Source organism: Camelus dromedarius, chromosome 10 (genome assembly GCF_036321535.1).
Source record: "Camelus dromedarius isolate mCamDro1 chromosome 10, mCamDro1.pat, whole genome shotgun sequence".
In the NCBI taxonomy this organism is placed as follows: Eukaryota; Metazoa; Chordata; class Mammalia; order Artiodactyla; family Camelidae; genus Camelus; species Camelus dromedarius.
This window is the reverse complement of record NC_087445.1, coordinates 62,378,336-62,450,424: the sequence shown is the minus strand read 5'-3', so window position 1 is coordinate 62,450,424 and position 72,089 is coordinate 62,378,336.

Below are 72,089 nucleotides of genomic sequence, written 5' to 3'. Positions count from 1 at the left end.
CAAGAGGAAACTTTGGGAGGTGATGTTATGTTTACAGCTTTGATGGCAGTGATAGTTTCACAGCTGTATATTTATTCTCAGACTCATCGAGTTGTATACATTATATATGTACAACTTTTTACATGTCAGTCAGATCTCAATAAAGTGGTTTTTAAAAACTAGCTATATAATCGTAGGACAAGTTTTACACTTCTCTAAGCCGTGATGCTTTCATCTGTAAAACTGGTATGGTATTATCTACAGTAGGTAATTGTCATTTGGTCTACCATCGATACAAGCTGGTTCCCAATTTTAGAGACCAAACTGTGAGTCTTGGAGGGAAGTAAGGAAGCCAATGGAAAGAAATTCGTCCCTTTAGGTGTCCTGGGCTGGAGGGCATAACTTGGATCTGGTTGATTGGATGCTCCATCTTTGGACTTCGGGGGTTGCGTGGGTGGTTCAGGTACAAAGGAATGAGAGAGAGGATGCTCCGTTGAGGCAGAGATGTCCAGGAGTAGAGTCTGCATCCACAGGTGGTGGAGGCCCACAGATGACTCTGTATCTGTTACCCAACAACCGTCTGGTGCTTAGGACCAGCAGCGGTGACTTCCGCTGTTGCTGATTCAGTCCCCATCTCCTAGGATTCTTGTGGGGATTAAATGAAATTAGATACGTAAGGCATTCTCTACAGCCTCTGGCAGGGAATTGTATGGTTGCTTTCCCTCCTTGACCAAGCAGAAGTTTTTCAACAGAACTGCAGACTCTTAAGACTCTGGGTTCAGGTGACTGGCTCTTTCTCCATCTTGCACCCATCCATCATGCCCTCTCTCCCTTGTATACTTCATGTACCCTTCCAGGGAAAACAGAAAGGTGAGTGCTCACAGAATTTGTTCCACAACTTAGTTCTATCCAGAAGGAGGTATGGAATGATGAATCTGTTAAGTTTGGTTGTAGTTCATTGACATCATCTATCACAGATGTTCTTTTCTCCCGTTTCTTACCAGTGGACACATTTTTTTTTTCTCTCCCAGTAAATTCTACATAGAACTCCAATATATGAATGAAAAGTTACATTGCTACTTTGTCCCTGCTTTGCAATGCATTTTTCTCCTTGCCAAGAGTGACTTTCTGCCTTGTATTATAATAATTTGTGCTCTGTCTTATTCTGCTTCCTTGGTTCTTCATCTGGAGAAGAAACCACTCTATACCTTTACTCTCATCTTTGTGCATACTATGATGTTATGCACATAACAGACATTCAACAAAGATTTAGCAAAGGAAAGGGTCCACTATTGTAAGCAGTGCTCCTACTATTAGCTTAGTTACTGGTACATTCCTTTTCTCTCCTTTTTTTAAAAATTGTGTAGTGCATTTTAATGCAAAGTAGCACTTCTTTTTTTGTTAAAAACTTTCTCTATTAGCTGGGTAAAGGGAGAGGGGAACTGCTGAAATCACTGGAAGACAGTAGCTTGTGGTCTCATGGGAGCAGGGAAATAAGAAAAAAAATCAGTTAGAGTTAAATGACAATGAGTAGAATATTCAACTTTCTTTTATTCTTATATTTTAGGAGTTTCAAAAATAGTTCAGAGAGTTCCAACATACCATTCATCCAGCTTCCCTGAATGGTAACCTTATATAATGACAGCACATTAAAATAACTGGAGCATTGACATTGGCACAACACTTCTAAACTACTGACCTTATTTACACTTCACCAGTTTTTATACACACTTTTTTGGGGTTGTATAGTTGTATGAAATGTTATCATATGTATAGGTTTTTATAATCACTACCACAATCAAGATACAGATACAGAATTATTCCATCATCTTCCCTAAAACTCCCTCATTCTTCTCCTTAGTAATCACATGTTCCCCCAACCCTGAGCCTGGCAACCACTGACCTATTGTCCATTGTGATACTTTTGTCATTTCAAGAATGTTATATAAATGGAATCACCCAGTATGTAATATATTAAGATTTATTTTTTTAAATGCATCCTAAGGACTTTGAGTCATTTAAGTTGTTGGCTGTAACAATAGTTTGTGTCTTCTTATTGCTGTGTAATATTCCATTGCATAGATGTACCAAACTTGTTTATCCATTCTGTTGTTTATCCATTGAATTGTTTCCAATGCTTTGACATTGCAAATAAAGGTTCTATGCACATTCATATACAGGCTTTTGTATTGTATTGGGACATTTCTCTAGGGTAAATACCCAGAAGAGCCATTACTGGGTCACATGGTAAGTGTATGTTTAACTTTATAAGAAACTGCTAAGCTGTTTTCCAGAGTAAGAATAGCATTTCACATTTTCTCCAGCAATGTATGAGCTACCTTCTTGCTTTGCATCTTTACCAGCATCTATTATTACGAGACTTTTTATTTTAGTCATTTTATTAAGTGTGGATTGGCATCCCACTGTGATTTTAACTTGAATTTCTCGGTGTATGATGTTGGACATCTTTTTACTTGCTGACTTGCCTTCTATATATTCTCTTTGGTGGAGCGACTGTATAAATCTTTTGTCATCTTCTAAAAGGATAGCTTGCTTTCTTTGAGATTAAAGCATTCTTTATATATTCTTTATATATTTCTATCTAACAAATTCTTTGTTAGATAAGTAATTTGCAGATATTTTCTCCTAACCTATGACTTATCTTTTCATTCTCTCAAAAGGGTCTTCAAGTTTTTATGAAGTCTACTTTAACTTTTTTTTTTTTTAAATGGGTTGTGCTTTCGGAATCACATTTAGAATTTTTCACTTGACTTTATATGACAGAAATTTTTCTCCTATGCATTCATTTAGGAGATTTATAGCTGCATGATTTACATTTAGATCTATGATCCATCTGAGTTAATTTTTGTGTAAAACGTGAGGTTTAATTTGCAGATACTAACTACTATATATAAAAAAGATAAACAATCAGATCTTACTGTATAGCAGAGGGAACTATATTCAATACCTTGTAATGGTTTATAATGAAAAAGAGTATGAAAAACAATATATATATTGTTGAAACAATACATATATGTATCACTATGCTGTACATCAGAAATTAACACATTGTAAATCAACTATACTTCAGTTAAAAAAAACAGATAAATTGATTGATTTCTCTGGATGTCCAGTTGTTTCAGGACTATTTGTTGAAAAGACTATCTTTTCCCTATGGAACTGCTTTTGTACTTTTTTCCAAAATAAGTTGAGCATAGGTGTCAATCTATTTATAGTTTCTCCCTATTCTGTTCTGTTCATCTATGTGGCTGTCCCTCCATCAGCACCATACTACATAGATTATTGTAACTATAAAGTAAGTTTTAAAACCTGGGGTACTTTCTCCAACATTCTTCCACTTACTCAAAATTATTCTAGCCATTCTAGTTACTTTTGCTTTTCATATAAATTTTAGAATCAGCTTGTCTTATCTACAAAAATCCTCATAGGATTTTGTAGGAATTGCATAAACCTACAGAACAGTTTGGAACGAACAGACATTTTTACTTTGTTGAGTTTTCTAATCCATGAACATACAATGTTTCCTCAATGGAAGTATTTTTTAAAAATTTATTTTACAAGTGTTTTGCAGATTTCAGCTATGTACTAACAGAGATCCCGCACATGTTTTGTTAGATTTATACCTAAAACTTCAGGTTTTTTAGAACTATTCTAAATAATACTATGTTTTAAATTTGAGTTTCTAATTACTCGCTGCTAGAACATAGAAATGTGGTTGATTTTCTTTTTTTTTCTGTTGACTTTGTATCCTGTATCCTTGCTAAACTCACGTAAGTTCTAGAAGTTCTTTTGTAGAGTCCTTGGGATTTTCTATGTAGACAACTATTTTATTTTTTTCTTAATGTCTTCAGTTAATGAATTTCTTAGGGAAGTGAGGATTGAATAGGGCCTGTTGCCATCACTATATATATTCCCTCAAAGGAGCAGAGAAATAAGATTCAGGGTCTTGGGTTTCAAAATACACGGCAGAAAAAGACAGCTATCAAGATTGGGAGAAACACTTGATTGCTAGAATACTTTGTATTCAGAGTGTATATGAGAAAAATAATTAAATAAGATCAGTAACACTTCAATTCATAAAAAAGGTAAAAGCAATAAATGTAAATTTCTAGCTTGTACAATTGGCCTGTTAATTCAACATGCTGGTTTCTAAGTTGGGTCATATGAGGCAAGTAGCTACCATGCTGCATTTAAATACTACCACCTAAAGCCATTGAGGTTTACTGTTCTCAGGGAGAGCACATTATTTGGTGCTGAGTTGTTGTTAACCCTTGATTGCAACCTTACACTTAAAAATGTACCTTAGTATATTATAGAGGTTTATCACAAATGACATGGATTCAAGACTTCATTTGAAGACATGGTTCTAGTCCTTACTGAATGACCGTGAATGAGTTACTTGCATCTCAGTTTCCTCATCTGAAAATTGGGAATGGTCTCCAAACGCTCTCATTTTATATGTGTATTTCACAGATCTTGGGAAGCAATGAGGTAAATGCCATTGTCTCAGTTTCACAAATGAAGACCTCCTGAGAACAGGCTTGACAGGTGAGCTTGCTCCAGATTACACTGCAAATAACAGGCCAAATGGAGACTGGTGTCTAAGAGCTATTGGACTCTAAATCTCGTATGTTAAACTATTAAACTAAGAAGGTCCCAAGTGGCAAAATAAAGAAGCGAATAAAGTTTAGTGGAGCCACCAAAGAGAGATGAGAGTAATCATGCACTACCAGGCCATAGTCTGGCCTTTAGGAGAGACAGTTACCTGTCAGGAGAAGCTTATTGATTCATTGCTATTATCTTGTAAATGTGACCATTAACAGTAAGACAATACAAAGGCGCCTCAGTGCATTTAAAAACAGGTATCATTGGTGTATTTTAATTTTAAGGGGCATAGATAGAATTGGGTTTTTAATTAGAGAATTTTTCCCAAACTATTTACAGAAATTTCCACTGAAACAGAATGATGACAGACATGCATATCCAGGAGAAATAGGAAAATAAAAATTTCATTGTTTTCCTTTGAGATGTAGACATGGGGATAAATTAAGAGACATTTCAACCACCTTTAATTTTTTTTTTTCACCGTATTTTAAGGAGAAACCAAAAAGAAAACAATTGGGTTAATAACGTAGGCAGCCAACAATCCCATCAAGCAGTGGCTGATCTCATCTCGAAGATAAAGCTCAAAGAAGTGAATGGACTTCTTTCCAGTTGCATAGCCAGCAAACCGCAGATGTGGTACCCAGTTCCAGGCTTCCTAGATTCCAAAACTTAGTTCTGTCCAATGCTTCATCTTGCCTCTCAAAGAATAAACAATGCTTCTGATTTTGATTCTAAGGAGTGACTTACTAATATTTCAAAGGAATTATATAATGGATACACTGCATGGCGTTATTACCAATGGCAGAGTTGATGAATCATTAACATCTCTAACTGGGTGGTGTCACTGTTCCTGCCATGGTTATCTTGTCCGCTTTCCATCCAGAGTTTTGGATTAAATATTCATTCACCATTAAAATATTAATGCAGCCCCACTGTTTCTGTAACAAATATTAATTTCTTATGGCATTTCCAGGCAATGCATAAGTTATACATTTCATATCCCACAGGAAACTGCTCATCTTCTGGACCCTTTTGTTCACAGTTCTGTTCTCTCCTCCTGGTTGCAGGAATCTGGAAGGGAGCAGGAGGGAAGAGGTAACTGATCTGTCAAACAAGCCCCTGCCCAGTCACTGCTTTCCCTTTTTCTGGCTTCTGTGTTGTCTCTGCTCCAAGGAATGCTCCAATTAGCGATTCAGGAAGCCAGTGGGACAAAGAAAAGTAAGATCACTGTGATAAGAACCCACTGTTTAAGTGAAACTTCCAGAAATCACTGAGTGTCATGATTTCAGGATAGATAATCTCATCCTTCTTCATTGTCCCAATCTCAGTCACTTTTCCTCTCCTCTCACGTGGATCTATGTTTTTCCTCAGTTTTTTCAGCTTTCTTTTTGATCAGAAGGACACCATATTCACATTTTGGGGAATGGAGACAATTCATACCAAGAAAGAGTTCTCCTTATGGCCTCAAAAAGGTTTCTTTGCAGATATTGTGCTCAGAATTATCTGGTGGTGCTGGTCAAAATGTAGATTCCGTGGCTGACACAGGTCCACCAAATCAGAGCTTGAACTGGAGTGTGCGTTTAAGGCCTAGCAAGTTACAAGAGATTTCAGTCTGAGAAGCCTCTGGCTAAGTACTGGATTAACTAGGCTTTGATTTCAGACACATTTGTTTTTGAATTTTGGCTCCACTCCTCATTTACTCTGGAAATCCGGGCAAGTTGACTTTGGGGTTTCCCTATGGATAAAAGTGGGAATAATAATTCTTATCTCAATCAAGATACTAATCTTAACTATCACCCCCCAAAACTTCCTCCTGTCCCTTTGTGATTTGTTGTTATTGTTTTAAAGATGTTCAAAGTAATACTAATACTTCAAATACTTCAAAATATGATTTTTGATCATTGGACCATTGGGTGATGTTCATGGCACATAAATGGTATCTATTTAATTACTGATAGTATCGAATTCATAGGTGAACAACTTGGTCAACCCCATCCTGTACACAGGAGAATTACACCAGCAAGCCCTGATTATTAGGTCCTTCTCCATCAGTGCAGGGGTAACCCTGGGATCTGAGGAACTTGTAAGAAGTGACATGAGAATTTCAAAGGTGTATTCAAGGCAGCTTGATAGGAGGTCTCCAACGTGTTCTCTGCAAGGCTTCTGATTTTCAGAATTAATTCACACTGGGGGAACTGAGAGAGAGCTTCTTTGTGGTAGGCTGCAAAGGGGGCTGATTTACTGGGAAGTTACTCATGGCTACTTCAGGTCTCTGTAAGATGCTCCTTGTCCAGCCCGCCTCTTTGAGTTTTGCTGCTGTATCTCAGCACCCCTGGAATTCATCTAGGGGTCTTAAGGGAAAGGTCTTAGAATTACAGAATTCCTAGGGGCTTTACAATCAAATATACCTAGGCAGAAATCTCGACTCTATAACCTACCAGCTGATTAGGACTGGACAAGTCTTTTAACTTCTCAAATCTTTAAGTTTCTGCACATTTAGACTAGAAATCATATTCTTTTTTACATTATGAATTTTAAAAGAGAAGAGATATGTAAAACATTAGTTATAAATTTTTTACGCTTATTTTTACTTCTTTTCTTTTGATCTGTATCTATAAGATTTTCATCTTTCCTGTGAAATTTGCCAAAATAATTGCTATAATTCATCCTTTACTCTTCATTATGTCTTCCCCCCAAGTCCTCTGTCCCTTAACTTATCCGCTTCTCTGGGAATAGAGTGAGGTATTTAAACCAGTGGCTCACAGGGATAAATATTCCTTTGGGATCAGAGACATATTGAACAAAATTTAATAATCACTTATGTATCTGCTTTCTTCAAAAGTTGCCACTATCAACAACCTCCCTCCCCACTGCCTCTACAAAGTAATAGCTATTTAGGAGGTTGAACTGTTATTAACAGCACTTGGAATTCTTAGTGTGCTGTGGCTGCAAAACCAAACTGTTCCAATCTAGGGCATGTTGATAGAAATGGTATGTTTAGAGCATGGGAAAGTCTGGTTCTGTCCTCATCCATGCTGGTCTGCCCACAGTTGGAAAGGAGTGCCCAGTTCTGGGTATCACACTTTGATGAAAGCACAGATCATGAATAGCACATTAATAAGAGAATCATTTTGAGATGAGGTGATAAGAAAAAACATCCAAATAAGAACAGGTGAAAAACTTGAACCTTGAAATGTAGGGATAAGATGATGAGGGATGGACCAAGATTTGGTCACTGGCTTCAGAAATCTGAAGGAAAAAGCAGCATTCAAAATGCTATGAGAGACTAAAAATTGGTAAGACTAGGCTCAGTGATTAAATATGTGGGTTAAATGCGTAAGACACAATTTTCTAACAACAGGGGTGTCCTAAGATGGATGTGGCTGGCTCATCCATCATCCATCATCATTCTGCAGATTTTCTAGCAAAGGTTGAAGAGAGGGACGTTACTCATGTCAATCTTTTAGTGTAAGTGATGTTAAACCATCTTCAAAAACTCCTGAGATTCTGTGAATAAGTCATAGACACTGTACAATGAACACAGCGTTTCTCAAAGTGTGCCCGTCAGAACAGATATGTTTTATTTAAGTGTTCTATAATCAAGTAAGCTTGAGAAATGCTTATTTGGCTTGGTAAAATTCCCTTCCAAGGAATTTATTTAGCTAATGAATATTGTGGATCTTCAAAAATGTACAGCCTGTATTAAGATGTTTCCCAGAATTGTTCGATCATGGAACCCTTTCATTTATGATGCAGTTCTTCCTAGTGGAACACATCACAATACTAGTGTATTATGTGTACACTTGTGTACTATTGAAGTGGAGGAGTAGGCTTTGGAGTATGAAAGAAAAGAGCTCAAATCTTGGCTCTATCAGCTACTAGCCATGTATCTTTGGACAAGTTCCTTTTACTTCTCTGAGCCTCCTTTATCTCATGTGCAACACACATAAGGTTTGAAGGTACAGCGCATTAACACCCGGTACCCAGTAAAAATATGATAAACATTAACCATCACCATCATCAGTATTCTTAACAGGATCTGATGGGGATTTTTCATCTACAGTAGTCTTCAGTTATCTGAGATTTAATAGAGCAAACTTTTTGTGACATTAGCTTTTTGGAGGTGAGTTTAACAGTACTGATTTAATTTTAAAATATGCATGTGCCCCGACTCCTCCAATCTTCCTTAGGGAAGCCACCTCCAAAAATATTTGCACGTATATATTTGCACAAATATATCAGTACACTAGAGCATTGTGTATGATATCTAAGACTAAAAATAACCTAAATATCTACCTCTAGAGGACTTGTTACCAAAACAAAACAGTACAAAACAAAACTTTCCATGGAGGAATTTGATGTGGTCATTAAAAAGGATGATACAGATCTGTTGGCATTGCCATGAAAAGATTCTTCCCGGCTGTATTCCAGTGCCTGTAGCATAGTGCCTGACTCTGTAGGCAATCACTAAATATTTTTCAAATACAGTGAATCAATATCATGATTCATTTCTGAGCAAAAAAGCAAGCTGCAAAACAACAGTATGTATGTTTGTATGCATGTGTATAGATCATATGCACATATACATGTGTAGGCACACACATGCATGCATATATACGTGTATAATAATAAAGCATAGGTTTATGTAATACATCAGCAGCTGAGGACCCTTGATAGTTGAAGCACAGTTAATGTTGGACCAAATCTAAATTCAAGGTCTTAATATTTAAAAATCTTCCCTCTGGTTTCTGTAAGTTTCAGGACATCTCACCTATGTTTTTCTTCTCCGTATATACATATATTTCTGCATATACCTATGCCCCTTCCATTCTACCCCATTTCAACTTGGGATGAAAACTCAATCCTTTTACCTATATCTCCAAGAAACAACTCACATCCAAGTCTTTTCTTGTTTTGGGTTGACATTGCTAAAGATTTGTAGAGTTATTATGGTGCATAGAGGGTGGCACTGAAACAAGTGTGGCTTCCTGCCACCTTTCTGCCTTCACTGTCACTTCCTGCCCCTCCCTTCAGCTGTCCCATACCCTCCTCCTCCTTCAGGGTAACAGCCTAACTCTTGTATTTGTTTCCTTCCAAACTCTTCTACTCATACTAGGGACTCCTATTTTCTTACATATTCCCAAACAAATGTCTTTTATACAATGAATTCCACTGAATACAATAGTTCCCCCCCACTTCATCTAATTACAGTTATAAATTTACAGACAAAAATGTGGAAGATGATACATTATATCATTAATAGTCACAATCTCTGGGGCAGGAGCTTGTAGAGATTGGGGTATGTGGCTGGCTAAGGAATTTTACACGTTCATGGGCATATTTCTATACTGCCTGAGTTTTCTTATACAGTCTGTTTTATGTTTACAATCAAAAAAAAAAAAAAAAAAAAAAAAAGGAGACACACAGTCCCAGTTAGCTATTTCCACTATCTGTATAGAAGGACATGAGACAAGTGAGAAATTGAGCCCATATGGTGATAAAATACTGCAAAAATGAAAGGAGAGACCAACCAAAAGAGACGTGACTCTGTTCCAGCTGATGGAACTTAGTGCCTCACAGTGTCGGGGAAGGGGAGCTTACACCTTCTTGGGTGATCTCCTAGCAGAGACGTACAGGCAGCTGAAAACCAGCATTTCCATTTTAAGCAGCCGTTGTGCCCTCAAAGTAAAAGCCCTTCCACTGAGTCACGAGAAGAGCATGCTTTTCAGATAAAGCCCTGGATAATACCATGGTTGCACACCTGCAAGTCGGAGCTCTGCTGAGAAGCAGAGCGGCTGCCGACTGTGCTAACTAGCTGTGGAGGTGCTGGGTCCCTGGCTGCTGAGACGGTAACACCGACGGCGTCCAAACATTTAAAACCTGTGACTAATCTTTGTTTCCTCCTCTTTTATTAGGCTTGCAATTAAATATTTCTCTTTCTTTGGGGAGTTGACTTCCATAGAAATTGCTACTGACTGATATCCCTGAGGATGGGAAGTGTCCATTGTTCACGGAGGCTCAAGAAGTCCACAGGGATACTATTTTGCTTCACATCTTTCTCTGGCCTCAGAAGCTCATGGTGCAGCAGAAAAGGTATAAAAATCAGAATAAAGACAATGCTGCTAATGATAGCAATGGCAGCTAAAATTTGAGTGCTCGGTGCTAAATTCTGCAATACAGAATTTTACATGCCAGAACTGACTCTGCCCTTCCAACAGTCTATGAGATAATTGTCATCTCCTTATTCTTACTTTGCAGATGAAGAAATATGTTCAATTACATTAATCTGCCCAAGGCTGGTGATACAACCAGCCTGTTTCACCCAAATGAGCCCTAATAGGAGCTATTCACTTTACTAAGTGACTGAAAGCCATGAAGTTTTGGAATTCAGAGAGTATTCAGGGACAAGAGTACGATCTCCTTGCAGTACGATGGGAAACACATTCAGAATGGCAGTGGAAGTGATGACATCACAGATGTGCGCTAGGGTGATGAGGCCAGCAAACCACCTAGTACATCTTTGTGTCTCTCGTGTACAACAATGGGTGCAAAGGGCAGGGAGCCCTTGATATCCTTACTACTCGCTCACTGAGCCCCCACCAACCTCTGAGCAAATCAGCTCCCAGCACTCACACTGAGCTTCTTGAGAAGACAAGGCTTCTCCTGAGGAGAGGGGCCTCCTCCTTCTAGGAAGAACCCTCCTTTGCCCCCACAACGAGACTGCCCAAATGGATCAGACAGACAGGAAGAGTGCTGGCTCGGTGGCATCTGGTTGGAGAACGGGAACAGATTGCTGGCATGTTCTGAAAGCCCATTAAATTTCACTGAATTATTCAGTCCCTTCCTTGCTCCTTCAACAGAGTGATCTGTCTTCTATGGTTCCATTCAGTTCTTTCCAACTCTCCAATACTCAAGGAGAAAGCCATGCTTAAGTGTTCCGGCATAACTGAGTGTAGAAGAAAATGCCTTGATCAGACCAGCTTTGGTGCCATTCTATCTTACTGCAGCACAGCCACTGGGGTAGAGAGGAGGCTGGACTGGGGTGGAAGAGCACTGGTGTCAGTACGTTTGACGTCCAGTTGTGTTTTTTTAAACCACTCCGTTGAGGTAAGATTGACAACTCTCCCATGGATAACTCAACAAACTGGGCATGCTCCTTTACCCCTCTGAGTCCAACTTCTTTACGTCGAGTTTTACAAATGGGTGACAGCATCACCTTAACTAACTCACATGGTGTTGAGAGGGCTAAGTAGAAGGAAGTAAGTGCAAACCTGCTTGTGGACAAAGAAGCACAAAACAAATACAAGAAAGATGCTGATTTACTTACTATCACAGTATCGTGGAGCATGAAACACTGGCGGCAGAGTCTTATAATCTGTCTAGATTTTGTCTTTAACTTTCATGGGTTTTGATACATCTCAAAAAATAAGCAAGCTAGAATACATGTAAAGTCGAATTCAAAGAATTTTAGATCACAAGGGTTTGAACTAACTGACTTTCTTAGTATCACAGTCCAGGCTGCTGTGTTTACTATTCAGGAACTGAGTCGAGAGATCAAGAGCTCCCTGTTTTGTCTCCCTACGTTTTTTGGGTATTAATATTTTCCTAAGTTACCAGTCCTTCTAGCTCATACACACCTTTGCATAAGAGGAAGAAAAACACTTAAGGGACCTCAATACATCACATATGTTCCAAAATGCCCACCCCTGAGCCAGAAGGGTCATCCTGGAATTAGGCATGTGAAATAGAAAAGGTTTATACCCTCGGAAGACAAACATGGAATGAATAATAGAGACATAAATGTGATGAAGACTGAACAGGAGCGGGTTGAGCAATTGACCTACATGACTCACTCTTACCTCATCCGTATTTATTAACAACAACAACAACAACAACAACAACACAACAACAACAACAATAATAGCCTGCAGAATGGCTCCTACGTGTCAGAGCTTTATTTGCATCACCTCATTTAATCTTCCTAATAAACCTGCGGTGTGAAGGGTACTACCCACTTCTAAGGGATGAAGAAACTGAGGATCAAACGTATTATGCAATTTACTCAGGATCACAAAATGAGCAAGGCATGGAAACTGGGTTAGAAACCAGGGCTGCCTAAATACAAAACACTTGTATACAACACAGAGGCGTTTCTCCTTAGGTGGACAGACTTCTCACGCCTTCTGTTTTTGAATTATGCTTGGCATACAGTCAACACCCATTAGGTGTTCCTTGATTATATTGAGTTAGTATTGCTATATAACCAAACAAGAAGCTGGAGAAACGTGAGAAACTTCAGAATAGATCGGGTTGAATGATCGAAGACTGAGCTACTGCTGGCCTATCAATCATAAATCCTGAGTTTTCTTTCCGTCTTGAACATCACTGTACTTCTGTGACCTTGAGCAAGCCACAAAACCCCTCCATGTCTCTGTTTTGATGCCTGAAAATAGGGATTATTGTACCTGCCTCACGTATCTATCAGGTGGTTCCAGAAATCAAATGAGATGTCAGGACACGTACTTGGCAATAAAAAGATACTGGTATTTTTATTGCTCTTTGTGACTAAGCATAAGGGTTTATGGTATCTCTCTCTGAGAAATAACTGTGATAACCTCACATAAGCAAAGGGCTTGGAGGACTGTGGGCAAAGACATGAATGGAGGGGAGTAGGAGGTGTGTGGGTGAGCAAAATGAGTAATATGGGGACTTCAGAGCATTGGGGATATTACGAAAGTTCATGAGAGGCTGAGTCCAACCCAGGATAACACGTCTGTGGGGTGAACTGGAGGTGAGACAGGTGAGCCACAGAAGTGGTACTGGGAAAAGTCAGAGATGGGAATGACTGACTCACCGTCTCACTTCTGGCTCCATCTCCTGAAACCACAAGGCAGGTGTTAACCTCACGGAATAGCCTGGGGCAGAAAAAATTTCCTTTAATAGATTTTTACTGGGCACCTACTAAGTGCATGGGAATGGACAGTGTAGAGTTGCAGTTATGAACTGAATAGTTGTAAGGACAAGGTGATACGTTGAAAAAGTGATTAAAACAGAACCTGGAATGAACTTCAGCATTTGATAAATGGTAGTGATGATAATGGGTGGTGTTCATTTGATGCTCAGCAAATGTGGAATATAGAGATATATAATATATCATGCCTGCCTTCAAGAAGCTCATGATCAGTTGGAGCAGAACTAGAGTAGGACAAAAAAGATAGGAGGGAAAGAAGGATGGGACTAGGGTAGATTGCTTGCAAAAATGTCTCTTATGTCCCACTCAGTTGTGTATCAACACCTTTTGCTATGCTACTTGACAGCTTCCCACATCAAGAAGTAGAGTGTATCTTGCCAACCCTTGAATTTGAGCTAGCCTTGAGATTTGCTTTGCCAAAAAATGTGGCTGAAGTGACCTTATGCCAATTTTGAACTTAGGCCTGAGAGGCCTTGCACGCTCCTACTTTCTATCTTCGATCCTTGCCAGCTGCTATAAGGCTAAGCCCAGGCTAGCCAGCTACGTGATGAAAGACATGTGGTCAAGTCTCCCCTGTTGTCCGAGTCAGTATTTGGCCAAATGCTAAACAATGAGTGAGGATGTTCTAGACTAGCCAGCTCCAGTGGACCCACCTGCAGACTATAAACACAGGTATGAACCCACATGAGCTTATCCAAGCCTGGCCAGATCAGAACCTCCCAGTGGATCTAAAGACTTGTGAGCAACAATAAGTTTTTATTTTGAGCCAGTAGATTTTTGTGTGGTATGGTATGCAGAGATAATCAACTGATATAGGAACTGACATTTATGTACTACCATCTTCTCCTAAGATTGTCACAACTAGTCTGTGAGTTTTGGGTCATTGACCCCACTTTATAGATGAGGAAAGGAAGATTTAGTGAGGGAAGAAAAACTCACCCAAGGTCACAGGGGTAGAAGTGGCAGAGCCAGGATTTTACTCAGTGTATCTGACTCCAAATCCTATGTCTGTTATACCATGTCATGCTACCTTAAGTAAGGTGGAAAAATTGGTTTATGGGTTAATCAGGGCGGTTGGCTTGGGATAAGACAGGAGGACAGAGCATCCACTAGCCATGGGTGGGGCTCTTTGAAGGCGTGTACTCAAGTCTGAGCAAGAGAACACCAGGAGTGAAATCCACAAAGGTCAGATGGGATGATTCTCGTCTAACCTCCTTAAACCATGAGAAAAAGGAAAAGTTGATCTTCAACCAGACATAGGTCACAAACCAGGAGGGGTTTCAGTAAAAAAGAGACACAGGTGAAGACTCAAGACATGGTGAATCAACATTCCCAACCAAAAGAGATGTGACCTTACATGGGAAGAAGGAGAAATGGTGAAAACTCAGAATATCATAGCCAAATTAGGCCTGCACAGTATTTCCAGTAATCCCTGTCACCCCTTCCAAAGAGAAAGACATCTGGAAAAGTATGAAAAGAGCGTTTCAATACTGGAGCCCAAGAAAATCTGTTTCTTGAACTATACCCTGAAATCCTTCACCCACCTCTCTCATTATCCTTTGTTCAAGATTCTTACTCTTGCCCTATATGTAGAAAAATTCCTCAAGGTTTTTTCCTTGGGATTGATGTTACTTCTGCTCACCAAATCATTCTGATAATACTGTAGGACAAGACTTCCGAGCACACAGTAGGACCACCCTTCCAATCTTCTTGTGATCAAGTGGAACACGAGACTGATCCTGTCCAGTGAGTTGTAAAGGTAAGTCATAAATATCTCTTCCATGCCAGGGAATTTAGTGGATAAACTTGAGACCCACCAGAGGTCTTTTTTCCTCTGGTGCAAAGACCAACAACATTAAAGATGGTGGCTGCTCCACCAATCTGTATCCTGGAGTGACAGCAATTAGTTAAGTTCCTCTGGCAACTGATTATGAATAAGCAATAAATAAACTTTTGTTATTTTAAACCCCTGAGAAATGGAGGCTGGTTGTTACTGGAGCAAAACCTAGTCTGGCTTGATCAATGGAGCCCTCTTCTATTTGCTGGTTTAGCTTACAATTTCTCGAAGTATGTTGTATGGAACACCAGTTTTGAGAGGTTCTCTGTTAAAAGGATTCTATGATGAATAAACTCTGGGATACACTACCTACCCAATTTTCATCTTAGAAAATCTCAATTAATACTTTGGAGCATATTGCAATATATCCTTCCCTACCTGTGGCAAACTCATCTGATCTCAAGGTCTCAAACACCACAAATATGTAGCTTATTTCTAAATATAAAACTCCTACAACCTAGATACCCCCACATACAATTTTTTCCCAGCATTTCAAATTCTGTTTGGCAGATCCTAAATTCATGATCTTCCTATAACTCAATCTGCTGCTTCTGTTTCTTTACCATAATTCTCCTAAAACATCAAGTCACCTTCTATTTTCTATATGTATACAGATTTAAAAGCTCTCTGAAATCATGGAACTTATCTAGTCTATCACCATCTGCACCTACACCAAGTTCAAAGACTGGCACATAGTAGATGCTAATAATGTTTGTTAAATGACTGTCACATGGGAAGAACCTTAGATTCTTGAAGATGTTCATTATGTCCTTTGAAACATGACACTCATAAAAATATATAGGCTTTGGAGTCAAAGTTAGATGTGAATTTCAGCACCCTCATTCATATCCTGAAAAATTGGTATGTTAATTCACCTATCTGTAAACTTTAGCTAAGAACATTTACCACATGATGTTACAGTAAGTATTAAATAAAGTGCATTTTATAGCCTCACCAAGAATGAAAAACGTGCTAAAAAATTTGAGCTCTCTTTCCTCTCCTCCTGAACAAGAAACTATCATCACCAACATTTAAGTCCTGTTGGTAGAATTTGAGTTGTTATTCTGGGAAACATGTACAAGCTCTATGAAAGTTATCCTCAACCTATTACAGAAAATTTCACTGTAATCAAGACTTGACTGTGACTCTATCTTGTTTCTGGCCACCATCGTCCACCACTCATCTCCATGATTATGACTACTTCTGAACTATTTTCTAGTCTTAAGCCTTTTTACTAACTCATTCTCCAGATTTCTCCCAGAATGATCTTCTAAAATGAAAGCTATTACCCTTCTCCTCAGAATCTCTGAATGTCACTCCATTGCTCTTGGAATAAAGACCAAGCTCCCTCCTTGGCTTGACGTAGCTGAAAGGCTCTTCAGATGGTGCCCATTATGACCATTTTAGCCTTATCTCCTACCAGTGACCACCTCAAATCCAATGCGTCAACTGCACTGAACTAATTTTGGTTATGCAGACAGGCTCATTCACTCTCCTGACGATGCCTTTGCCAATGCTGAGTCACAGCTTGGGACACTGCCCTATCTTAGCCCTCCACCTATTCAGCTCCAATTTATCCTTCAAGGTTTAGTTCATGTGTCAACCTGACCAGGAAACCTTAGCTGCCCTTACTCTATGGCCAGTCATTTACTCTTCCCAGTGACCCTAAAGGTAGGTATCATTTTTATCGAATTTTAAAGATAAAGAGTGAAGACTCAGAGAGGTTTAGTGAGTTTCCAAAGGCCCCACAGTAAAGAAATGGTGAGGCCAGAACAAAAATGTGAGCAAAATGACTTCAAAGCTGGGTTCTAGACTACTTACCTCATTATAATGTCTCCTTGAGGAATAAACACATTCTTAGTTTCTCCTTCGTGTTCAGCAATGTGCTAGATCCTCCCCAGAATTTTCACATGTAAACCCCCCACAACCATGCAGGAGGTAAACTCAGGCTACTCTAAGTCATTAGGTCTGTGGTGGAACCCAGGAATTGTACTGTAAATCCAAACCCCAGACGACTTTGATGCAGTGTCAGGGGCTCAGTTTCTCATCACTCAGGACTGTTCCACCTCTGATGCTTCAGAAAGAGGATCCTCTTCCAGAGTAGGTGGGCTGGGTGGGTCAACAATTGACTTTGGAGTCAGCAAGACTCAGATTTCAAACCCCTTTATTCAGTTTCCATAAATCTTGCTTATCTAATCTATAGAATGGGGGAAATTATGCCCATTTCACTGGGTTGCTAAAAAGATTAAATGAGATAATACACGTGAAACGTGTGATATTAAGCTTTGGGGGGATCTTCCTAAGTGCTCTTTTAGTTCCTCTTCATTCTCCCATGACATTATCTGACTGGTTCCACCCCTATCCCTTCACAGACCCTAAAGAAGCTTAGCAATTCCCTAGTATTCTCTTTACAGCTTGAAAAGCACTGACAAGTGTGAGAGTCGAGGAAGAATGACTTGGAATAAAATACCTTTATACAGGAAAAAAGAAAGAGAGAGAGAAAGAAAGAGCAAGACTTGCCCCAATTACACAGAAATTCAGTTTCTGAACCAGAATAAGAGCTGAGGTTACCTGACTCCCAGATATTTCTTTTCAGTACTTAGTCATCCCTTCCTCTGTTTTGGAGCTTTGCTTTCCTGATTTCCCAAGGAAACAGAGGATGCTCTATTTAGAGACATCACAGCAGTGTGAACATAGGTTAGGTCTCTTCAATCAGACTGCCTGGGTCAAATCTTTGTTTCTATCATCTGGTTATGTACTTGCTGGGTGGCCTTAGGCCAATACATACGGCGTCATCTGTATTTCTGTTTAAAACATTTTAATTATATATGTGTATTTATGGGTATATTTTTGGAGCTGATAAGCAGTATAGCTTAGAAATTGTCATCACAAAACATGTAGTTTCAACCCCCTGTTCACTAGCTCTATGACTTTGGACAAGTAGTCTAAACTTCTTCTGAAGTAGGACCACGATATCTGATTCTTAGGCTGTGTGTGTGTGTGTGTGTGCACGTGCGTGCGTGCACACGCGTGAGTTAAGATAGATAATGCATGTTTAAACATGTAGCACAATATCTGGCATTCTGTGGTTGCTGAAGAGTTGACATCTCCATACCATAGATATCTATCAGAGTTTGAAAGAACACTAGACCGTCTGGACTAACTCTTTGCCAGTGCAAGAGCCACCTAAGCCAACAGACCAGATAAGAAGCTGACTATTTATGTCATGAATTCTAGGAGCACCAACCTCAATACCTTGCAAAGCAGTATCTGGTAGCGCTTCCCCCAACCCAGACAGAAACACAAACATTTGCTTCAGAAGAGAAAATTAAGTTTTATTCTACAGGGTCTGTATTGCTTTTCCTGGGCAAGGCTTTCTCATCCAGTGCTTGTTTTTCATTCAGTGATAACTATTTTAGGTTCCTGTTGGCTATCCTGTGACTCTGTACCTGGCCACTGGCTCATCACCTGCTTCCTGAGCTGAAATACTTAAATCTACTCTGAGACTCCAATCTTATAACTTATGCCCTGTCTGAAGTCATTTCACAGTCAAAAGGTCAATATTTGAAAACTTGTGTCTAATAAGCAGAGGTGACATTTGAGGCTTTCCTGCATGGGGACACTATTTCAGAAATATTTTATTTAATTTATTTTTACTTGTAATCTTATATAATCCTCATAAAAAACTTCTGAAAAAAATCTAGTTATTCTCATTTTACTATGAAGAAACTAAGGCTCACAGAGAGTGAAGGGGTGAATCACAGAGCAAATAATGCTTTGAATCCAGGCATATGCGTCTCCAAATTTCATGGGAGGAAATGTTTTCTTGCTTTACTTTTTTTCTGTGAATGTTCTATAGATTGAGGAAATCTCCCCATTATTGAATTCAATACTTGATTAAGATGAATTTTCCATTTTCTAGTTTTAGTCTCAGGGAATTACTTAATTGGGTATTTTATTCTTTCAAGTGAGAAATATAATGCAGATACAGAAAACCACACAGAACAAATGTACGGCTTAATGAATTATTATAAAGCAAACACCTTTGTGACTACAGCCCTACTTTGTGTTCCAAATCAACCCTCTCTCTCCACTGCAAAACTAACAACTAACTGGACTTCCTTCTAGTCACTTCCTTTTGTTCTTTATAGTTTTGTCACTCAACTGTGCATCCCTGGAAATTAAAAGTTAGTCTTGCCCATTATTATTTTTTAAATGTAATGAGCCTTTTAATCTACAGGTTCACCTTCTACCCCTTGCTTTTCCTTACAATTCATCTGTGGGAGAACCTAAGGCACTTGAGGAGTGTCACATAGTTTGGATTTTGTTGGTTCCACACTCATGGCACAGAACATCTTCCCCATCCTCTGTATTTCCTACAAGATGGCAGTTGGATCCCAACACCTGATCAGCCTCAATTCAATCCCTTTGGTAACATTGTAAACATATACCTAATATGTATACGAGACACTCCTTCCTTCAGAAATATTCCTACTTCCCAAAGGAGGATACCTTATTCCTGACAGGTGAAGCATTTCAGGTAATAAAAAAAAAACTGAATTAGAAAGTGTTTTGTAGAAAATTGGTAATTGTGTACAATTTTTCTTCTCATCTTTTTCCTTCTTCTCTCTCTCCTTCTTCTTCTTCTTGAGTATTCTTGGGTGCTGACAATTTACTTGGAATTTAATCTTATTTAGACTCCACAAAGTAATAGGAGAAGCTGGCTAGGCTTCCTAAAGGGCATCTAATTAACCAACCCCTTCATTTTTTTGGCTTAAATTAGGCAAGACAATAAAGAAGCTAATGGAATGCTTGGCTTCTCAAACATGCATTGATAGGTCATGCAGACATTGTTTAGAATACAAGTCTCCATGAAACTAAGGATAGATAATGTGGTTCCTTCTGAAATTTAGAGAGTTGAATAAGTATGTTTCTCTTTTCTCTACCAGTCCTATTGGTAATTACGTTCTTGGTTTACTCAGCGAAAGAAGTTGAATATAATTGTGTCCTGAGACTTGGGTCAAGATCTCTTTGCCTCTAAATCCTACACTCTACCACTTGTTTTATGGCTGGGTAATTCTGGGGAAATTCCTTTAACTCTTTGAGTCTTGTGTTCCTTAACTGTTAAGTAGGAACATGCCAGCCTACTTCCCAGGGTCGTTGGGAGCATTCAATAAGGTATGATCTGTAAAATATACAGAATAATGCCAGGCACAGTTCAAGTGCTCCCAACATGCCGTTTCTCTCAGCAAATCTTAATAACGCCCTGATTTTTTTCCCCCTCATGCTAAAAACTAATGCAATTGGAAGAATTCAGGTAAATGGGCATCTACAGCATTATTGCAAATAAAAGATTATTAAACAAACACACAAATGAAGTTTCTTTTTTTTTTTAAAGAAGAGAGAGAACATGGGAAGATGGAGAATTTTTCTTAAGATGCTGTGAAAGCAAGGGAAGTCAGAAGGGAGGGAAGACAGACAAAGATACAAAGATGGGATAGGATAAGCCATATACAGGGATCAGCTGGCAGCTGGAGGAGCTGTAGTCAAAGGTGGATATAAGAATGCAGGGGTAATTGAGGCTGGAAAGCTAGACTTGGGGATGGGTGGAGGCACTGATGTGACCCCAAGAAAGGATGACTAAACTCTCAGTGGGTAATGACACGCCTGATTCTAAACATAAAATGTTAAAAAAAAAAAATCAAAATAGGTGTTTGGTGACTCAAGCCCAGGGAGAGATTCCCAAACACTGGTGAGAACAAAAACACCAAGGAAGGGAGAATATTTTGGGGAAGATTAATTATGTTTGAATAACGTTGTTTATTTTTATTGCTATAAAATAACCCTACAAGTCAGCTTTCTTCTGGCAAAGAGAATCTCTACCAGGAAACACCCAGGGATTTCTGTGCCTCCCTCTGAGTTCCATCTGTTGCCATATTACTCAATAGCAAATGGCACCCATAGTTTCCCTTGCGGAAGATGTATTTACTTACTGGGATGTAAAAAGCGTATTTCTTTTGGTTTATTTGATTTTATGAAGAGGTGATCACAGTGAATTGTTAAGTATCTGAAATCTGATTCACTCAACCGCTGCTACCGATGTTTTCATTGAGAAGAGATACAGATGGAAGATTTCTGCCTTTTGGATGGCTGGGTAACCACGTACAACTGTGCAGATGATTTATCTGCAGAGGAAGGTAGCGTGGGGTCGTGAAAGGGGAAATGGGTTAGGATTCAACACTTTTGTAACCTTCTATGAGCTCTGTGGCAGGGTGGCTTTGTGCCCTTGGAGAGGCTAGACTGTATGTTCAAAAGGCACAGATTTTGGAGACACAGTGGCTCATGTTAAACTTCTTCTAACTTTATCACTTACCAGCTGTGCAAACTTGGGTCCTGCTCTGAGTACCAGTGTCCTCATCTGAAATGTTTTAATAGTATTAATAATCTGCATTACCAGGTCTGAAGCCCTTTAAATATAACACTTACTTAGTGATCAGGCCCTCAGACAATGCTCATACAAGAGGAGTTTTCCTTTCCTCATAGATGTTCTGAATTTCTTTAACTGAAAAATGAAGGTAGTAATTCTCTGCCAGTTCTAGAGAGTTGCAAAACTCAAATAAGTACATATTTTTTTGCACACAGATAAGAGGCTTTATAAATCAAAATGGAATTAATACTTGAGCCATTTAAATAACTTACAAAAAAGTCACATGATGAGCAACAGACAAGCTTGTGTCCCTTAAATGACCCTGAATTATACACACTTTGAATCGGAAGCACAGGCAGATGAATTTGGAGGGAGGTCCATTCGCCTGGTCAGATTGGGTACATGGGGTGAGGATCACCCAAAGAAATGGTAAAATATTAATGATCGTGGACTGTATGCTTTCAATGTCTAGCCTCCAACAGCCCCCAAATAAATATTATAAGACATCATCTTCTCCAGAAATAAGTTTGCATCAAAATTACAGTGTATGGGAAAAATTGAGATCCTTTATGTGCCTAGAACTGAGCTAGAAACACAGAATACAATGAGCATATGAGGATAATTTTCCCTGCCCCCAAAGTCCTGACTTAGTGGAGGAAACAATTCAATTTTTGCATAATACTTAATAAAAATGAGATCCTTAGGATAAGAAAACATACCTGTAGAAGTCTGTATGAGATAAATTTTAAAAGATCGACCTCTGAGGTGAGAGTGTCTGGATTTAATCCTTTTTTTTACCCCACTTACTAGATGTGTGACTTTGGGTGAGTTGTTTCCACTCTCTTAGTCCCGGTTTCCTCAATTGTAAAAGGGGAATTTTAACAACTAATTACATCATAGGGTCATGAAAAGGAAAACAGATCTACATATAGTTTCATCTATGTATGGTTTGGCTTAAGGTAGATACTCAGAAAGCATTCACTGTCTTCTTCCCTTCATGTAATAATATTATAGAAACAATAAAAATACTGCCAAGTGTTAGAAGCCTACTACGCCTCGTAATCCACGGGATATGGACTATCCTATTTAGTTCTCATCCTCCTCTTCTTGACATCACCTCCAAGTGGCAGAGCAGCTACTGGAACTCTGGTCCTCTGGTTCCAAATCCACTGATACCACCCAGCATCATTCTTTGGCAGTTTAGGTCTTTGGGCTCAATCATCAGTTGTGATTTGATTCTCTTTTTGACATCTATATTTAGATGAGAATATTTTCTTGCATACACTGGTGTTAGAGAACTCACACCTCTCTCCAAACTTTATAGCATTTATGAGGCAGCTCCCAGGTTAGAAATTTATTTCTGTTGTGTGGACATTTCCTTTTGTATAATTTTCATCCATTGGTCATAGTTTTGCCCTCTGTGTTCACACCAAACAAGTCTACTTCTTTTGTCTTAAGGCTACAACTTGAATGTTTAAATATATTTATGATGAGCCTTAAGCCTTTTCTCCTCCGGAAAAATACTCCCTGCTTCTTTAGCTTCTCTATGACATTGAGGTCCTTCACTCCCCAGTATAGTGACCCCTGGGCAGTTTCCAATCTGTTAAATCTTTCTAAAAGTGCTGTGTCCAGACACAGAGGTGGTTTCCAGTTAGAGGTCAGAACACTGAACAGCAGACTCTGTTTTGGACTCAGCATTTTCATTCATAAGAGCCTGAGATCTCACTTGCTTTCTTGGCAGCCTGATCCTTTCACTGGCCCATGCTTTCCTGGCAGTCACATTATATGCTTAGGCTGGTGAATTACAGGATTTCAGGGCTAGAAGGGCTAGAAGAAGCCCCAAAGATAATTTTTGATGGAGAGTGAACTGAGGTCTAATCACCTACTCCAGTGGATGGAAGAACTGTCAACACATCCCTCTGTCTGTCTATCCATCCATTCAACCAATATTTCTTGAGTGTCCACTGTGTGTGTCCCTGAGCTGACTACTGGGTGTACAGTGGTGAATAGGACAGAAATGCTCCCTCCTTCATGGAGCTAACGGTCAAGAGCAGGAACCAGAGTTGAGTAATCTCAAGTAAAACATATTATTAAACTCTGTGATGAGGACTGGGAAAGAAAAGACCAGGGTGGGCAAGAAAAGACCAGGGTGCTGAGAAAGAGGATAATAAGGGACCTGATTTAGCCCAGAGATGAGCACTGTGTACCCCAAATTCAAAGTATATACATTTTTAACTGCATTTACATCACTTTTGTCATCTAATTCACTCTATGTAATGAAATAAAGATGGCCACGAATTCTTTGACACTTCTCCCAGAGATGTGCTGTCTGTTCCCTGCCCTTTTTTTGGAATCTGGGCTGGCCTGTGACTGCTTTGACCAACAGAATGTGGTGGAAGTAATGCTATGCCAGTTCCAAGCCTTGCCTTGAAGACAACTGGCAGATTCTACTCCAGTCTCTATTCTATTCCAGCCCTAAGCTGCTATGTAAAAAGTTTAACTACCCTCCTAGAGGGATCATGTAGAGATGCCTTGAGACTTCATGAAGGGAGACAGGGACCTAGCTAAGCCCAGCCTCCCAGACTCTTTCACAAGTTGTCCTCTAGGCCTGATCAGCCATGAATTGAGTACCATCAAAGACCCCAGGCGATGCTCTATGTAGCTGAAGGATGCCTAGCCAAACTGTACAAAATTTGTGATCCACAATATCATGACATATAATAAAAGATCTGTTTCCTGAGGCTTGGGGGCAGTTTCATGCACTGCAATATGTAACCAGAGTATTGCATTTCCTCTGTTTTCTTTCCCCTTTGGGAGGCTTTGTTATTTCAGTACCCAGGAATTCACATGGACTTATTCACTAAATATGCATTTTTACACCTACTTTCTAGGTAATGGGGATGCATATATGGAAAAATAATATAGCATATTATTAAGAACAGAAGCCTGGGAGAGAGATTTTAATTTGGATCCCATATCTGTCACTTATGTGCTGAATCATCTTAAGAAAGTTTCTTGACCTCTCTGAGCCTCCTTTTCATCATCTTTAATGGGGAGATAAAAAATACCTCATTTTCTAAGTTTGTGGTGAATAGTAAAAGATAAAACATATGCGAATATAACTGAAAAATTGTGCTCTACACTAGAATGACACAACATTGTAAAATGATTATAAATCAATAAAACGTGTTAAAAAAGCAATGTAAAAAAATAAAAAATAAAAAATAAATTAAGTGTCAACAAATATGCAAAAAGCTTATTTTAGCTTTCTGGCATATAGTAAGTGCTCAATACAATGGCTATTTTAAAAATATCATTATCTTAAAAAAAATCCTTATTCCTAAGAATTTTACCTAATAATGAAATTACTGAATGATGGGACAGAGAGCAAGGATCAGGGAGTGTAATGAACACCACGGTGGAGGAAAGAATAGGACATTACAAAAGGCAGCTTTTCACAGGCAGAGCATGGTATTTTGTTGTCCTCCCATGTCTTGTTGAGCTTGACCCAGTGGATCTCCCCGGGACCCTGACTCTAGTCTAGTGTGTTAACTATGCTTCCAATCCAATCTCTCTTCCAGAAACCTAACAGCCTCCTTTAAATTGTTGCTGGGAATTTTGAGCAGGGCCAGGCTTGACCTCTGTGCTCTGAGCACCAACACTAGAATTCTCCCCTGGACACAAAACACAAAACCTCCACAGAGGATGAGGTCAAAAGGAATATTAAGTATTAAAAATCATATATAGAAATGGCCCACTACAAAGGACAGCAGATGGAAGAAGCAATTCCAAATACATGAGATAATAAAACAACCTGAATTATACACACACGTGTATATAGACATATATACATATCACTATAAAAGTAAAATAATTTTTTTTTAATTGAGTTACAGTCAGTTTACAATGTTGTGTCAATTTCCAGTGTAGAGTAAAAGAATTTTTCAAAAGAGAACTTAGAGTCTGAAAACTAAACTGATAATTTGAAGTGTACAAAATCAGAACAGAGTTTTAAACAGCAGTTTAAACACAACTGAAGAAAGAATTGATAAGACAGAAAATAAATTTTAGGATGCTGCTCAGAATGTAACACAGAGAGTCCAAGACCTAGAAAACAGGGAAGTAAAGCTGGGAGACGGGGTGGCTGCACAGCTGGGCCATTCAGACAGCGAGTCTGCACGGTGCTGTCATTATGAGGTTTAACTCTGAAGGTGGATTGTTTGCCAGACCCTGGCCAGCTCCACCACACGGCAACCTTCTTTACGCAATGAATATCTTTCTCTTCTTGCCATTCTTCTCACCTCAAACTGCCTTAACTGCCCTCCTGGTCCATCCTTGCTGCCCCAGAGTGGCAGGCTCACAGGAGCTGAGGCACTGATTTCAAGGCTTCCAAAAGAAAGTCAGGGGAGTTTCCAAGAACTACTTGAATGGCTCAAGTCATAATGCAAGTCCTAAGAAAGCATACTAGTACATTTCTGGAATATTCTGAACTGCTTAGAACTATATAAATCTTCAACTTCAATGTATTCCCAGTTCTGTCCTCATACTTTTAAAAGAATGACTATATTTTTAGCATAGTTAGTAGTTATCCTAGTTAAAGATGATCCAAGTAAATAGTTCTGTCGCTTTCAACCTGCCAGGATCCACAGAAAACCTCCACCAGTGAATTAAACATTTTGTCATCCCTTCGTTAAAATTATTTCTGGAGTTGTTACAATTTAAATCATTTTTTACAAGAATTTATGGGCACTTAAACCTAGGTACTGTCTGTAATGGTGTTTTATGGGCAACATAAATGGTTCTGGGCCTTCCTCTTCTTTGCTTGTCTATTCACATCACAAAAAATCATATATCATAAACAGAGATGTCTAGCACATAGTAAATTTTGTTTCCCTGATGCCGTAGGTAGGGCACAGATGTATGGGAAGATGCTGGCATGGTACACAGATGGAGGGCAGGAAGAAGGGATTTTGTTATCTCTTGCAGGAGCAAGTACTGTTAAATTGTATAAAAGTCCTCATAACCTTTTTTATGGACATTATTAATGGTTTCATGACAATTTTCAATTTCCCAAGGTAAAAAAAAAAATCTCAAAGAGATCAAACAAGTTGTTAGCTGTGGTGCTTGGGGCCTATTACCAGCTGAATAGTGTCTCCCTCCAAATTCAGCCATTGAAGTCCTTATCCCTTAGAAAGTAGAATATGAAAATGTGACAGGGAGACAGGGCTAGCAAAGAGATAATTAAAGGTAAAATGAGGACATATGGGTAGGCCCTAACTTAATATAACTGGTGTTCTTATAATAAGAGGAGATGAGGACACAGACAACACACAGACCATGGGGCAACCGTGTGAAAACCTAGCAAGAAGGCTGCCGTCTGCAAGCCAAAGAGAAAAGCCTCAGGTGAATCCAAATCTGCTGACACCACGACCTTGGACTTCTAGCCTCCAGAACCATCAGAAAATAAAACTTCCATTGCTTAAGTCATCAACTCTGTGGTACTTCGTGATGGCAGCCCAAGCTGACTAATGGTGTGGCCAACAACATCTTCAGACAGGTTGGAACCAGGGAGTTCAAGGCAAGTGAGGCACCTACTCCAACATCACAAGGACATCATTGGGGCTTCCATGACCCCACAAGGAAATGCCTTCTACAGTTTCTAACACAGCCCCTTGGCAGCCTCACTCCAGTCCCTGCTCTGCCTTATAGAACTATCAAGAGACTGCTCAGCCATAAAAAAAGAATGAAATAATGCCATTTGCAGCCACATGGATGGACCTAGAGATGATCATATTGAGTGAAGAAGTCAGAGAAAGATGATTATCATATGATATCACTTACATGTGGAATCTAAAAGAATGATACATAGGAACTTATTTACAAAACAGAAACAGACTCACAGACATAGAAAACAAAGGATGGTTACCAAAAAGAAAAGGCGTGGGAGGAGTAAATTGGGAGTTTGGGATTAGCAGATATAAACTACCTTGTAAAAAACAGGTAAACAACAAGGTCTCACTGTAGAGCACAGGAAATTATATTTAATATCTTGTAGTAACCTATCATATATATGTGATAGATGTATATATATATATATATATATATATATATATATATATATATATATATATGATATATAACTGAATCACTTTGCTGTACACCAGAAACTAACACAGCATTGTAAATCAACTATTCTTTAATAAAAAATAAATAAATGATTAAAAAAGAGGCTGCCTAGCACCAAACTCCCCTTCAGACCTCACAATAGGGTATTTGGACTGAGGTGGTAATTCTCTGGAAATTCCCTGGAGTTTTTCAAGAAAAGGGTCTGTGTTTAGCCTGACAGGTCATCTTCCCACTCATTCATTTAAAAAAGATTACTGAGTGCCTACTACATTCTGGGCATTGTGTTAACTTCTAATAGGGACGAGCAATCAGGAGACATTTATGAAGCCCCTGCTGTGTGCCAGCATTATGCTCAGCCATTGGAAGGAAGACGCTTCAATGGGTATTTGTTAAATACCTTCCTTGAACGAGATGCTGAGCTCATCTTTGTGGGAGGGATGCAGAGCTGAATCAGACCTGGGCTCTGCCCACCACTGGCTCACAATCTTTCTGTAGAAACAGATAAATCAACAGTAACTCTAGCAACAGGGCTGGGGTGATGACAGAGAGGGAGGAATACTTCAGAGGCACACAAGGAAAGGAAAATATTTTCACTGAAGGGATTTGAGGAGGCTTTTGCAGAAGATGTGTGTTTTCAGTAAAACTTTGACCATTGAAGCAGGACTTCACAGGAGAAGACGGGGCAGGTATCTGGACTACTGGTCCTGAAGAAGCACCTATGGTATGAGCATCCCTTGTGATAACACATGGCAAGGAAGAGAGGATTCCTGCCTTTAAGGAGGAGACAGTTTTGCCAGCAGAGGCAGGAAGTAGAGAGCTTTGCAAAGTAAGGCTTTGCCTTACACGATGGGGGAGCACTCTTAAACTTGATATTTGGACTCATACAGTTAATGTCCATGGAGCTCTGTCTTCTCTTCCATAAAAAGTGGGGGTTGTACTGAAACACTTGTTTCCAGGCTTTCGACTTCACAGACTAGCACACCTTAAGAAAATCAGGGGTGGAGCACGTGTTTCTAATTTTTCCAAGTCAGGACATTAAGGTGCCCACCGTTTTGCTAGTCAGTGGACTAACCTAGGAGGCACCTGGTTGGACGGTCCGGCTCTGAGACTCTACCTTCTGGGAAGGGCAGTGAAAACTATTCTGGAAGATTCTAAAGTTTAAATCATAACTTGTAAATTGGTAGTCCATCGGCTGATTTCGACCTGTGGCTGTGTTTTGTTTGGATGGCAATGTGTTTTAAAAGAATTTGAATCAAATGCCAACATTAAAAAGTGGTGAGGGTATATAAAAATCCAAATGCCTCATTATTATTGTTGTTGTTTTTAAATGGACTATCTGGCAATGTTGCCTGCCAGTGACTGACAGAAACTGCTCCTTTTCCAATGTGGGTCCTCTGTCTCATCCCCTCATCCCCAGGACACGGTATTCCACTAAGCTCCCTAAATGGCGTTTAGTTTGAAATTCCCAGTCTAAATCATTTACAGTTGGACTTAGATACGGGGACTCCACATTCATCAATGAGTCAGTTCTTTTACCAACAAAATGGGTATAAATGCAAAGACTGAGTGGAAAAGTGAGTATGAGTATTTTGAAAGCTGTAAGGGCTGGGCCTGGGCAAGCTTATAAGAATTTGTAATCCATGGTGACTTGTGTTCTTTCAGACTCATCTCACAAGTTTACTGAATGAGGAACTTCAGATATGAGAGCCAACAGGGTGATTCTGCATTCAGGCACCTCAGCGTCTAGACCTAAGAGGAGTGAGGTTGGGAAGTGAGGATGGACGGGATAACACAGTGAAAATGGAGGAAGTTCAGGCACTGTTTGTCTCCAAGAAGGCGATGAAAGCAGAAACGCTTGAACTGCAAGACAATTGGGGAACTATCCTCAAAAACCTAAGTCATGGCTAACTTTTATTATTATTGACGGTGATTTTCATTGTGCAAAATTATTCTGTACCACTAACATCAAATAATGTAACCCTCACAAGCTCCATTTACTGAAAGTCTGTTCTGGGCCAGGCAGGGGCTCCCAGCACATTCAACTATTCAATTTCATTCCAAACACATTTATTGAGGCCCATTCATGTGCCTAAAGCTGGGACGGGGTATATCATCCCTGCCCTCAAAAGGCTGAGGGAGGGAGACAGACACCGTACAGTTATACACATGAAAACATACTTTATGCTCAGTGGAGTAAGTGCAGAAAGAGCAAGCTCAGGGTGCCATTATGGCGCACAGCCTAGTCTGGGAGAGAGGAAAAGAGGTTAAAAATTAAACCTTACAGGTGCATAGGAGTTAACCAGGGAACGGAGGTATGGAGAGCTTGAAGACAAGAGTGCAGACTTCCACGCATTATTTATTTTAGGTCTTACAAGGATTTTTGCCATTTAACAGATCAGACACCTGCAGTTCAGAGAGACTGAGTTAAAACCATAAGTGGCGGCAATGTTGGGATAGGACCTCAGGTCAGACATCAAAACCCCAAGCCGTTTCTAACTCAGAACACTTCTCTTCTGCTTGTCAGTCTCCTATTGTCTAAGATTTATAGCATTTCTTATAACTGGGAAGGATGCTAGATAATTTTACTGTGACGAAGACATTTTCCCCTCTCTCTTCACCTATTCAAATCATACCTTTCTCATCTTAGCTCCAATCACATTTTTATAAGCATCTGATACATACTTACCTTCCCCTCCTCCCCTACCTTGGACTAAAAGCTTCAGAAAGGCAGAGGTCAAGCATGCTTTTGCTCAGTGTTATATTCCTCATGAGTAGCCCCATGCTTGGAACGTAATAGGTGCTCAATAAATATTTGTGGGGGGAAAATATTCAACAGACATAAAGCGTTGAGCCACTTGCCAGAATCTGTGAGCAAGGATTTGGACTTGAATTTTCCCCAGCTCAGACAAGAGGGAACTGTGTAGGATTTCCCACAAACGGAAGATCAATTTTTGCTGTGACAGCAAGGTCCATCCTAGCGGGGGGGGGGGGGGGGGGGGGGGGGGAGGCGGGAGAGGAATAAAGTCACATGTTTGCCCCTGGCATTAAGTTGTAGCTTCTTGGCAGATGCATTCCACCATTTTGGCTGTCAAGCATTTGTGTGCGTCTGTGTGTATTTCTTTCCGACGGTTTCCTTCTGTTTCCGTGGAAAAAAGCCAAGAGGGGTGTGGGGGAGGGGCAGATCAAAGCAAGAGCCAGACGTTCGCTCAATTTCCATCAGAAGCAATCAAGGGAACCTCTCTTTATAGAGGCAGAAGACTTTCGAAGCAGCAACCATCACAGTAGCCGTGCAAATAGTGATAGCAGTCATAACAACAATATTATCATCATTTCATCCTGTCAACGATAATTTAAAGCCACTAGGCATTTACTTAGTACCTGCTGTGTGCTAGGCCCTGTATTAGTTATTTCTTTTCTTTCTTTTTTTTCACAAAAATGTCCCATTTAATTCTAGTGACCAACTTGTGAGTTAGGAAAGGCCATCTCCATTCTACAGATGAAATCATCAAGCTGAGAGGGAGGAAAAAATATACAACATGACCAAGCTCATCCAGCCTGACCATGGGAGCATAAATAATTTAAACTCAGTCCAGCATGACCTTCTTTAACCCCTGAATCACTCTTCCCAAAAACCAGACGATCCTTTCTAGGCTGTTTCTCACTGTTTTGGGTTAGAGTCTTTGCAAAGGGTGATTTGATTTCCCTCGTCTTGACTCCTTAATGACGTTTTTAGTTTTTATTTGGTTGAATTCTATAGTGAGAATTAAACGTCTGGCTCCACATGTAGAATTGTATTCAAGTACTAAAATCAGACTAGATCAAATGATCAGGTCTATATCTGACCAACCAATCTCAAAAATACAGATTCCCTAGCTCATGTGGTAAGTTTAAGAACAAGAGGTTGGAAGTCTAACAAACCTGAGTTCAAAAACTCACCCGCACCGGTTTTTAAAATAGTTGCCTGATTTGCAGAACTGATAATTTAACCCCTCTAAGTGTCAGTTTCTCCTCTGCCATGGAGGTTAATAATGCTCATCTCACAACATGACTGTGAAAACTAAGTGAATTAGTGAACATCTGAGCTCTCGTTTGCAGGAAGGCAGTACCTGGTCATGTCTCTCTCCCTCTCCCTCCTTTCTTTGAATCCTGCCTCCAATCATCTATACTACCTTCCCCTGATATCTCCCAAGAGCTGCTCTCTAAACCTGCAAGCCTTCCTTAGGTTTTCCTTAAGTCTTTGTCCAGCTACGCACTACGTAGTGCCTTTAACCTTTCTTTCCTCGTAAATCAATCACACCAGCTCCTTTTCTTCCACAGGGTGATTTACTCTATTTCTTCTCCTACTTGGAGGCAAAGCAGGATGTGAAACTTTGCCACACTCATAGGAGCTGTGGGAGAAGAAAGACATGGGCTCACGGGAAGACACAAGCAGCTTAGCTTTCCCATCAGAGGTGGGAGGGGCTTTGGGGGGAGGCTTCCCATGACTCATGAGGATCTTTCCTTATATTCCCAGCATCAGGAAGAATTCCATCGGGCCAGTTTCTAGATCAGCAGAGGATATCAGAGTACAGATGAAGGCACCTAATCGTTCACCTCCTTCTGACACGCTGCCTTCACATACCGGGGTATTTTCCTCCTTACACTCTGTCAAATGTGGTTTTAATCAGCTGCAACCACACAAAAAAACCCCAAACTTTAGGATTTTTTTTTCAATTTCCGTGCCTGAATAACTTTGCAGGGACCTACAGGAGACTAGTCGGACCCTCTAAGGTGCAAATGAGCAGATGGAAACCAGGTGGGCTGCGAACCAGGCACTGGCCATGTGCATCAGTTTCCACACAGGCATTATGCCCATGGATGCCAAAAGAGACCGGGGACGCGTGGCTGCCCGGCTTTTAACGGGAATCCCAGCTCCGAGCTTGCTGCTGCCAGCTGGTGGCCGGAGGTGCTGCCAGGGTGAGCTTCTGCATATGCAGCTCTGAGTTCTCCCCAGATAAACTCCTTCCCTGGCTTCCTGCTGCTTAATGTAAATTCAAGCTACTTGGACGCTCCCTAAATATGTCAAATTCTTGATCTTTTATGCCTTGATCACTCCATTCTTGCTTTGGCCAAACGACCAAGTCTTACTCATCCTTCAAAGCCTGACTTAGAATCACCCCCACCAGGAAGCCTTCTCTGATCCCTAGATGGGGTTTAATTGCCTTTCCTCAGTATTGTCCCAGCTTCTCCAGGTTTGCCTGAGGGGATCTTTTACATGCTACTGTAGTATAATGGTTTACTTATTTATCTATTTTATTCGACTGTGAGCACTGTGAGGATAGACATAAGATTTTATTTATCTCTGTGTCTCCATAATTAACATGGGGCCTGACCCATGGGTAAGGATTACATATTACAGAACAAAACCCAAACAAACAAACAAACAAACAAACAAAAAACACAAAGGCTTGCAGTTGGATGGACTTGGATTTGAATCCAGTCACTGCCATTTACTCTCTAGGTCCCTGTGGGAAAGTTCCTTAGCTTCGCTAAGCCTCAGTGTGCTTACCTGTAAAACAGGGATAGTATCAGGGACACTCTCGTGAGCATCGTTCTGAGGACTAAATGAGATCACGTCTGCAAAGTGCTTAGCACAGTTCTTGGCACAGGGTGAACACTCTCATACTTACTATAAATCTTAATTTTAATGCCCTCCAAATGTTTCATGGGTGAGTGGTTGACATGAACCATGATGGTAAATGGCTCTAACAAAATGGACTGATCCCAGAATTTTGCCTGAAACTCCACTGACCTAGGAATAACTCCGAGGCTTTGAGCTGTTCATTAAGACTTTATTAAAATTATTTTAACCTTTGGTGGTTGCCAGAGCCAGACAGGCCGGGGAGCTGAGGTTTGCCACAATGAGCTGTGTCCTCCCACGCACCCCCACCTCTGGCAGAGCTATGGAGGGCTCCGGGCTGAGGGCCAAGGGAACATACTCCTCACTCAAACCTGGGCACTGACGTGTGTCTTCAGAAAACTGGAAGAAAGGCTCAGCTGTTTGGCTTTTTCAGTGATGCTCAGTCTTAGAGCTTAAAAATATCTGCACACGCCCACCTGACTCCAAAAACCTGGTCTGAACTCAAGCACGGGCCAGGAAGACCTTGTGTTGCCCTCCAGAGAAGGCACCCCTGACTTTCATACTTGCTGTGTAGGGGTGTGTGGGGGGGGTACCATCAGAGCCACCAAAGAGCCTAAACACCAGTGGAAGATTTCCCAGGTGCTCCTTCTTGAAGCCGCGAACCTAGCATCACTGAGTGTTCCACCTTGAAGGGACACTAGGGGTTTTCTGGCCCCTAGTGCTCTCAGGACCTCACCTTAATGTCTTCCATCAACGGGCTCTACTTTCATGGTGGTTTCTTCTTCTCTTTCCTTGTCCTTGCCTGTTTCCAAGTAACGCCAGCTGCTACTTCTTCACCCACAGTGCAGGGTGTCTTCTCTTAGCTCACTGTGGGTCACAAAGTCAGCCTTTCATGCTCATTAGAACTGTGTTTCAGGAAGGTTTCTGGGGCTCAGCAATAGTGCTGAGTGTGAACCCAAGGTATCAAGAGGTGCATAGGCTTCCGACATTGTTTTGTGTCCCCCAAAGCCATTATCCTCCCAGCTTCCCAGATGAGTAACTATGTTGAAGCCTGATCTCAAGGTTCACGTTCATGGTCATATCCAGGGTTTGCAGTCTGTGAGATGCAGGCTACACTATCAGAAGAAGGGAAAGAGAAGATGGCTGTGGATGAGGGTCAGAAGGGATGGTGCAATGACACACATTAGGATGATGTACTAGCTCACAACAGTTGTCCCAGAGTCCATGTCTACACTGTCCTCCCCTCCTTTCTTTGAGCAACCATCCAGCCATTCCTCCTTCCCCCAAGTTGCCACCTTCCCTCCCCGCGACAACACGTACTTCTGAGGAAACACCACTCAACATAATGACTAGCTGACACTGAGCCAACGAGCGTTCTTGAAAACAGGGGGAAAAAAACTCTCCCTTTCTTTTCTTGGGAATATATGATCCTGAAAGCTGCTAGTGGCTCCATGGAGAAGCCATTCTAGTTCCAGTTCAACTCCTGTGCTCAGTTAGATCAGACAAAAACAAAACAAAACTCTCTCCTTTTGTATAAACTAACTCAAGCTGGTCTTCTGTCCCTGGGAGCAAAGAGTGTTCTCATTAATGGTGTAGGAGGACTGAACTGGGAATTGAGTGAGGAGAGTCTGTGGCTGTAGAGTTAAGTTCTAAATGAACAAAGTCGGGAGGATGGGCAAGACAAATGAGGGCAATATATTTAGAAGATGTCTCACAGAAGTCCAAGAACCAGATCAGATAGTGGAAGTTGTCAGAAAGTCTCAAATGGCCAGCAAAGTCATAAATCCATCCCCTTTCTCTGTCTCACCACTCTCCTCCTGTGACTGTGTCTGCTTGTCTGGAATGTGGCTGTAACTCACCATGCTTCTTCAAACTTCTGTGCCTTTGTTCACATGGTTTCTCTTTTTGGAGGTCACCTCCACTGGGAAGCTTTCTTGGATTTCTCTCACCCTTTCTCTGTTGTTCCACAGTGCCACATTTATGCCTTTTTGTTACAATGGTCTTTGTCTGCTCCACTAGACTCTGAGCTCCTTCAAGCCCATGATGGCACTTTCTGCCTCCCCATGGCCTGGGAATCCAGCAACGGTCTATGAATGGAGAGAGATCTGAGATGGCTCCCAAGAGCCATTGGAAAATGAACGTCTGGTCCCATCAGGGCCTGTTCACATGTAGCCTCCCCACTTCATCTTGTTATATTCCAGTGCTGGTTTAATAAAGACTAGGCATAAGTAGAATTAGATAGAAGGACAAAGAAGGAAAGACAAGAGGCCTCAAATCTTGTTTTATTTTCATAGTAAGAATTTAAAATTTAACTTATTTTGGACTTTTTGGTAATTTTTTTTCCTCGGGGCAAGAACAAACAAACAAAAAGAAATACCACCAAATGTATTTGACTTTGTAGGAGTGCTATTATTTTAATTGAAGAACTTCTTAAAGGGCATTGAGTCCAACTATCTCATTTAATTGAAAAGGAAATTCAGATCTCAAAATATCAAAGTGACTTATTCCAAGTGGTTTTCCCGTCGAGACCCGGCCCTGACTTACCACCACTGATGCACGCTGTGCTCGGTCGGCCTGGACTACCTGCAATTCATGCCGAGATGCTTGCCGCTAAAGCTTCTCAGTGCTAGTTCCCATCTGGAATACTTACTGCATTAGTTTCTTAGGGCTGCTGTGACAAAGTACCAAAGTAACAAAACTGTGTCCCTTAAAACAACAGAGACTTACTCTCTCAGAGTTTAGAATTCCAGAGGTCTGAGATCAAGGTGCTGGCAGGGCTTGTTCTTTCTAGAGGTTCTAAGGGAAGATCCTTTCCATGCCTTTCTGGTAGCTTCTGGTGACTCCAAGCAATTCCTGGGATTCCTTGGCTGGTAGACATACACTCCAATTTATCTGCATTGGCTTCACATGGCCTCTCCCCTTCTGCTGTTACTATCTTCTCCTTTTCTGTCTTTCCACTTGTCCTTGGATTTATGACCCACCCCAATCTAGAATAATCTCCTCTTGAGATTATATCTGCAAAATTATATCTTAAAAAAACACTTATTCCAAATAAAGTCAAATTCCAAGGTTCTAGAGGCCGATACGTATACCTCCCGACCCTCGCCTGTCTACCGGCTACTTGCCTTTCAAGTCTCTTTAGGACTGAGTCCCTTTGGGGATGCTTTTCTCACCATCCATCCAAGTTAGCTGCCCTTCTGTGCTCCAGCAGGTACCATGTTGCTTTCTGTTACAGCACAGAATACCCTGCATTGCCCTCATTTGTGGACTTGTCCGCTTCCTCTACTGGACTGGATACTCCTTGAGCATAAGGGCTCTCCTTATTTATTCTCCTGGACCTTTAACTAAGACAGGGACTGGCACAAAGTAGGTGATCAGTAAGGTTTTGTTTGTTTGTTTGTTTGTTTGTTTTAAAGAAGAGAAGAGCTGTCTTCGTTTTCAAGAGGAGATCTTCCCAGGACACTTTAGACTCAGATGTAGTATGAGGATCAGGAGTGATACTGCCGACAGAAAAGCTTTCAGAACTGATTAGACATTAACATGTAAGGTGTGTCAGTGACAGACGAGGACTAGACTGAGGTATTTGAAATCATCACTTATTATGGACTGAATCATGTCCCCTCTACCCTCAATTCATATATTAAAGCCGTAATTTCCCGTGTCTCAGGATGTGACAGCATTTGGATATAAGGTTTTTAAAGAGGTAATTAGGTTAAAAAAAAGTCATTAGGGTGGGCACTATTCCTATAGTTTTCCTCAGAAGAAGGGGAAATTTGGACTCTGTTACAGAGAGAAGACCACGTGAAGACACAGGGAGAGGATAACCATATACAAATCAGAGAGGCTTCTCAGAAGAAAAATTGACCTGTCAACACCTTGATCTTGGACTTCTGACCTCTAGCACTCTGAGAAAATAAATGTCTATTTTTGAAGCCACTTAGCCTGGGGCACTTTGTTATGGCAGCCCAGCCAGACTAACACACCGCCTAAGAGGAGCACTACTTACGATGCGCCAAAAAAGAAGACGTGGGATTTGGAGGTGAGTCTTTTTCTAACTCCTTGGGCAAATAACTCAACCTCTTTGAGTCTTATCTGGAAAACAGAAATGAGAACCTTTTCCTTTGAATATTCTTAGTGCCCAGAAAATTTAAGTCCATTTATTCGTGTATCTGTTTATTTATTCCGTAATTACACATGAGGTGCCTAGTCTATGACCGTGACTATTTCAGGCACTGAGGATAGATCACTGAATGTGATCGACAGAGTCACCACTCAAGTGGCAGCCACATTATACTGTGGGGAAATGGACACAGCAAAAGAATAAACAAGAAACATCAAGTAGTGACAAAGGTGGCAATGAAAATTGAGTGGTGTGATTGGATGAGACTCGGGGCAGGGGGGCTTCTTGAAGTTGGTGACTGATTTAGTTTGCTATCAGAGAACTGTCACAAATGCAATCCTCATTAGCAGCAATTAACAGCACCCTTCAGCCAAGCTGTGTTTCTTTTAACAAAGCTAACAATTTAGTTTTGTATCAGTGTACTGCCTCACTGCTGTGCTAACATTTCACAGCTTACAGAGCAGTTTTACAGCCTGCGACAACCCTTGAGAAGTGTGTGTCAGACAGCAATTCCCATTTCTTTGGTGCACAAATAGAGGCCCACAGGGTTTAATGGTCACGCCTTCTACTAACGGCCCACCAAGGACAGAGCCGGGATCCCATGACTCAGTCAACATTTATCAACTAAAAGCATGATTACCTAAGAAAACATGCAGGGAAAACTTCATGACATTGGTCTAGGTCATGATTTCTTGGAGATGATACCAAAAGCGCAAGCAACAAAAGCAAAAATAGACAAGTGAGACTATGTCAAAGTAAAAAGCTTCCTCACAGTAAGGAGACAAACGACAGAGTAAAAAAGAAATCCATGACATGGGAGAAAATATTTGCAAATTATATATCTGATAAGGGGTTAATATCCAAAATATATAACAAACTCCAACCACTCAATAGAAAAGGAAGCAATTTTAAAAATGAGCAAAGAACTTGAATAGACATTTCTCTAAAAAAAAAAGGACAAATGGCCAACAAGTATATGAAAAGATGCTCAATATTACTATCCTCATGAAGAGCAAAGTAAAGCCACCATGAGCTATCACTTCACTTGTGTTAAGACAGCTATTATCCAAACAAAAACAGAAATGAAAACAGAAGATAACAAGTGCTGGCAAAGATACGGAGAAATTGGAATCCTTGTAGACTGTTGGCAAAAGCATTAAATGGTGCAGCTTCTGTGAAAAACAGTATTGTAATTCCTCAAAATATAAAAAATGTAATTACCATACGATCCAGCAATCCTACTTGCAGGTATATATCCAGAGGAATTAAAATCAGGCTCTCAAAGAGATATCTACACTCTCATAGTCATTGCAGCATTATTCAAAACAGCCAACACATGTCCACTGATGGATGGATAAAGAAAACGTGGCTTATATATACAATGCAATATTATTCAGTGCTAGGAAAAAGCCTGCTGTATGCAACATTATGGACGAACTTAGAGACATTACGCTAAATGAAATCAGCCAGTCACGGAAGGCAATGTTACATGACTTCACTGAGATGAGGTACCTAAAACAGGCAAACTCATAGAAACATAGCAGTATAATGGTGGTTTCCAGGGAAGTGCAGAGTATAAGAGTATATCAAAAACAGGAATGATGAGGTATTTGTCCCTATATGCCCGCCCCACAATCCCCACATTCAGTGATGAACTGACTTTTTTACAAGTATCATTAACAATGCAAGAGATTAAGAGATACAAACTACTAGGTATAAAATAAATAAGATACCAGGAAGAAATGTACAGCACAGATAATATAGCCAATATTTTATAATAACTTTATAGTGCATTTAATCTATAAAAATATCAAATCACTATGATGTACACCTGAAACTGATTTAATATTGTATCAAGCCTATTTCCATAAAAAAGTACAAAAAAACAAACAAACAAAACTAAAGGGCACATTTTATGTGCCTTTATACTGCCTAAATTTATTTTTCCTTGATCTTCTGGTAATCAACACACATTTAAGATACTTTTTATAATACAATACTTTTTTTTAAACCAAAAAATAGCTCATTTCCTCTTCTTTTCAAGAAGCAATGTGGATCTTATGCCAACATCATTCTAAAGAATGAGGTTCGTTTGGGGTGTGGAGACAGCAAAAAGGAGGTAATTTTTTTTCAGACAGAGAAATCTAAGGCCATTTCCCAACATGTGCTCAAACTGAGTTTTCCAAAGAGAAGAATATATATTAAATACACCCAATACAACTGATTGCTAAGAGCTAAACGTTCAGAAGTTTTTGAGAGGACCTCGCCCCAGTCGGGTAATCTAACAAGGTGTACGTCAATAAAGCGTTTTAGAGGAAATTGGTGTGGGACAGTGCCAACTGCAAAAACTACATGTATAACAAATTTAAAAAGACAGGAAATTCTTCTCCTGATGGAAAAGGCTTCTCTAATCAATATCACGTAAAAAGATTAAAAAAATATATATATATACAAACTTTATACATAGAATAATCAAAGGAAAGGAAATAAAATTATCCGCCTCCTTCCAACTTAAGATGAAAAAATGTGGTATGTAATTATATAAATACCTTTCCTCAATCAAAACTGTATTTTTAGCATTCTTTCATGTCAGCAAGTCTGTCTGTATCATCTATTAAAAGGCTGAAAACTATTTTATAAGTTAACTGTGAGCTTCTATTTTGGACATCCAATTTTTACTTTGCTTTTAAACTTTTTGTTTTGCTTTGTTTTTGTCTTTTTCTACGAGATGCTGTGATGAAGCCCCCATACATGTGTGTCTGAACACTTGTCTGTTCCTCTCATTGCAATCCCCCATCCCATGTAAACATTCTTAGAATGAAGATTGCTTTGCTAGAGTACTTACTTGGCATAAGTATGTCATCCTATTCAAAAAGAATTATTTTATTTAACTACTCTGGGCCAAGTGCTGTTCATTTTGCTGGCGTTAGTACACTGAAGAATATACATACAGTTCTTGCCTTTACAAAACTAACATTCTAGTAAGGATAAGCTTTGTAAAAGACAATGAACATACTTCAGTATTTTTATTTACTCTGATCCCTGTGACTGTATCCAGAGGCTAAGATTTTTTTAAATAAAATAAGTAAAGTATAAAAACAAAAACACATTAAAAAAATTCCTGAGTTGTTGAATGCGAATCTGGCAGAGTATTTTAATATTCATTCTTTAAAGAGAGAGGTAGGGAAGCCTTTCTTCTCTCTCCCTGAAGAATAAGGTTAAATGAACCATTTACAAGTTTGCAAAAACTCATTTTATTTACCCCAGAGTTTCCTATGTAACTCATCATCTGAGTACTGCTATAAAACATCCTGGCAGCTGAATAATCACAGCAATAACATTTGCTGTATTTTATTTCACAGGCCAAAATCACTTGATTATGCATCTCTAGGGGGGTGTTGGTTAGATTTAATAAGCAAGATGGCAAACTTTATAGCTACTAGCCACATAAAAAAGCAGAAATGCCATGCAAGAGTGCAGTCTTAGGCGGTATTTTATAAAGGAGAGAGCATCACACACACAGTGCAAGGGGACTACCGTTGACTGTGCACCTACTATGTGTTAGTTGCAGTGCTGAGAATATCTGCAGATTTTCTCTCTCAATTTTCAATAAGTAGCCCCGTAACCCAGGTGTTCATTCTCATACGTCGATGAAGGACAAATAAAGAGGGAAATCGCATTCTTACGATCAATGCATTATTGAAGCAGGGTTTGAATATACCCTCCAGTTCTAAGCACTTTGTCTCTTCAGCGTGGGAGTGGGATTCTCACAATAGGGTAGATCCAAGCAGAGACCGAAAGACCACATGGAGAGAACTTTGTGGAAGAAATTAAAGCATTTGTTGCGGGATAAGAGAGAGAGAAACTTCAAATTTTGGTCTAAACAAAAGAGTCCCTATTTTTGTAACTGTCTAAAAAAAAAAAAAAAAAAACCTAACAAGAGCTAGAAATGCTTAAACTGTGATCATGGAGCAACGTTCCAAACTGTTACTACAGTAAGGATGCACTGTCTTGAGCAACCTGTATTCAAAGTTGTAAAACCTTCAACACCCAGTTTTTGTCACTCTGCCTCTTGGCTTTGTTTATTGGAAAGCCGATTCTTTTTTTTAAATCAGCCTTAACTGTTTCCTTTATGCCATTCTCTTCTTTCCAACTTTTTTTTTTTTTACCATCCATTACATTGATTTATATTCTTCTCTCATTGCTCTTGTACACTGTGACTCTCGGAGCAAAAGAATGGTGTCTGATTCTTTATCCCAAGTGCCTAGCATTGTGCTTACCATGGAGGAGGAACTCCATAACCATTTAATGAAGGAATTCAGGACTGAGGTGTCAAGGGGGTAACAGGATCGGTGCCCTTGGAGAAGGTCCCAAGGCAGAAATGGCAGCAGGTAGAGAGGCAGTGAGTGAGAAAGCATGACTCATACAGAGACTTAGCAGAGGTTGAGTATGTTTATAGCAGAGAGTGCTTATGGGAGGCAGTGGGATCAAAGAGATAAATGGGCCTGTATCTAATTTTAAAAAATCACTTGAAATTCTCTTGAGGACAATGAGGAACTTCTTAGTGGATGGTTTAAACTCTAGAATGGTGCTTTAAAAATACCAACTAGAAGGGGTATAATTTAAAGCACGGAGACCAATTAGGAGGTTATTGTAATTGAACGAATGGTAAGAAAGACCTAACATCCACAAGATGGAGTGGAGGTGCCCGATGCAAGGAAGTCTGAAGAGGCAGTCTTACTGGGATTCTGAGAAGGGTAGGGCTTAAGGGGTAAGGGATAACGGTGTGTCAAGAATAACGTCCTGGTTTCTGGTTAAGGGGTTCGTGGATGGTACTACCTTCCACTGGGATAAGGAATAGAGGGGAAGGAGGATGAGCTCAGTTTCAGACATGCCACATTAGAAATTCCCATGGGAATCCGAGTTGGAGCTGTCCGGTAAACAGTGCAATGTGCAGTTAGGGAACCCATCAAAAAGAACAAGGTGAGAAACTGGGACTTGAAAATGATACAGGTGTCATTGAACATACTTTGGATTTAGATGCTTATAACTTTCTTGAGATAAAACCAAATGCTGGAAGTTGTTACCCTTGGACATATTGGACAACTATTATTGAGGATAACCATTATATTGGAGTTCCCAATGACTTTCACTGTTCTAAGCCTTAACGAAGTAAGGCATTCATTCATATTCAGGTCACCAAGACTAACTAAAATGTTGAATGTGAGTACTCTAGACCAGATTCATATTGATTCACTGTAGCGATATGGGCTATCTCCAGGGGGAAAATTATTTATATTTATTAAATGCATCAGGCTTTAGAGATAAAATTGTTCAAGGCAGAAGGGCCATCTGGAGGAGAAAACAATAATTAAACTCATAATAAGAGCTGAATGAATGAACAAAACTTTATATATAATTAATTTACATCATAGTAAAGCCAAGGTTAAAGATATCAAGGATCAACTTTTCTAGACAAATTTGGACAGAACAGAGGAAAGGTGTAGGATGAAGATTTGCAGATCAGGATAATACGACTTTTTTCCCCAGAGAGATCAACTATACTATACCTTCCCCAGCTCATTTGCTCTTAAAAATCCAGACATAAAAGGCAGCATAAAGTCTGACTGAAAAAAGAATTGGGTTCTAAGAAGTTGAACCCAGAAGACCAAAAAATCTCATAAATCCAATATGGCACACAAGGGGTAAATGCAAAAGGTAAACGTATTAGGATGTTCATCAAAGAAGGGGGAGAAGAGGAAATTGGGAACATGTGTCATAACAGATCAACCACATCCAACAAAACAAAGATAAAATGGGAGGAAGGCCAAGAGAGGTTTCTGTAAAACTCCAAAGTTGCACAAAATAGCTGAAGAACCCCAGGCTTTGTGAAGCCTTTACGATACCCACCCTTATTGTGTTGCCCTTTCCCCCTCAACAGAACCCCCCTAGTTAGAAAATGTCAGCTTCTAAAACTGTGAGCCAAGCACGTTACAGAGACAGAGGGCGTTCGGTGAGCAATGGGTGCGGGAAGCTACTTTGACAAGTGGTGTTGAGCCGGGCCCCACAGGAGTGAGACTGGAAACGGTAGTTTTTGTTGGCAAACTTGTGTCTTAAGCTCTTTGTGTCTTGGATGCTAGGGGAGGCTGAGAGATTTCCCAATATGATAGAGTAATGTAAAAGAAACCATATACCTTGGCAGGCCCCAAATATTTTGTATTCCCCTTGGGGCCAACAAGCTTCTGCAAACACACACACACACACACACACGCACGCACGCACGCACGCACGCACGCACACGCGCGCGCACCCCCCCCCCCATGCCTAAGCTATTTACATATCACTCTGAACTATTTTGGTCCCTCCTTTCTCCTCCTCCTCTGGTGTCAAGTCCATAAAAGAACACTTAAGTATGTGATTCTTTGGAATTTGGATTGTGTGGTCAATGGAAACCACTGTTTTAAATTCCCTGGAAACATGGGTCATGGATACTATATTTAAATAAATTTCAGAGTCATCAGGTGGCTGGATTTTTCCACCAATATTTTCACCTTGTGTTGAGTGATTCACATACACAGCCCTCATTCCTCCCAACCTTCTGTAAGCAAATGCATCACAATCCCTACACTTTGATCCACTTGCTCTCCATAGTGATGTCAGAAGCCCATGATTTTTCCCTTTTTAAGAGAGAGAATTTTCCATGTGGGTTGAAAAAACAAAAAGTAAAAGGACAGGGAGGAGGGCAAGATGTAGTCACTCAGTCTCTCAGCATGGATGGTGCAGGTTGAGAAATGGTTTTTAAATTATCATCGGGGTACAAGTCCAGCATGACCAGTTGCCAGCCAGAAGTGAGGGCTGGAGTAGAGGCCAGGGTTGAATCCCAGGGAGACCTAGGGAGCAATACCCAGGAGGTGACCATCCCAGATGTGGAACATGTTGGATTTTGCTCAAGAGATGAAGACGTGGTTTTCTTTCTATTTCAAAGCATCAGCAAAACAGATTTTGTACCTAAGGGGTGGAACCACCCCAGGAGGATTGACCCGTTCCTCCTGCCCCTTCCAGGGTGCAGCAACCCAAAGTCGGCACTACCGTGTGCTCCTCGCAAGGTCCCAAGGGACGAGGGTTTTATGAGCCACACCTCAGGTCGCTCCCCTGCCACCACAGAAGAAAGTGAACACTTCGGCCTCTAATTCGGGAGTTTTCAAGGCTCTGTGGTTCAGCTGCCGAATCGTCACCATCTTAGGCCTCATTACCTCACCTTCCTGTGATCAAATCTATAAGCCTCGGTGAAAGGAATGGTGGGAGACCTTGTTCTCAGTTCTTAGCTAAGGGCAATAAGGCAGGATGCTTTTCAAATCCTCTGTCTATACCTGTTTCCGTATATAAAATAACTTAAATAAGGTATGACACTCTTTTTAGACCCATGTTTTCTCTTTCTTAGGAAATACTGTGATAAAAGATTACTTTAAAAATAGTTCACATAGGTAAAAAAGCACATGTGCCTAACGCAAGAAACACTTCCTCAGGACAGTATACAGTGAGTCTTCTTTGAATTAAATTTCAACTATGGGGTCAGAGGTTTAAAAAATAGTAAATATTGCCCACAAGATTTTGCACAGACCCAGACTTCAAGCCAGGGCTAAGTTACAGTTTATTAGAGAGAGCTATTTCCATGAGTTCTCTCTGCCACCACTAGGGAACCAGGGGACACAGAACAGATTACGGGCAATCTCTGAGGCACACGTGGTTCATCCATAAAACAGAGTTGTGCCACCTCTGGTTTTTTGATTACTTCAAGGTGTAAGCATTATGTCATGCTGCTTGATCCTCTATGATTGTCACCAACACATAGTCACATCCGAGTCTCCAAGTCACTCAAGTTGTAACATTCATATAATCATGGAGTTGGAAATAACCTACCTTATGCAATAGTTTTATGCTCAGCATCCCTGAATGATTTATGCCCAGTGACAGGGAGCTTGCCACCGCCCTAAGAAGCCTGGCTTATCCGTCCATCCTTCCAATCAGTCGTTTACTTATTAAATATTTGTTGAATACATACTCTATGCCAGGTTCTCGGTGATGAGAATGTATCCATGAACAACAAAGATTGTTACCCACTTGACACTTGTATTCTAAGGAGGAAGCCCAATTAAAACAGACTATGTTAGTGTCAAAAATGATTAAAGAGAACAAAATAAACCAAGAAAAGAGGACAGGAATTGCTGGAGGCGTGGGAGGTAAATGACTGGAGAGGGTCAAACTGAGATGATGCCACTGTGTTAATACCTGAAGGAAGTGAGCCAGGAAGCTACTTGGAGGAAGAGCATTCAAAGCAGCTGGAACAACAAATACATAGGTGATCAGATCCTCGATGCGTTGAGGTGGCTAATGTGGTTGAAGTGGAGGGAAGGAGTACTAGGATAGATGGTCAAAGAGACAACGGTGATGGCAGAGCATGCAGTGCCCTGCTGGTCATGATCTGGACATTGGCTTTCCCTCTCCGAGTGAGAGAGGTCACCTTTGGAAGAGTCTGAGTAAGGAGTGTCATGATACGACTTAAGTTTAAGAGGACTACTTTCACTGCTACATTGAGAACATTTTGAAGGGAGCAGGAGTGGAGACAGGTCAAACAGAACATGGGCTATTAAAATAGCCCAAGAGGATAGGGGAGCTTGGACCAAGGAGATAGCAATGGAAGTGTTAAGAAGGTAAAGGCAAAGATTGATGTGTTGCAGAGAAAGAGAGAAAAGGAGGGAGGGAAAGTGGTGTCCTCCACAGATGGTTTTTTAACCATCTGTTCTCCATGGTTAAAAAAATTCTCCATCAACTGTCCCATGTAACATTTTCAGAACTTCTGTGACCTCATGCAGTCTTCTTTGGGTGCTAGGCTGTCAACATCTCTCTTAAAATGAGACATTCTGAATTAAAGTCAAAGCTAGTGGTGTGTTCTGACTACATAAATGACTGGACACCCTATTAGACCAAACAGATGGTACAAACTTTGAAAATGTCACTTTGACTTAGGCTTCTCATTCCACAAAACCGGACCTAGATCCCAAGAACCATCTCAACCCTGTGCCATTGATTTGTTCTGGATTAAATTCAGTCTCACACTAACTTTTTAAAAATCCCTCTTTGTTGGTTTCAGATTTAGTAGTCTAGTCTTTCAAGGTCACTTCGAGTGTTGTTTAAGTGCCAGAAAAGGAAAACAGGTGCTGTTTATTAAGCAAGCGGCAAGCACTGGGGTAAGGTCTTTAAACGTATTCACTAACTGAATTCTCTACACCACCCTCGAGAGAGACGTGATGCTGTTTTACAGATGAAGAAATCGAGGTACTGAGAGAGGAACCGATTTTTCAAGCGTCATGGGGTTAACAAGGTACAGAACTGGGATTCAGATTCAGGGATTTAAATGCCGATGCCTCAGCTCTGTTTTGTGTTTCACAGCCAAGAGTCAACGTGTTAAGAAATCTAATGGAAGAGCCCAAAGTAGAATTTAAATCTCCTGATTCTGAGAGCTCATCCTGAAAACTCCGTCCTTTTCTCAGATCTACGGTCTTCCCACCCTCTCACAGACAGCTAGACCTAGAACTTTTGTACATCACTCCCTATGCCTAACCCCTAAATGTTTATGCTCTACCATTCATTCCTGAAATATTAGTCACTCCTAGGCTTTTTGCTTAAAAAAAAACACTTAAACCAAAAGGACAGGCATGAGAGAGGGCTGGGACACCTGTTGAAAGCTTAAAAGCTATCCCATATGTGTCAATTCTATTCATCATAACCACATTTTGTCATCTTTTCCTTTTTATATTTGATGATGGTCCTTTTTTTCCTGCAATGACCATTCATATTTAATTAGAATGGAAATCTCCCTGCCATCCTTGTCCTCATCATCCATGTGCATTTTTAAAGTAGTTTCTAAAACAAACAACGTATTTCAAAGGCAATCTCCAGTTCCAAAGACTATGACACCCTTAACAAGTTCTTCCAACTTTTAAGCCTCACAAGAAATTCCCAACTGTCCAGTGATTTAACTTGTCAGATTTCTGGAATCAAGTCACTCATACATATTACCCCTTGACCTCCAACTGGCAACCACAGTCTTCTCCTTCGCAAAGAATGACACTCCTCCTGCTTGACAATCCAAACTGTCTGCTCACCGTTTGCACACAGCTGTGGCAGCTGAAAGCATCTGGCACACAACAGATGGAATTTAATTTCCTGCTATTTACATAGATTGAAACTGTTTTTGTTCCAGGCTTCAGACGATCTTTTGCACCAGACCTTAAGGCAAAAGTTTTCAGACAATTTCATGCCCACCTCCTATTCTCCCCTGCTGCAATTCACTCGGTGAACAAGACAAGAATCAGAATGCAAAGTCTGCCAGGGCTTCAGCACGTTGAAAGATGGAAAGTCTTTTATGTATTAATTTTTGCTGTCTTGGTGGTTTATATGGGTTCTGTTTTCAACTGGGAAAGTCAAGGTTTTAATAATATACGTGTTTCCTCAGAATTTTTAAAGAAGGTATTTAAAATTTTAGAACAGGTTTAGATTTACAGAAAAATTGTGATGCTAGCACAGAATTGCCAGACACCCCACACCTAATTTTTCCTGTTATTAACATTTTACATTGCTATGGTATGTTTGTTATAGCTGATGAACCAATGTTAACAAACTGTGATTAGCTCAAGTCCATACTTGATTCCAATTTCCTTAGTTCTTACCTAATGCCCTTCTTCCGTTCTGGGATCCCATTTAGGATACTGAATTGCATTTACTCATTATGTCTCCTTAGGCTCCTCTTGGCTACGACAGTTTCTCAGACTTTCCTTGTTTTTGATCATCTTAACAGTTTTGAGAAGTCCTGGTCAGGTGTTTTGTAGAATGTCCCTCCGATGAACTTTTGTCTGAGGTTTTTTTTCTCATGATTAGACTGAGGTTGTGTATTTTTAAGGAGGAAAAGGACAGAGGTAAAGTCCCATTTTCATCCCATCATATTAAGGATACATGCTATCAATGTAACTTGTCACTGCTGATGTTAACCCTGGTCACCTGGCTGACGTACCTTTTGTTAGGTTTCTCCACCCTTTGTTTATCCACTTTGCCTACTGTGTTCACTGGAAAGAAGACACTTTATCCAGCCCACGTTTAAGGAGTGGGAATTAGACTCCACCTCTTTGAGGGCAGAGGTAATCCACATACATTGCTCGATACTCTTCTGGATGGGAGATCTGTGTCTTCTCCTTAAGTACTTGATTTATTCAATCATTTATTTACATCAGTATGGACTCATGAAGATGTATTTTGCATTTAGGGTTATTGTCCAGGACCACTTTATTTTGTTGCTCAAATTGTTCTAGCTTTGGCCATGGGGGCTCTTTCCATGAGTTCCTTCTGATATACTCTCATCATTGTGGGATTTGTTTGTTTGTTTGCTTATTTCTCGAGCACTTCCTTACTTTGTGGCACCACAGAATGTTCCAGGATCATCTTGTATATTTCCTGCCCTTGTCCTAGAATCAGCCATTCCCCTCACCCCACTGGAAATTTGCAGTGACCTGAATAGTAATGGAAAAGTTCTCACTGGGTATCTAGTAGTCATGGGTAGTGGAACTTGGGTCCAGGAAAAGCAATTAGCAAGAGACAGGACACATTGCCATGATCTCAGTTACTGAACATGAGATAATCAGATGTTGAGGACACGGTAGTTCATGGGAACTGGTCTCTACTCTCAGAGAACGCACAGTGTAATGAAGGAGGCACATAAACAAGCTGGCGACCACAGTGCATCAGGCAAGTACGTGACCCCCAGGCTAGAAGGGAATACAGAAGAGCATCATCTAACTCAGCCTGAGATGATTTTCCTGGAGACAAATTTAATGAATGAACCAAGGAATTCACATCCATCACAACTTGTTTCAGCCTTCAGATCTAATAATGTTTGAGTTTTTTTCAAAATATATTTCCTCATGGGTCCTCACTTTAAAAAGATTTGGGCAGTTTCTTCCTTTCAGGATCTGTGGTCAACTAGAAGAGCCTACCCTTTTCCACGATTTCATCATAAATGAAGAGACAGACGTCTTTGGTCCTTTCCTCAGGAATGGGCTACATGAATGACTGGACTTGGAACTTGCTCCTGAAACTACTCTGAATCTTAGAGGTCCAGGATCTCTCAAACCTTTTGGTGGCTTCTTCATATGAGTAGCTGTTTAAGTTAAGGACTGTAAATGTGTTTATCTTTAAATATCAAAAACCAACACTGATTTGATATGTATTCAGGCAGATTATATTTTCCAAAGATGGTTGCAACCATCTCTGCCATTCCACAAATTCTTCTCACAGTGTAATTTTGATAGTGCTCTGATCAAAGCAGTGAGTTTATATGCTCTCCTCTTAAATTTAAGTGGACTTGTCCATGTGACGGAAGTGACATATGTAACTTCTGAGGTGAGGTCATAGAAGGCAAGTTCCCTAGCTTCTACCTAGTTCTGCTCTGAGCAATTTACTCCTGGCATCCAGCTGCCATGCTGCGAGGAAGCCCGAACCAGCCCATGTTGAGAGAGCACGTGGAAAGGCCATGCTTTAGGGGTTGTGCTTGACAGCCCACCTGAGGTCTTGGCTGACACCAACATCAAATGCAAGACAGATGAGTGAAGGTGTCCCATATTTTCCCAGACGCCAGCTATCAAGTGATCCCTGGTTTATGAGTCTGCCTAGCTGATGATGCAGACATCATAGAGCAGGGACAGGTCATCCTCTCTTTGCTCTGTCTCACAGATTCATGAGGATAATAACATTTTTGTCTTATGCTACTATTTTTATGTTGGTGGGAGTTGGGGAGGAAGTTGCTATGATGCAGTAGTGGTAACTGAAATACAAGTAGCCACCTTCTCAGCACTCCAAGCAAGGGGCCCCTGAAAGGAAGGCTAGTCATGCCCTGTAGAAGAGACTAGTACTCTCTCCTATAAGCACTTATGCTGTCTGTTTCCTTCCAGTCTGTCAACTTACCATTACTTGTTCAATGTGTGTTCCCTCCCCTTAGTCATATACATGAGCAGGAGATTATGCTTTCTCATTCATTCATTTCTATCTATACAGTGTCTAACATAGTGCCAGAAAATTAGCAGACACTCATTATGTATCTATTGGATGGACGGATGCAAGGAGGCACAGCTGGATGAATATGATTTCCTCTTTTGGGAATTCCTGGGGATATAGTAAAATAAAACCTTACTTACCACCGAGTAAACTAGAAAATGCTAAATTATGTTTTAGCTATCTCAAATTGTAAATAAACAGTATTCTGACACTCTCTCCTTACCTGAGAATTTCATATGGTTTCGTCTACCTATTACTATGGGACAATTTATACTAAAGCTTAATGAATTACAACAAACTTTTTTGTGCTTGTAATACTGGGTTGGGTTTGGCTGAGTGGTCGTTTTGTTTCACTTGTTATTAGCTGGTATTGGTCCAAAATGGCCTCACTCACATGGCTGACAGCTGGTATCGGCTGCTACTTGGAAGCTTATTTGGGGCCAACAGCCAAGGGTCATGTGTCTCCCCCATATAGGTTGCTACATGTGACCACTTAGACTTCTGCATAACCAATTCTGCCACATTTTATTGGTCAAATCACATCAAGGGCCAGTTCAGATTTAAATGGAGGAGAGTAAATATTATCTCTTAATGCAGGAATGGCAATTTTACATTAAAAACGCAACTTGGGGTGAAAGGTACTGTTTTAGTTAGCCAGAGGTGATTTGATTGATTGATTATGTTTTAATTTACTTGCTTGCAACCTGCCTATTTGGAACGCCCTTTCAATTCCCAGATGTTTCCATCATCTGGTTATGTACAAAAACTTTATGCATCCCACCAAGACCTTTGAAAACAGCATGAAACTTCAAATTGAGAGAAAGCAGTTCACGTTCTGGATCTATCATGTAACCACTGTCTCTCTTGGGCTTATTATTTAACCTCCTAAAGCAAGCAATCTAGGTTATACAATAATACTAATAATCAGTATCTTATCAAATATTGTCTTGAATTGTCTTTGAAATTTGTAATTTTCTTGAAAAATAAAACAAGTCAACTATCACAAAAATGCTTTAAACTCTGACGTTCTGTACCATAATAACAGATCCCAGTGTTCTACGCCCCCTGTGTGCTCAGCACTGTGACATATGCAAACACATACTAGCTATTTTAATCCTCCCGAACTGAAGCTTCAGAATTAGTAGTCCTACTTTACAGAGGCAAAGTTAAGTGATGAATCCAAAGTCAAACACTAGGGATTGGTGCTCTTAGGTGTTCAAACTCAGAACTGACTCCAAAGCTCATGATCTAAAGGATTAATAGCCTCTTTTCTTTCAACAACTCATGATCTTAGATGATATGAACACTTGTAAGTAATATATCTGATCTGGGACTGACATCTATAACATATAAGGAGCTCTTAAAACTCAATAGTACAAAGGCAAATAACCTAGGTAAAAAATGGACAAAGCATCTGAACAGATATTTATTCAAAGAAGAGGCACAGCAAGCAAACATATGAAAAGATCCTCAACATCATTAGAGGAATGCAAATCAAAACCACAGTGAGTCACTACTTCACTCCCACTAAAATGGACAAAATATGAGGTAGACAATGACAAGTGCTGACAAGGTTGTGAAAAATCTGAAGCCTGCACACCTGGCTGGTAGGAATACAAAACAGTGTAGCCGCATTGGAAAACAGTCTAGCAACATCTTGGGAAGTTAAATGTAGACTTACTATATGGCCTGGCAATTCCCAGTGATACACGCAAGAGAAATGAAAACGTCTGACCACAAAAATCCTTGTACACAAATGTTTATAGCAGCACCATTTATAGTAGCCAAAGAGTGGAAACAACCCGTCCATCCACTGACAAATGGACAATATGGTATACCTACATAAGGGAACATTATTCAGCCGTAAAAAGAAATGAAGTACTGATACATGCTCCAACATGAACCATGAAAGCAGTAAGTTAAATGAAAGAAGCCAGTTACAGAAGACCATGCACTGTATGATCCCATTTTAGTGAAACCTCCAGAATAGCCTAATCTGTAGAAACAAAAACTGAATTCGTGGTTATCCAGGGCGAGGGAGTTTGGGGAAACAGGCAGTAACTGCTAATGGACTCAGGATTTCTTTTTAGGATGATGAAAGTGTTCTATAATTGACTGTAATCATGGTCCAACAACTCTGTGAATATACTAAAAACCATTGCATTTTATACTTTAAATGAGTGAATTATATGGTATATGAATTGTGTCTCAATAAGCCAGTTAAAAATAATACTAGCAGACATGTACATCATTAACTGTGTCAACCAGTCCTCCAAGCTCTTTACAGGTAGTAACTGAATCTTCACCACAACCTTTTAGGTAGCAATATTATTCTTTTCTCTTCAAATAAAGAGAAAGAATGAGACGGTAAATAATCTGCCTAATATTATTCAAGATTCCAATCCGACAGACAGTTGCAGAATCTCCAAGCTAAATTACTATGTTATATCAATTCTTACCACTTATAAACTACACATAATACCTCTATGTTTCTCACTTTTTCCCCTTTTCAGTTCTGCTTTGTTTGTACACTTCCTACTCCAAATGATTTGTCCTGGGAGTTTTTGTTTACTTGAGTGCCAATGTTATCTTGAAAACTTGTCATAAGTACCCAAGTTCACTGCCCCCTGCCCCCCACCCCCTAAAATTCTGGTTAGTTGTAAACTAATGTCTCCTTTAAGGCAGGTTGGACTGTTCTCTTAAAAGTTCTTTTCCAGATGGGAGTAGAGGTGATATTGTCATGTGGTTTAAAAGAAGAGATGTTCACATGACCCAGAACTGGAAACATGGTTTCACCTTTGCTAGCTGTGTAACTTGGACTAGTTACTGTATCTCTCTGAGCCTAGGTTCCCTCATCTTTAAACTGGAGATGAGGACAGTACTCATCTGCGATGCTGAAGGCACTGCTGTGGGAATTAACAGATCTGAAGTTACCTGGAGGGCTGCAAATGCTCAGCCAACAGAAGCCATTCTCTTTATCTATCCTGAGAGCCCACTAGCATCCCAGCCTTCCGAGCAGGGTGAGCAGAACAGACTGGAAGACAAAAATCCACCTCAAGCCCAAAAAGCTCTCTTTTCTCCAAACCCAGGATGTTCTCTCCTCTCCAAATGGCCAGCCTAAACCAGATTGAGAACCTGAGGCAAAAACACGCTATGACTGGGGAGACAGTGAACGCCGGGAGTTGGCTCCATCTCCCAGCTTCTCTAGAGAAATCAGAGTGGCTAAGATGTTTAAATCCCCAGCCAGGATCCCTGATTTAATTTGATTTTACAGTTTCAGGGATTGCCTTGTTGTGGTTTCCCTGTATCACATACAGAGCTGGCTTCTCCCCACGGTGGAGGGGAAGCCCGTCGGTGTAAACATGTGCTGGCACAGCACTGAGTCCCCAAGACTCTCCCCTGGGTGCAGCCAATTCTGCATGGAGCCCAAACATAAGGGTCAGAGACAGGACCTGGGCTAAGTAGGGGAGGATTTGTGCTGTCCCCGAAGGAAGCTGAGCCCTGGTTGGCACCCTCTCTGGCCTTAATGTGTACCACCTTAGTCAAGGGTCCTGCCTGAGCCTCCATACATCCACATGGAACATGGAAATAATAATCCACACTTCTCAGGATTGGGAGAGCTGATGAATGACATTAAGTGCGCCCTCAATCAGTATTATTAGAGACCCACCAGGAAACAGAAGCAGATAAATAGCCTGCCTAGCTCTGCTGACTCATCTTCACCAATCTGGGCAAACAGAATTGAGAAGGAAGATGTATCTTTTCCTTGGGTCTGCAAAGTCATGCTGTAAGATCTCTTGACACGCTCTGTTCATTCTACACTTAGCTCTAGAATCCTAGAAATCGGTGATGGAAGGAAGAGTAGAGATGAAATAGCCTTACTCACTCATTTAACAGCTAGGGAGACTGAAGCTCAGAGAGGGAAACTGACCCACAGAAGAACACACAGCAAATGAGTTGAGACTGGATTTGATATTCGTGTTCTTTTCATTCCATCAAATTGTTCCTGGGAAGTCATCTGGGACAAATTTAAAGAGAGGTATGATTGCAGTGTCTACAAAGTACAAGACGTGTCCAGGGAAAGAGAACTCCTCTATTTGGCCAGAGGACCTGTGAAGGTGGAGCAGAGGCAGTCTGCCAAGGGCCTCCTGGGCTTTGCTTAGAGTTTAAGCTCTAGCCTGAAGGCAGAGGGAAGCCATGCTCACTAGAATATAAATGACTTGAGGACAAAATTCTAGTTCATATCATTTTTGTGAACTACTTCCTGGCAGGTAACATCTGGCATACAGTAGGGGTTGAGAAGTGGTTGCTTGATGACGCTAGATTTTCAAATCTGGGAACCTGCATGGCTGGAGAAACTTCCAAATGCCTTTGGAGTTTGCTCAAGTAGAAGAAATTCTGAAACCTATCGGCAATCATTCACTTTCCTAAGAATTCTTGAACATGGGAAAGCAAGTGCTGGAAAAGCCTTCGGAAATGACATGCCCCTATTCACCTACCAAGCTGGTAATAAGTAACCATTCCTGATAGCTAGTGCGTAGTGCATGACCCTGCATAATGCTGGTTCCAGTGAGTGAAGTAAGTAGATGCTACATAAACAAAAATTAATAGCCAGAAAGATTCTCCACCTCGCATTTGCTGTAGCCTCAACTTCCACCCTGAACACACCTGTGTTCCACTGCTTTTGGCCATCAACACAGGGACATCTAGTGACCTGGCAACCCTCGGTCATCCGCCCTGTATTTATAACTTTGTAATGGATTCCTTAAAAAAAGGACCTAGGGTTATCATGACTGGGGTTTGGGATGAATCAGTAGACCTTGGAAGTCTAAGGATGTAGGGGAATGCCAAAGTGTGGAAGCATCCTTTCTGCAATGGGGGATCTATTACTGACAATTTTAACTGGGTTGAACAAAGACAGCGCTAGCTAAAAATAGTAAAAAAAAAAAAAAAGAAGAAGACCTTGAGCTGGCCTCATGAATGATGGTTTCATAATGGAAGGGGAAAGTGCGCAACAGTTATTGGACTTTTTCCCTGTACCAGGCACTGAGCTAGGTGTCTGTCTCTGGTAATCCTGCTTGATCATGATAATCTTTACGACATGACAATTATTTTGGGTCAGGAACTCCAACTTCAGAGAGACAAGGTCCCATGGAGATAAGAACTGTGTCTGTTTTCTTCACCACTCTATGCCTGGTATATAGTAAGTATGTTAAATGACTTTCCCAGGGTCATAAAGCTGGAATGTTTTAATATAGGAAATTGGATGGTGGTCTGTGGGGATGTACGTGATGGGGTGTGTGTGTGTGTGTGTGTGTGTGTGTGTGTGTGTGTGTGTGTGTGTGTGTGTGTGTGTGTGTAGAAAGCTATACTTTGAATGACATCACTCTTTCATTAATAAACTTCCACTAACTGTCCATTCTGCAAGGCTTTCTTCTCTCTGGTCCAGCTTCTTCATCCCCACCTCATCCCCTTTTCATCCTCCAGCTTCTAGTCCCATTGGTTTCATTTCCTCCCCTCCCACAATCTGAGCTTGCTGTTGTCTTTCTCTTGCTGTTCCCTGTGTCTAAAACCATCTTCTCCTATTGTAGGACAGCTAGCTTTTCTCATTTTTCTGGTCCCGTCTCAAGTGATATGCCTTCAGAGAAGCCTGCTCTGACAATGCAGTCCGTATTCACTACCCAGCCACTCACTGTCACATGGCTGGCTATTTTTGCCCTGTGTTCCTATCCGAGGTGAACCCCTTTACTTATGTTATCTGTTTGCCATTTGCCTAATAGAACCCTCATTCCATGAGAGCAGGAACCTGGCCTCATTCGTAGTCACTGTTGTATATCCACCACCTAGAATGATTTCTGTTATATGGTATAATGTTTAATAAATATCCATTTAGTGAACAAATCAGAGAATAAATGAACAAATGGCCTGCTCTCACCTTGTAAATAAAATCCCACAACCCTCAGGCCCCAATTTTGTTTTTACTGTTTTCTGCATTCATTCTCACTATTTTCTGTCTTTCCCCCCCCTCCTTTTTCAGTTTTATTAGGTAGAATTATTACAGTTCGACTGCACATACACATTATATTGCATGTAAATACATATATACGGCATGCTGCACATTTTTTTTAGTTTATACATATGTACTAATTCTTATTTCTAAGAACAGTTAGATCTTTAGCTTTTTAAACATACATAGTTATCAAAGGAATAAAGACAACCACAAAATAAGAATCAACAGAATGCGGTAATCCAATCATAAAGGACACTGTTTCTGTCTTTTATCTCTGCCCCTTCTCCCAAATGCGGCTTTCTCTATAACGGACAGGAATTTGCTCAGCAGACATTCCCCCTCTCCTTCCCCTCTGCCTCCGATCAGGGTCCTGGCATCACCATGAATCCCTCATCCCGCGCTCTAGCCATTCTCAGCTCTCTATAGTTTCCCAAATGCACCGAACCTTTCTCTCTGACCTTTTGTTCTTGCTCTTCCCTCTCCCTGGACCATCCTTCTCGCCCAGCAGCCACTCCGTCCTTTCCAGTGCACAAACCCCAGAGAACCTGCTGCACTGGGCACAGATATCCCCTTTCTGGTAGGCCTTTTTTTGTCTTTCTAAATAGTAGAGTCCCCAGTACTCCTTTAGTGCCTGCTCCGTGTTTATATTGCAGCATTGATCCCACAATGGGATTAGGTTTTTCTGTCATTTTCCTCTTGGAAACAGTTAACCAAGTGAAGAATGGAAGTCAGTTTTTCCTCTCTCTCAACCCCAGCTGGAGGACAAAGGTGAGTGCGAGATGGCTGTTCAGTGACGGGGCATAAAGGAAGGAGTAAGTGAATGAACATGAAAGAATAGATTCATTGATTCTTTAATCAGTCTTTTTGGGGGGGTGGTAATTAGGTATTTATTTTAACGGAGGTACTGGGGATTGAACCCAGGACCTCATGCATGCTAAGCATGGCATTCTACCACTGAGCTCTACCTTCCCCCTAGATTCACTGACTCTTGAGAAAATACATCTGTGAATGGACTCACTGTGTGGTTACACACTCGGGGTGGTCAGCAGTCCTGGTTTGCCTGGCATGAGGTCTCTCAGTGCTACAACTAGGAGAGTTCTACACAGAGGAGGACGAGTGGGCCACCCCGTAGACACCCAGCTTTGCAGCCAAGTGAGGACTCCTCCCCCAGCCCCTACAAAGGAAAAGATCACTGTGGTCATAACCATCTTCTGTGTACTCCAGGGCCCTTGGGGGGTTCTCCACCTTCACCATTTCTGCCTTTTTGATGTTCTCGCTCTTGTGTTCATCTCCCTTGTCCTTGCCCCGCCAGCTTCATGTCGACAATCACCAGCTTTTCTGAGTGGATTCCTGACCCTTTTCCTCACCCCTATCCTCACCTCTGGTTTGTTTTATGCCATTTGGCTCCTTTTTTGGCAGAACAGCACTGTCCTTATAGAGTTTTTAAAATCAATAAAGTCAGTGGCCTTCAGGGAAAAAAAAAAGAGAGAGAGGAACTGACAGTGACAATATGACAGGATCCATGCAGTGAGCTTTTGAGGCTAGTCCATGTCAGTTGAGGTTAACAGAAATGCCTAAGAGAACCCAGGACCAAAACAGAAGTCTCGTGCAGGAACCCAGGATCACAGTGGTATTTCCTCTGACAAGTCCTGATATAGAAATGTTAAACTTTTGGGCTCAGGGGTCTGGAAGGGGCAGAGTGAAGACAGGCAGGCCTTTGCCTGATGCTGACGGCCTCCCACTATCTCTACGACGCTGGATACATCATATAACCTTCCAGTTTTCTATCTGTAAGTACATTTTCCGTTGCCCAGTGCAGGGTCATTATAGCACTGAATTCAGTGCAGACATGTATCAACCACTCAATAAATTGCTATTCCCTTCTCCACACCATGAACCTGACTGTCTCCAGAATCTGGAGTGCAGCTGTCTCAATGTGTAGGGTTATGTAGCTATTACATTTTCTAACCGTGAATTAGCAAGAATTCTGTTCTGATGAACTATCAGTTTTACATATAATAAATATTGGGTTATGTGTAATGTGTGTGCCCTAACTACAGTTTTGTGACTTTTAATAGTTCCCTTGTCACAGTAGTATGGCTGATGTGGTGATGTTAAAGAGAGATTTACAATTTCTCAAGAATCAAACAAACAAACAAAATGCCAATATCCACATAAAACGTGTCAGACTCTTTTGACTGTGCAATTCTATTCCTAGGAATTTATCCAAAGGAAATAACCAGAGAATGCATGTACAATGATGTTCATCTCAGCATTGTTTATTACAGTGAAAAATTAGAAACATCTGAAATGCTTGACAATAGAGATTTGGCTAAGTTAATTACATTTCAGACATTCAACTGAGTACCACGCAGACATCAAACAATTGTGTTCCCTTAAAGTATTTAATGACTTGGAAACAAGTTCAAGGCATATTGTTAAGTGAAGAGAGAAGATAACAAAACAATATGTTCAGCATGTTTCCAATTTTGTAAACTAAAAATTATGAAGGAAACAATAATAATATTAAAGAGTACCAGGAGTATTATGATTAATGGTTAAGGACATAAGCTGTGGAGTTAGAAATCCGGGGTTCGAATCCTAGCTTGGACATTTTCTTGTTATGTGATTTTGGAAATTACTTTGCCTGTCTTTGTCTCAGTTTCCTCATCAGTTCCCATAAAATAGGGACAATGTTTGTATCCATCTCATATGTTTTTCCTGAAGATTCAGATGAGTTTATACATAAAGCTTTAGAGCAGTACTTGACACAGAATAAACACTCTAGAAGTGTTGGCTATTAGTTTCATTTTTAAGTGATGTAATTCATAAGTTATTTTAAAACAAAATTTGAAATAAACAAAAAGACGAATCATATATTTATGTGTGTGTGTGTGTGTGTGTGTGTTTGTGTGTGTATATATACATATGCAAATCCATTCAGCTAATAATTGCTTGAACTGGGATTTGAACCTAAGCCTGTCAGCTCCAGAATTTTAGCACCTACCCATTCTGTAATTCAGAAAAAGAAATGTTAGCCATGGTTTTCTCATATTCACAGGATGAGGGATAACTTTTACTTTCACCTTTGTGACTTTTTGGATTTCTAAAATTTTAACAATAGATAAGTATTGCTTTTATAACTAGAAAAATACTGTTATTTACAAGCTACATTTTAAGTTGTTTAAAACGAAGCAAAACCTCTCACACTGAGTTGCTGTCTTTATCAGTCTACTGGCCAACAACTTTATCTCTGCCCCATGACTGGGTGAGCGTTGAGCTTCCTGGGAGATGCCTCAAATAGCACAGGGTGTCAAATTCGTGACCACAGAAAACAGGTCACAGGCTTCCTATAGTGTTGGCACAGAACACCAGGATCAGTATGAGTTCCAGAATCAGACAGACAGACCTGAGTTTGAATCTCGAACCACCAACTACAGGCACTGGGATATATTTCTTAACTGCTCAGAGTCTACTTTTTTCCTCTGAAACAGGACAGTAATAGCTCCTCATGGTGTCCCAAGCTGTCAGAGCTTTATACAAAGAGGTTACCACTGTTCCAGGTACACAGTAGGTGCTTAACTCCTGGTAGTATGTGGATGATTACTGAATTTTGAACTACCTCTCAGAGATACTGAATAGCCCTACACTGACAATGTTGGGTGGGTCCCACTGTCTAAACACTAACCTTAAACAGTGGCAATAAATGCAAAATTACCAACTTCTAGTTGGTGGACTAACCTCAGAAAGTTCTCTCTGTAACTTATTTCCAGGTTGAAGGAAATTTTTGTCATTGCTTTTGAGTATGTTTCCCCTCTTCAAAGAACAAATAAAACACCAAATGCAACAGCTTTTTACAAGATGTTAAAAATACATTGAGGATTAAATCCTGCCTGCCTGTTACTGATTTGGAAATGCACTTGAATGCATTCCTTACATCCATATTGGATTACTCTTACTTTTCCTCTGCAACATTGCCAGTATCCTTTTTTTTTTTTTTTAATATATTATTATTATCACTAGGACTGGCTTTGGGTCCAGAAAAATGGCAATAGAAATTATCTCTGGCAATTCTACAGCTCCATCCTCTCACCAGCCCCTAAATCTCAACAAGCTTTCTGAATTTCAGCCAGAATTGATTGGAAAATTGGCCTTATAATTCACAAGGGTTCAGATTGGAGATCAGTTAACACCAGACTTCTGGAAAAATTGGCTGCCTCTTTGGGCCAGTGAGTGGTGAGTTTTTTCTCCTTGAAAAAAAGAACTGAAAGTCATTCCTTTCTTCCTCACACCTAGTTATTACAGACTTTGCATCCTGAAAGCTGCTCCGAGAGGGCGAGTACATGCTGTCTCCTGCAGGCTTCACCCGGAACAAGGAACTTGTTCCTACAGAAAGAATCTCAGGACTCATGTTCTCCATATACAGAGGATAAAAATTGAGCCCCAGGGAGGAGGCAGGACGTGCTGAGGTTACACCAGGAGTTACAGAGGACTACATGTCCTCTTTCCTAAATCTTATGCTACTGCCATTTTCTCTATCTGGCCACATCACATGCATGAAAGTCTCTGATATGACTCTAAATGGTGGGTCATCTATGCTGACTCACCATACGATGTCCTAGATGTGACCCAAACCTCAGCAGCGTATGAGCTGCCCACTTAATGGGAGAACCATGCATATTCACCACCTTTCAAATTGTGGTTTGCTCATGGACTCCTTTGGTCTCTCAGGGAGCCATTTTGCCATGCAGAGCAAATACAGATGCCTTTGAGAAGTTGTAAGCTGCTCTGGAATGTGTGTTCCTTGTTCCAGTTGGACTGCCTTCTGAACGTGGAACTATTCAAAATCAGGATACTGCTTTCTTGGAAATAGGAGAAACATAGGAGAAGATGCATGCTGGCAGTGCTGTCTGTAAACCAGGCTCCAAACCATCCTGAGGTTAGACTTTCAAACCCTGCATCCACTTCCAATGTGATGGCTGCCAGTCTGAGAAGGGAACCTATTTGGAATTATGGATTGAAACTACAAGAATGAGGCAGCGGGAGCTTCATCCAACTTGGACTTCTGACACACACTGAGAGGCCATTTAATTGCATGATCAATAAGGTTTCAAAGAAAGCTTAGAAGGTCACCAACATCACTGTGGAATGTAGTAAAATATGATGGAAGGAAAACCTGAGAGCACTGTGTCAAGAGTCCAATCAATAGCCACTAAGTTTTAATCCATGTCAGATTTAAGAACATCTGACATCTGTGCCAGAAAAGTGTAAAGGCAGTTATGCAAACCATCCAGTTGCTTCCCAGAACCCAAAAGTTCACTGAAGACCATCTGTAAGGAATACACAGAAGACAGCTAGCAGACGGACTCAACGATGCTACTCATAAGAGCTTGCAAACAAACAGATTTCCATTTTGTCAAGCCAAGTTCCAAATGCTGCTTACAGCTGGGTAAATGTGACCTTCCAAGTGTTTGCTCTTCTGTGTGACCCATTTTAAAAACAAGAGACCTAACTCAGGATTACATGGAAGGAATTTTAGCATGCCAGGTTGGCTAAGAGTTCGAGTTGCAGTGCTGGACTTACTCAGAATCCCATTGCTGCTGCTTACTAACTATATAACCTTGGGCTTGGCCTCTCTAAGTCTTTATTTCCTCATCTATGAAATGGGGGGGAACTGCCGTGCCTACCTCATCAGGTGTGGTGAGGAATAAATATGTTAATCGCTCTAAGGTACTCAGCACGGTGCCTGGAACATAAATACAAGGTTATCACTGAATTCGTTTCTTGCTTCTCATATGTAAAATGTCCTGTAAATACAACAACACACTGAATATATCTGGGCATATGAGAGTGAAGAAAGGGGCCAGGAGCTGAGTAGAAGAAAAGCAAAGGTGGCTTAGCATGGTCATTATAATTCCTACTTCCTACTGAAAGCTGATTAAGTGCCTGGCGCTCTGTCAAGTACTTAACATCATCTCATTTAATCACCATGGGATATTATAAGGTAAGTACTGCCCCCCATTTTTCACACAAGCAATCAAACCATAGCAAAGTTAAGTCATTTATCCAGAGTAAGATATCCAAAAAATAGATTCAAATGCGGGGCTTTCTGACTCTACAACTTTTGCTCTTCTGAAGTCTACTGGGGTCACCTTTGAGTGTCTTGGATGGATTGGTACAGTTGTGCCACAACACACACAAACCGTCCGCAGATACTGGGAGAGATCTGGATTGTACCACAGCAGCCTGGTCCTGTGCGGTCCCAGGGAGCTCCACCACACAGAGCTGGTGCACCTTCATGGGAATGGAGGGGATGGAAGCTACATCTTCATCTACGTTCAGAAAGGCAGAACAGAGTAAACGCATGGACAAAGCCAAGACATAGGTTCTCCTGTCTCACGAAGTTCTCTATCCTCTGATGATACAAATTTACAGGGCTAAGCCTCAAAATGCATTCAGGTCAGGTGAGTACAGCAACCAGTTATAAAGAGTGGCACGTCACAGGTATTGTGTTGGGGGCTCTGCACAGAAAAAATGAATCATACTGAGGTTATGCACAAAGAAAGCTCACAGAAAAATTAAAAAAACACTGATAAAACTATATATTAAGGCATAGTGATGGAGAGTTTGGGCTTTACATACAAAGAAACTTGAATTTGAATCCTGGAGGTACGCTGACTATTTGCTCGTACCGATCATTTTTCTTCTGCATTTGTAAAATGGGGCTACTGTGTCATCCCTACCACACGCAACTACTTGAAGCATGAAATGGAATAAAGCACGCAGGCAACTTAATATTTGCCCATAACTAGCTCTCAACAGTGTAGTTGTTATAATTGAATTAGATCACTTGCCTGGGTCTGGTCTTAGCTCTGCCTCCTACCAGCTGTGTGTCCTGAGCAAGTTACTGAAACACTCTATGCCTCTGTTGTCCCACACGTAAGCTGGGATAAGAAAAGCACCTGCCTCACAGGGTCGTAACAAGGATTAAGTAAGTTAATATTTATAAAACACTTAGAAACATGTCTGGCGCATATAAAGACTCAGCGTTAGCTACCACTATTATTGTCGTGATTGCTTTTGCTAAAAGTAAGTACAAGATACTGTAAGAAAACAAAGAGGCACTTTCATAGAGAGCTGTGATGGGTGGGCAGGAAAAGCTTCCTAGAAAACAGAGTGAAAGCGAGGGGTAGGGGACAAGAGGGGCAAGGGCAGGGTTTAGAAACCACATTCCTAGATTTCCTTTACAATCACTCTTCAATGGAGATCATGCTCCTCACATCTCTGGCTCTTGCCGATTACAGTTCATGGGTCTTGCAATTGGTTTGAAGGCAAATTCCAGGCTAGCAGTGAAGTGGGAGGGGGTAAGAAGAGAAAGCAGTACCCCGTTCTGAAAAAGGGCTGCAACCATTTAGCAGATTATTTAACACTGTGGAATGCAGTGAGGTCAGAGCCTGGATCACCTTTCAGTGTAACTACAGCCCCACCGAGCAAGCTCTGAAATTGCCTGAGGTCATTTACACCAGTGAATGCATATGCATCAGGGCCTGGTTAAAGATTTAGAGGATAAGCTGGTTAATAGAATGAATTTGATGTATCCGGTATAATTCAGTGGAACACGTGAGTGCCCTTCAGAGCCCGAAACTGATGAGAGAGGAACACATCTTTGTACTGGCCATTAAAGAAGGATTAGTTGGACTCCTGAAGGAATAGCCCACGACTTGCATCCTTTTCTAGCTGTATGCACAATGGATGTCTTGATAAATGGCTACGTGATAAGCAACTTACCGGAAACAACTTGAACTGTTGATATATACATAATTTTTATACTCACACACACACACACACACACACACACACATATATATATATAAATAAATTTTTGGCCGCTTCAGATTTATTCCACAGTCATATCTGATCCCTTTGTCTCATTTCTGAAGCCAGGAGGGAATGCATGGAAGACCAGGATATCATAAATTCACTAAGGGCACTATCCTTTGTGAGGTGAAGTGGGTAGAAGAAAATTACCTCCATCCTTCTCTGGGTAGGTTGAATAGGGGCCCTGGATTAAAATACGGGCTGGCCCGAGGCTGCTGGTAGAAGATGAGATGGAAGCCAGCAGAAAGAATCTAGCATTTACTACAGTTCACAAAGATGTCAACATCCCAGTATTTTGCAGCTGAAACACGACTTTGTAGGACCAAATATCTAGTTTTTTGAAGGTGATTCAAAACAGGAGTAGATCATATTTTCTAGTAGAAATAAAAGCTTCTTCCTACATTCCTGTTCATTTTGTGATGCCAAATTAGGGAGAACTTCTGGCCCAGAAATAGGAAAAAAAAAATGGAGATGTTTTAAGATGAGAGAGGTTCTTTTTATACAATTCTCAGTATATATGGTTTTTAAGGTGTCAAATTGGAACAATGATAACTTTTTCCAATCTGGGAAAAAGAACTTGGGAGTAAATTCTGATTCTTCTTCGAGGGTATGCGTGTCTGTGCCCAGCATGATCATTAAAATATTCTGTGTTACTTGAGAAGGACGCTGAAGGGGAATTTTAACAAAAGGAAGAAAATAAAGAAGAAAGGAAGAAAGTATACATTTTCTTTTTATACAAAAGGATTACATGACAAAGTTGTTTTGACTTTCAGGGATCATGCACAGTGTCCAGCCTAATGCCTGGTAGATAGGAATCATGGAAAAAGCAAACAAAGAACAGAGATGTGCTTCAAGTTGATTTTTACCAAAAGGGTAGAAGTACTGCATCTTATATTAATTTGTATTGTTCAGTAAAGCATCCTTCCTCATGGAAGACATTCATTGTTTTCCAGCTTCTCTCTCTCTGTCCTTTACTGGTTCAGCTCAAGTGCAAACCCTGGGCCACCGAGAAAGGAAGGCTCGGGCAGGTGGACCACTTCTGATTGATCTTGGGCAAGTCCCCACACCTCAATATGTGTCCTCAGATATAAAGTGGGGATAATGATGCTTCCCTTACAGAGTGGTTGTAAGGATTCAGTACGAATCTTTTGACAGCTATTGGCAAGGAAAACACACATCTCCTGTTTTCAGTAATTGTCCATCCCTCTTCCCTTTGTTCTTCATCCCTGTCTGATGCATAGGAGGTGATCGTTAAGCATGAGCTCAGCCCTGAGCTGGTAGAGAGAAGTTTCTACATCAGTTGCAGCTGCTCCAGTTTGCAGCGTCAGTGGATGCTGAGAAAGCCAAGGGTCAGCACTGCAGCGGAGCAAGTCCTGGGCACAACGGCCTTTTCCGTGCCAGATAAAATCCATGCCATCCAAGTAGGTCAAGGAAGAAAGAAGGACAGAGAGAGGAGCAAGGAAAGAAAATAGGGGGAACAGAGGGATAGAGAGAGAGAGAGAGGGAAAACAAGTGTGGTTTTTGAAATACTCTTTTAATTCTTTGGGAAGAAAAGACAGCAGTGTTGAGCTAATGCCCCCAAAATAGATCTGAGCAAACATTTGCCAACGATCTGGAAAAGAAAAAATCTTTCCTGACAGTTCTCTTTAAGTAAGACTGGAACGTGGGACTCCGGGAGGGGTGGGTAGTACTGAGGCCAGGCAAGGTCTTGCCCACGCTGCATCAGGTCCTTTGGAATAGCACTGCCAACGTTCAGACCTGGCTTGTGAGACAAGAAAACCTCTGAGTGCTGTGGTTTGGATCTTGCTTGTGGCTTTATTTTCATATGCGAGGTCTTCTCAAGAAACCCAAGAAACCAGGCCTTGGCTAATTGATATCAGACCGAAAGCCTGCCCACACTTGCAGAGACCCACGCCATCTTGTCCTTCTTTACAATCTCCACGGATCTCTCTCCAGAGGACAGGAAGAGAGGGGAGTGGGAATCATAGGTGATGAGTTCTTCTCCTTTCCTTGTATCTGCACCATCGTTTTACAAACTGAGTGTTCCAGGCATGGTAATTGATATTAATGAGAAAAATGCGTTTGGGCAAATGAATTTGGGAGATGGGTTCAATAAAGGTAAAGAGGTTGGTTTGTTTGTTTGTTTGTTTGTTTGCTTGGCAGAGCACATTGATATGTTAATGAGTATTATGCAGGTTCCCAGTCCCTGTGCTGGTTCTTCTATTGGCATCATTTGACACTGTTACCCACTATCTCTTTGAAATACCTTCTCCAGTTAGCGTCCGGGTTGCTACCCTCAGTTTCCTCCTGCTTCACTGGCCTCTCTTTCTCAGCATCGTTTGCAGGCTTCCCCTTCCTCTTCCACACCTGCCTGGGGAGACTGGGCCTCAGTCTCAGGCCCTCCCCTGCTTTAGGAACACGCACACCATTGGGTGGTCCCACTGACTTTATGGACCTTCAGTGCCATGCATATGCTGATGATTCCCACATTTTCTCTTCTCCTACTGTGACCCCACCCATTATCTGCAGGTTCAAGCCTTTAATCACATAAATGATATCTGCACTTGAATATCTAACAGACATTTTCCATGGTCTATGTCCAAAACTGAACTTCTGATATCCATTGCCTCTCTCCACACCCCTCCTTCCCATGGTTTCTACATACTTTTCCGCTTTCAGCGAATGACGACATGTTCCCTCCTCACTGCTCAGGCTCAAAATCTAAGAGTCATTCTTGATTCTCCTCATTCCCTAACCATCCATATCCAACTCAACCCACATCTTAACTGCATTACTTTCAAACTATGTCCTGGATCTGGCCATTGTTACCACTACCATGCTATTCCAAACCATCATCATCTTCCACACAGACTACTGTTAATGGCCTTCTACACAGCCTCTCCCTCTCCACAGTCAATTATCAACACTTCATGATTTAAAAAACAGAAATCAGATCATATTACTCCCCTCTTCAAAAAACCTCCCAAGATTTCTCATCTTACTAAAAATAAACTATGAACCTCTCCCACATCCTAAAAAGCCCCATATAATCTGACTCCTGCTTACCTCCCTGCCTTCATCTATTACCATTATCCCCTCGACTCCATTCCCTAGAGACACACCAGTGTTTGTCCTACTCTGAACAGACCAAGGTCAGCCTCAGGGCCTTTGTACTTGCTGCACCATTGGCCAGTACTGCTCTGCCTCAGATCCTCAGGCGGCTTTTTGACACCAGTTCACCAAGTCAATAAGTACCTTTCCTCCTCTGAACCTCCATTTTTCCCGTGTGAGATGATTTCAAAGGAAATTTGTTGCATGATTGTTACATAAGGGGGGCTCTATGAACAAGGATGGCAAAGGCCAGAATTTGTAGACTGCAAAGTGTTGGGACATGGAACAACATTTGGACCTATATAATAAAGTTGATTAGTACTAACAGTAACCAAATAAAACACAGGCACATTAGAGATTTAGCACTATCATTCACCATAGCCCTTGACATTTCAGTGTAGAATGTCTTAGTCATTTCAAAATGAAGACAAAATTTATTACAAATCTGGCTCTATTTCCATGTTTACTGTGAAGATGTTCCATTCCTTGGTTGGAGGCAGAGCTGAAATGGGACAGATGAATCATTTATATGAACAATGACACCATATCAGAGCCTTTTCTACGTAGTCCATGTGTTAATAGATTTTTCTCCTCATGACAATCCTCTGAAGGGAATCTCATTATTCCCATTTTACAGATGAAGAAAATGAGGCTTGGTGAGTGACACTGATTTCCTCATGCACACAGAGCCAACAAGTGACACAGCTGACTTTAGAACCCAGATTTTTATATCAATCTGCCTCACTTGCTCATGAAATACTATGTTCCATTTAGCTATGAAATATTAAGCACACTGGCAAAGAATATTTCATCAACAGTAAGAACATCTGAGTTTGTGTGGTATTGTTGAAGGCCCTAGACTTAACACAAAGAGGGGAAGTTTTAGTTTGCATTGCTTTTTGGTCTTTAAGTCTCTGAGCATTTTTATAAGAAAGAACATACAACATTACAGAAGGATTAAGAAGATTAAACTAGGAGTAATGAGAGCACTTCTCAAGGAAGCACATTTTTACTGATAGCTGTCTTGCATTAGGATGGTTTGTCCCATGAGACAGCATGAGGACACAATGATTTCTCCATCCCTGGAGGTGCAGAGTCAGAGGCTGCACAGCTCTGGTGAGAGATGTTATAGACCAAAGGGCCTTCCTGAATCATAAGAGCTGGACTAGATATTTCTACACAAGCTGGACTGGGTGTTGGTTAGGGTACCTTCAAATCTGAGGCATCAATGTTCAGCCAAAACCAAACACTGAGTCTTAGCTTGGTTTCCCACAAAAGCAGGGTCTGAGATAAGGTCTGGATATCAGGCAGTTTATCTGGGAGGTGATCCAGAAAGTAGGAGAATGAGTCTGGAGAGAGAGACAGAGGGTGAGGAAAAGCTAATCAATGGGGGTTGTTGAGCTGATGATTATGTGGTCCTGCTGAGGCCCTTCTAGAAACCATGTGAACTGAGCCTCCACCCATTTCTTCTCAGAAGGCTGGGCATTTATTCATGCACTTCCACCCAACAGGTGAAGGCGATGTCTACATACGGGCTGAGCAGGCTTCTGTAGTTCCAGAAGAGGCCATAGGAAAGAAATGTGGAGATGAAAATGCACAGAACTACCCATCACAGCGGCACTAAGATAAGAGGTTGAAGGCATATAATGCGGAGCACCAAAAACACTTGCTATACCTAGTCTCTGGTTTGGTTTAGTTTATAGGATGGGGTATGGAGGAATCAGCAGGAGCGCCAAGGCAAATCCTCCTTCCAAACTTATCTTTCTATGAGTGCAAGATCAGCCATGGTGTCTGTGTTAGGCAGAATTATGCTCCCCTACCCCCAAAGACATTCACCTCCTAATTCCTGGAACCAGTGTACATGTTTGGTTGTATGGTGAACAGGAATTAGTGTTGTCAGTGGAATTCAGGTTGCTAACCAGCTGGCCTTGAGGTAAGAAGATCATCCTGAATTATCTGCATGGGCCTTAATACAATCACAAATGTCCTTATAACCTGAAGATGAAAGCAGAAGAAGAGAATCAGAGAGATGACAACATGACAAGGGCATTGATGTCCTTGAAGATGGAGGAAGGGAGTTATGAGTCCAGGAATGTGGGCAGCTTCTAGAAGCTAGAAAAGACAAGGAAATGGATTCTTCCTTAGAGCCTCCTAAAGAAATGCAGCCTTGCTAACATCTTGATTTTAGCCCCATGAGACTTGTTTCAAACTTCTGACCTTGAGAACTACAAGGTAATAACTTTGTGTTGTTTAAGCCACTAACATGTGTGGTAATTTGTTACAGCAGCAATAGGAAACTAATACTGTGCCCTATTCCACAGCACTGCAGGGCAATCTATGGAGTCTAATCCAAAGAGGATCAGCACATTAGCCAGCTTTTGGCTGAAATATTGCTGTTGCATGGCAAACAATCCCCAAGTCTCTGTGGCTTAAAACCACGAAAATACATTTCTCAGGCTCACAGGTAGATAGACTGATGCAATTCAGTTGCAGTATATACAATAATCCATATATCATCAAATGGCTGGGCTTTACTGGGGGCCCTGCTGGGCTCTAGGCTTAAGGATGGGCTCAGATCAGCTCCAAAATTTTCATGCCAGGACCCAGGCTGAAGCAGCAGTGGCTCTCTGGGACATGCTGCTCTCCTGTCAGAGAGAAGAAGCTCCAAAAGGCTGGCATAAATTTTCCATGCTTCTTAAGGTCACAGGTTGAAGCTGACATATTATTACTTCCGCCCACATTCCATTGTCCCAAATAAGTCATAACATTTGTCCCAAGTCAGTGGATCCAGGGAGAATACTTTTGGAGAAGGATAGCAGGCAGGGAGAGAAAGGAAAATTGCTGACAAATAATGCAATCGACCCCAGTCACTGAGGGGTGTCAATGTCTGTGAAGTTGTGGGTTCATCAGGCTCCTGCATGGATAGGTTCCATCATGAACTGGCCAAAACGGTTGGGTTTTCCAAGGAATGGTCCAAATCTACAGAGATCCACTAGGCTGAAAGCATGTCTAAACAGACTCTTAGGCTCCTACATTTAATAATCACACAAGAAGCCATAATCCAATTACCGTCTTTAATAGGGAAAGGTGAAGTCCAGAGAAAGAAATTGTCATTTTCCCAAGACGAGATAGTTATCGGTAGAGGAGCTGATAATAGAACAAAGGCCTTTAAAATCTCAGTCTAGGGCTCAACCCACAGCTTTCTTAATTTTAGAATCCTACTCCTGGGTACCCCAACAGCTTTGTTCCTGTTCCAAGTCCTTTGGGGTCTATATACTAATAGTACTACTGAATTTAGAAAGGTGAGGTTAATTATTCCAACATCAGACACACAAAGTCTTCATTTTTCTCCTCTAAAGCTTAGGTTTGAACAAGCTTTATTTTGGCTGGGCCTAGGGAAACCCACTCTGCCCTTGCCTGAGGTCCTGCTTGGGTGTTGTAGAGTAGTGATTCAGAGGGAAAGCACCTCCCAAACCCACATGGATTCCTTCATTTTTTCCCTCTACAGCAGTCATTTTTGGACCCACGAGAGATGCCCACATCAACAGGGCTAGAGACATAGAGGGTCTCTTTTTGGCCATGGGTCAGCTAGGGCATCTCGTGGGCTTTCTCAGACTCTCTTTTCCAGGAATCTCCAGTCCTCCAGAGAAAGGTTAGTTTTGTTTTCTATGGCTAAAAAACTCTTCTGTTATCCTTCTGTTTCTCCTAACTATGGGGAAGCCCCAGGTGAGTTGTCGTCTGCTCCAGGAATCTTCTACTTTGGGTAGAATTAATTGCTCACTTGTTCCTGCTCACACAGCATTTTATGCAGTTTCTCTTCTACCACTTACCATATTGTAGTATCCTTTTTCTTTATACAGCTACCTCCCTGACCAGATTATGTCCTCTTCTGTTGCTAGGACTCTATTTCCTTTAGCATTATGTCCCAAGGATTTAGTACGATGTCTACTATATAGAAGACATTCAGCAAATACTTGCTTGCTTAAGAACAGAAATTATTCTATTGCTTAATTATTTTAGCCAACAGTTCATGCTAATGTCACGTGCTAAAATACACACCGTAGTTATTTATCAAATAAACCTGAATAAATCTATGAATGAAAGAGAAGTGACAATTACTAAATGTCTTCCAGAGCCAATCTCTATTCTACATGTGTCCCTTTGACACACAAGCACAGACATCTGTGTGTATGTGCTGAACAAAATAATAAAGCAGAGCTTGGTGAACATCGTAATCAACCTTTTTATTACTAATGCAGACAGAAACAGATTAAAGAACA